The following is a 72089-nucleotide window of genomic DNA, read 5'->3' on the forward strand; positions in this document are numbered from 1 at the left end:
GGGTCCCCTCTGATCTACCTCCAGCACTGCTCCAAGGGTACAGTCTTCCTCCCCATTCAGGCACCGCCCTGACACTGGATCAAAGAAATAGTGCTCATCTCCCTCGACTATGAAGGGCATCTGCCTGTAAACCTTGTTCCCTGCTGAAATCTTAGGTGGTTGGGGAACCGGAGCCCGAGGGGCTGATGTCCCCCCTTTTGTCATTTGGGGCTTAGTCACTGTCACCTTCCGTATCGGAGGGGCTTCGACTACCTCCTCCTCCTCCTCCTCCTGCACCTGATTGTCCGGATTATGGGGGCACTCGCGTCTCCAATGCCTGACCTCATGACACTGATGGCACTTGGTCGTCTTTTTCAGAGTCACTATGTCTATCCTAGGTCTCGGACCTTCTTCGTTGTCTTTTTTCTGTCCCCCTGTCTTCCTACCCATGGTGCCATTACCTGACTGACCCTGTCCTCCCACTTGCATCTGGACTAACATCAGTTTATCCTTAAGCTTCTTTGTCTTTGAATCTATCTCATCACTGCAATACCTCGCATACCTCAAAATCTCATCTAGAGGTTTGTTTTGCCAACAGATCAAATGTTGCTGTATCATGAGGCAGATATCAGGCCTCAATCCCAACACAAACCTGGATACGAACTGTCCCATATCATTTGGATCCATCACATCTAGTCCGCTGTACTGTTTAAAAATCAGCAATAGCCTCTCATAGTACTCATGCAGCGTCTCTTTTGGTTCCTGCCTAGTCCGATCTATTTTTACCCAGTCGATGTCCTGTGGTGGTACCTTAGTCTTCAGCCACGTGATCGCCTGCTCGTACTTTACCATTACCCTAGGTGACGGCCCATTTGTGGCCGTATCTCTCTCTGGCTCTGCTGTGGGCCATTCGACACTGACTTTGCATGCTATCCACAAATCACTTGGAACCACAATGTCAAACAGTGTGTTTAAATCAATCCACAGCACCTTTGAGATTTTAACGAACCTCTCTACCTGCTTGTACCATTCCACTGGGCTCTCTCGCAACTTTGGGAAAGTGTTAGTAAAGGCAGCCAGATCTCCCCTGCTCCAAGGTACATGTACATATCCCCCATGAGCCACCTCCCGCAAGGGGTACGCTTCTACATGCATCAACCCTCCTCCTGGGGGTGTCCCAATAACACTCCGCCTAACAGTCTTTTTCTTTGACCACCTTTCCTCCCATCTCTCCAGGTTGGACCATGTTCTGATTCCCGTGATCAGCTCCCTGATATGGGTTTTTAACCCGATCACCCTCTTTTCTTCCAGGTCTTGATCAGAATACTGTAACCTATGGCCCCCCTGCAAGGCCTTTGTCTTCGCTAAATCCACCTCATATTTGTTTGCTAATTCTGAAAGTTTCTCATGAGCCGTCCTAGCCTTCCGAGTGACATCCTTTGCCACGAACAATAGCTCATCTGGTTCGTAAATTTCAATTCTTTCTATCGGCAGTGTACCTTCCACTATTTCCTCTACTTCTCACTTTAGTCTCAGCACGTCTAACCTTCTTGCCTTTATTGCTGCTCTCAGTGTGCCTTGGCTAGAAGTTTCCTTAGTGTCCCTCCCGCTGCCGTTCTGACTCTCTCTTCTGTGGTCTTCAGGTGTGTTAGGAGGACCCCTTCTACCCTCGCAGGTCTCGCAGTCCCACTCCTGCCTGCTGTTTCCGGAGGTGTGGTGGGATGTCCCCCTGCTTCCCATACCTCCGTGTTCCCATTCCTGTCTGCTTTCGCTAGCTGCGCAGTGAGAAACCATCCTATTCTCTTCGTTCTCTGACCCAAGCACATTCTTTGACTTGTCGCTCTGGGTGTCCACAACTGTTTCCCAAGTTCTCAAATCTGGCCTTAATTCTCTCATCGACTTCGGCCTCGGTCCTCTCAGATCCATCGATCCCCTCCAACCCCCTCTGTCTTCCGAAGGGTCTGCCGATGCCACCAAAGGGGTGCTCCGTGATACAGGTCTAGGTAATGTTTTCCACCCATCAGTCACATGAGTTCTGCCATAGCCTGCACTCCTCTCACTCCCCATCTCGGGTGGACTCTCGTTTTGTGTCTGTTCTGGATTGTACACTGATACTATGGGACCTATGGTAACCGGTACTGTAAGGGCATCTGGCAGTTTCTGAGAATGGACACCATCTTCCACCCGTACCTTCTGTACTGTGAATCTTCCCACTACTCTCGCTACCGGTGAGGGTGGAGGTGTTTTTCTCCCTTATCTGGGGTAAACTTGTCCCCTGGGGTTTCCCATCCGTTCCCCATTGGAACTCCGCCTTCCCCTGTTGGGGATTCCCAGTGCTTTCCCGATGGTTGCGTTCCCTCTAGCTCTGGATTGTATGGGGGTGGCCTTTCTGACAACAGCCTCTCTATTAGGCTGTCGTCTGTCTCACTGTCTTCATCCTCTGTGATCTTTTTCTGCCCATCCCCAGCACTTTCCAGCAATGGATACAACTTATCTACTGCAATGGTCTGTACCCTCCACCTCTTTTCCATGGCATCCCATCTTGCTTCTTGAACCGCCCTTACCGATCGTTTTACTCTTTCCTGTCTCCTGTCTCTGTTCCTGTCGTGGGCTGCCCTGATCCATGCATTTAGCGCTTCAAACTGTGTCGGTCTGGGCAAAGGTCGCAATGCAGCCATAATTGCTTTCAACTGGTATAACACTTCTAGTCTAAACGTTCCATATTTAGGAAAAGTCAATTCCTCATTTCCATCTGTCATCTTACACCAATTATCAAGCCACAATATGGTATGCAACCCAACGTTCGCTGCCATGTAATAAGCTGGAGTATCCTCGGGTGGAGCCTCCTCCCCACCCCGAGGTTCTATCTTGTTTTCTCCTTTGAAACATTTCCGCAATACTTTAAAACATTTCATGATGAAACCCACAACGTTTCCTTGTTTACAACACTCGTTTACTTCCTGATGACAATCCACCAATCTCAGCGCGGCTTCACACCAACCGCCCTATCACAGCGCGGCTCCACACCAACCGCCCTATCACAGCGCGGCTCCTTCTGACGTCACTCGCCTCCGTTTCGCAGCAGTTCCCCTCCTTTCTCCGATGTCTCGCCGGTCACGCATGCGTCCCAATCATACACTAGAAATGATTACTTCCGACCAAGCAACCACTTCCTTAACTGTACGGCCACAGTCTAATGTAATTGTCACCTTTCCCGGCGAATGCCTGTCCGCGAGCGAACAGACACTCACCTCAACCGTCACCCGGTAACTTCCGACCAGCGTCCGTTACCTACACACTCCTTCGGGCGATCAATGGTACCTCATGACCCCCTTTCACAACAGTTGACAATTACTTTGGATGTTCGATACACCCGAACCACTTAAGCTCTCCTTGAGTTTAAGATTTTCACCGGTTGCGCGCGCTCACAACCTGATCTCCTTTCACACTACAGGCATTCAACTCCGCAAAACATTACAACACAATGACACAACATAACACCGCAATCTAGCAACGCATGACCCTTTTCATACTCACTCTCCTCCGACCTGCTGCTTTCTGCCGCACTGTTACTCTCCGTCAGTTTCCGTGGAACGCCATCCTCCGTCCGTGACTCTCTGGACACTCTTCATGTTCTTCTCTATGGGCCTCGGGGAAACCTCAACCTACTTCTAGATTACCCTTACTCCAGAAGATAAACCATCCTAAATTGCTACCAACTGAAAAGGCGGGATTTCACCTCTAGAATCTGCTTACCATTCTCCAGAATCCCGTCACAGGTCGACTAGACCTTTTTACCTGTCATAGAGAAAATAGGTTATCTAATCACACTAAACAGTTGTATTTTCGACAGGCCAAATTACTTTCCCCAAAGAACCACTGACTAAAGACTGAGTTTAAAGGTTTATTACATAACCAAAAATAACTGGAGATACATGCACCTCAACAAGAGGTTCAGAAGGTAAACAGGTACTAATACAAACATAATCCTACGGAAAAGTCTCAAGCGACTAATGAATAGCACAAGGATCAGTTCTAATACCATCAGGCTAAACAAGATTGCTATAACCTGAGTTCTAGTACTCATCAAGATATAAGACATAAATTCAGATTAGTCTGTCCCTACTCCATGCTAGAATGCTAGATGACATCCCTACTCAACAATAGTCCAACCTAACCAAAAGGTGTCAGCCGTGGAGACTTCCAAAGAAGTTCGCCACCTTCTCCCTTAGACTAGAGTTTCCATCTCCGCAGCTAAGCTCTTTGCCCATGCGACCGCTCTCTCTAGCTCCTCTGCCCTCTGCTCTGTCTCCACCCTCGGGGTGCTGTCCCAAATACAAAACCCCACAATGTTAACGACACGCCTATAGGAACGCCCCTCCAGAAGGTGTTGGGTTCTGTAAAATTCCATATGGCGTGGATCACTCTTCGTCCATTCAGCCGTCCTTGGGTCTCAGAGTCTTCATCCTTTCAAGTTGACTCCTTGAATTCCTGGTTTACTCCTCCATGTCTAGGTCTAGAATCCTAACATACACACACAATGGGCCCTTCTACTCTACTATCTGCTCGATGAGGCGCCTGCAAAGGAATATACGTAAGCATCTCACAAACAGTCTATCATTATTGCAACAATTCTAAAGGTCACATTTATAAATCCTGTCTACAATTAAAATGTTAAAGCAACACATTTCTCAACAGGCCTGCACCGTCTTTCCATTTACTTTAGGCCTCTGCTTGAATTATAGGCCCAATGTTTTACATTGCATTCCTCCTTCTCAACTTGCTAGGCCTCCAACCTTAAACAGCAAATGCATCTTTTTCTTTAAGCAAACATATATATATGTTTTTCGTTACGATTCAGATAAAGCAAATCTCAAGTTCTATTGCATTGTTAAACACACGTTGCATTAGGAGAAGGTTTCATTTTAAAAGCGTTTATATATGTCAGCAAGCATGGATTACACTTTGTAACGTTGGCTCTGCACATTTTCTGATACCAATTTACTTTAACACTTCCCATACATTGCATCTAAACATGTTTAACAGGCCTCTACATATGCGGGTGCTGACTACTTGTAAATATGCTGCACCCCTACAAATTTCACTTTAAATGGCGCTCTCTCAACAGTATGACGCATCATGTCACAAGGAGTTACAGATACATCAGTATTTCTGACGTATCTGTAAGCGCAAAGGTCACGCATTGCTGGGGTGTGTCACAAAAGTGACGCAACTCCAGCAATGCGTCCTTTCACGTGGGGAAAGCCCCATGTGAAAGTGCTTGCTTCAGTCTTACGCCTGCTATGAGGCAGGCGCAAGATTTTGACGCAACAGCGTCCTAAAAGTGATGCAGTGAAATCTCATAGATTTCACTGCGTCACTATTACGAGGCTTTGTGCGGGGGAACGCCCCCTCTGCATACATTATACCTGACGCAGGTATAATGTAGCGTAGGGGTTTACAAAGTGACGCATCTGCTTAGATGCGTCACTTTGTAAATAGTGCAAAACTGACGCAAGGCCTCATAAATGAGGCCCCTGGAATTTTGTATCACAGAAATATGAGACACATGTATGGTTTTAACAAATGTTTGAAGTTTGCAGAAAGGGTGGAACAGTGAGACCTGGGATGGGAAAACCAACTGATTCCAGGGTGAAAAGCCACCCACCCCTTCTTTTTTTGGATGTTTTTCTCTAATTAAATGTCAGCTTGTTCCCCTCCCTGGGAAGACTTTGAGGATAAACTCTCCCTCCACCGGTCTGCACTGGGGGCCGGCATACTTGTGTGTTTTTTCCTGGGGTTTGTGCACAGCCTGATGCCAAGGAAACCCGTCCCCACCTCTTCCATTTTTTGCCATTATTCTGTGGTTTTTAGTGGGCTTCCATCCCCTCTCAAAATAAAACCTGCAATCTTTTCCTGTCGGTAGAAATTCTGTTGTACCTTTTCTGGGGTAATGGCTTGGTGTGATGCCTACATGTACTGGCCCCACAACTTCTGCATCTGTATTATTGTTCTTCCTGGATGGCTAGTGAGCTTTCTACCGCCTGTGGCAGATTGGAGACAATCATCACCTGACTGACCATGAAAGGGAAAGGATGCCTTGCCCTGGGAGACACTGGCACATGCCAAGGGGAGGCGCTCCCATTCCAAAATAGTTTTCCCTGATGCCTAGTGCCACCCTCAAATAAGGCTCTGCTAGGGAGAGGCAGCACAGGAAATGTGACAATGTCCCCATTCCATCTTGATTGATTCAATGAGGCAGAGGTATGCCCTCTGAGCACTAATCAAAGTCAAACCAGCCGGTGCCTAATGGCATCAACTGGTTTCACTTTCAATTACTGTGACTTCAGCGTGATCTGTGCGCTGCTCATTATAATGATTGAAAATAAAATATTTTAGGATTTAAAATAAGCTCTTCCCTCGCTTCCTGAAAAAATATTTTTAAAATAAATTAATTCTGGTGCATGCGCCAGAATGATTTTCTCCTGAATTGCATAGGACGAAACGTTCACGTCCCAAGCGTTCAAGAGGTAGTGGGGAGGTTGTGAACATCACATGCTTCACATTCTAGAGTTTAAAACATAACTTGGCACATACCAAAAACACAAAATGGTATACACCTCTCTAACACCACATTGCAATAGTGCAGCATAAAAACACAGTAGCCCACATCGTTGCCACATATTACCACCTTCCAAATCCGTTGTTCATAATACTATGGCAAAAGATGCTTCAATCAAGCACTGCCTTAATGTACCACGAACAGCATGAAACAGTTCCAATCAAAAATATTTTATGAACTAGCTCAATGCCTCTAAGTCTGGCGCCCAGCGACAATGCTACTACTTTCTCAAGGTTGGCCTCTACTGGTCTGGACTTTTGCACCCTCCACAACAGAAATGCAGCTCATACTATAAACAGCTTTGCTGTCCCCATTGATAGATACAGTTTTATTGTCGGTCTTGATATCTGGAGCTCCTCAAAAACAGACCTGACCTGCTCAAGTCTCTTGAGACATCACTGTGTAATGTGTTAACTCCACCTCAAAGCCAATGGTGTGTGTGCATAGGGTGGAACTTGTACTAGTCAACATGTGCCGTGATTGACCAAAGATCTATAAGCAGTTGCAACAATGGTTCATGATAGCAGTTGGCAACAATGGTTCATGGTGATGTTGATCCTTGACGTTAAGCCTATTACTACATCTTTTGTTCTCAGAGGTGTGGTCAAATGTGTTTAGGCCATTAATTAGATCCCATAAGAGAGAAGAAATTGCCTTTATAGAAAAGAGAGGGAAGTCTGAGATTATACATCAAAAATAGTGTAGCAAACAAATTCATACACATCAAATTCTAGATTCCAAAAAGTCAGTACCTCAAAAACAAGATATTGTTCTTTAATCAATCAATCAATCAAATAATCTTTATTCGGATAAAAATATCCATAAAACCACAGTTCCTCACAACCAACCCAAAAAAATTATACAAGTATAAAACACGTAAATGCACATTATGATTCAATACAAATGCAATATTGCAACAATAAGTACCGCAGTAAAATAATAAAATCACATTAAAAAGGTTGGACGGGCATACGAAATCTAGCAGCATGAGTAACAAAGTGCAGGTATGAGATTTAGTCCAATGTGCAAAATCAGCAACTAGTTACAGATAAAGTGCAGTAACGTGCAATTAATCTGACAGCAATTAGCAACAAGGTGCAGGTATGAATAATTGTAACCCCATTCCTAATTGTACCAATACTCACAGCAACATAATCAAAATGAAATACTTTGTTTACGGGCAGTATTAATGACCACCAAGGAAAAAGAAACAATAATAAGTGCATTTCACCAAGCAGTATTACAGGGTTTTGGTCGTGTTAAGATTCTCTCATGGAAGTACGTGAGCGTACCACAGCTTGTAAGAACGCGCTTACACAAAAAATCAAATCGTCACTCCCAAGCTGTAAGATTTCCAAATATGCTAGTTTGAAATCTAAAATAACCCATGACTTAAAGTATGGAATTAAATACTGTTTTGTATTTCTTTCATAGAATTTACAAAAGAGTAAGAAATGTAACACCGTTTGTTTCTTACCAGTGCCACAAGGGCAGGACAACTGCTCAAGGTTGCTGTTAAATCCTATCGGGAAACAGAGTAGATAGATATTTTATACTGCCATCCCTAAGGCGGAAAAGTAAACTCCTTTTCCATCTCCCTATATTTTTCCTGAGATATTTGTGTGGCATATGATGTTGAATGCCCGGTGCCTCCAAAAGGGGCATATACCTGACAACCGATGGTTTAAGGCACTCGATGTTGTATCTTTCTTTATAGTACAAATCGTACAGTGCCCACCTAAGTGATTTTATTCTTATGCCCTCTAGTGCTAGTGGTTGTGAAAAAATATGCTCCAACTTTGCACCGGCTAAACTTTTTTTGACTGCCGCGAGCCAAGGTATACTCCCGCCCTTGTCGCACTTAAGGCAATCTATGATTATCTCTCTCGTTAAAATTGTAGCAGGATTCTGCCATATTTTTAGCCAAAATATGGCTGGACGGGACCTGATAAAGCCCTCTACATATATCACAGGTTCAATTCCTTGTGACATATATAAGTTGAAGATGAGAATTGGGCCCGAGAACTTTTCTACAAAATCTATTTTCTTCTATTTGGATCCCGCTGCAATTTATATATCCCCAAACTTCTGCGCCATAGGTGGCCGTTGGGACACATTGCGATTTGTAAATCTGGGTTAGGGGTAACACCACTTCTGCTTGTTTTGGCTGTCGGAGGCTAATGATGGAATTGACCGCCTTAGTGAATTTACTTCTACTATGGGCCGCATGGGCTTGCCAGGATCCTGTTTCTGAGAAAACTAGGCCCAGATAGGGAAAAGTGCTTGTGCGTGTTAAGGATTCGCTTCCCGATGTGATAACATTAATGCAGTGTTTTTTAGGGCTGCAGGTCATTATATAAGAATTTTTAAAATTGGTGCAAAGCTCCAGGTCATCCATAAAAGACACAAACCCCGTAACTAAAGTGCGAAGTGCATTAGGCGTGCGGCCCATGAGGACCGCGTCGTCTGCATATAAGAGCACGGGAGTAATTTGCCATTCATTTTGGGGACGTCATTAGTCAATTTAGACAGGAAATTGTGTAGTTCATTTATATAAAGAATAAAAAGTAGAGGGGCTAGAACACAACCCTGTCTAACCACTCTACCAATGACAATATCCCCGGAGACCTCCCCATCATTACTAATCCTCACCCGTGCCTTCAAATCCCTGTGCAAATGTGCCAAAAAATAAACCAAAGCCTCGTCCAACCCATAATTTAAAAGGACCTCCCACAAACGCGATCTGTTAACAAAATCAAAAGCTGATGTGAGGACCATAAAACCCAAATAAACTGGTGATTTTTGAGCGATCGTGTATTTGCCCAAGATGAGGTTTAAATTCAAACACTGTTCAACAGTTCCAACATTACTTCTAAAACCCAGCTGACAGCAATTTTAATTTGGTTGTCTTCAGCCCAGGACCTAATCTTATTAAAAAGAACCCTGCCCAAGATCTTCAAAGCGTTGCCTAGCAAGGAAATTGGGCGATAACAGCTGGGGTTGCATCTGTCTCCTTTTTTAAAAATGGGCACAATAATGCTAGTCGACCAAGTGTTCAGGATAGCTGTGTTAGTCAGATTATTAAAAACATTACATAGAAGAGGAGCCCAAAATCTGGTTCATGTTTTATAAGATCAATTGGTAGCCCATCCGGGCCTGGGGCTTTATTCCCTATGCTTTGATGTATGGCATCCTCAACTACTAGTTACTGTTATAGCAAACTTTGAGGCTGGCGGGGTGATGTTAATTTTAGAGGTCGTTATAGGTACCGTATAGATTTTGGCAAAGTGCGCCTCCCATAATTCACTCGTTATATTACAACTTATGGGAGTACCATCCAAGCCCATAGACCTCATGGCTTTGACTGCTTTCCAAAATCCAGTCACATCCTTAAGTGATGCCGCACTAGCAAGATTAGCCCAGCATTCTTTCAATATCTCATCTAAACGTAGCTTGGTTGCTTTCTTATAACAGGCTCTTAGTGATCTAACTAGAGTTATATCCCTGGGTGTAGCCGCTAATGCTACACGCAGTTCTCTATTAGCTCGCGAGCATGTGCCGTCAAACTATTTAGGAATCTTACTAGTGTTAATGGCTGGTCTTGAGATTATATGTTTGATACCCACGCATAAACTACTAAATGCCTCAATGATCTCTGCGCCAAAAGTGCTGCTTGATAAGCATGTCTCTATAAATGAGGAATACAATTTTATCATGCTTACAAACAAAGCTTTGTTATCTATGCCTTTCCAGATCACTCTGAGTTTGTCAGTGGATGCCACTAAATGTTTGGCTCCTATTTCTCTTTAGGTGGTAGGCTTGGCGAAGAATCTGATAATTGTCAGAATAGGGTTGTGATCGCCTTGACTGGTACATAAAACCTCAGCCTTTACTAAAAAATGTGCCAGTAAGGATGATATAAAAACATAATCTATTATAGATGAGCAACCACGTCCTCTATAAGTAGGCAGCGGGCGATCATTTGAGTGTACTCCTACCCTTTCTATTACATTAGTTAAATTGCACGAGGATAAATGGTTATGAAGTTCTACCCCTCTTTTACATGTGGGCTCCCTAGCCGGGGCAGTGGTGATGATGTCAGAACCACTAAAAAGTTGTGCATTGAAATCCCCACCTAGGAAAATTCCATCCAATTTTCCATACCTGTATTCATCTTCTAGTTTATCAATAACCTCAAACAAATTAATAAAATTCCTGTTTGGTAGTGATGTAAACTCATTATTGTAAAAATTAATTAAACATATCGAGGCCCCCCGTGAATACATAGTGGCTTGGAAATTCTCGTTATTTGTCACCAGGGGTTTTATGCTACCCCCTGCTGAAATCTTTATCCACGTTGATAGACCCCCGCATGGACGACCTATTTTGGGACTAGGTACAATGCTGTTGTGACACACAAACCCTTCTAAAAACAGTTTATTTGTGCACCATGTCTCCTGGAACATTAGAATATCATATTTGCTAACCAGATCAACCCACTCCATGGAGTTTAGCTTAGTTGCTAATCCTGCAATATTCAAACTAAGCACACTTAGATTAGGTTCTTGGGTTCTAGGTTCAATGACAACGGGACGAGCTATTAAGAGTTCCATGGGCTCAGGTTCAACAATTGATAATCGATTCGATAGTCAGTCCAGACCCTCCAGGCTGGACAGAACAGCAAACCGATTCTGTGAAGTGTGTGTAGGAATAGTAAAGTTACATGGGGCCTGAGGAGGTTTGTAAAAAAAACCTAGGGGTAATGAGTGTATGAGAGTTGGGGAGTTATTGTGAAGCGTTTGTGCTCGCATTAACCATTTCACCAGCAAAGAAGGTCTAAAATTCACAACTATGCAATCCCCTATGATGTTCTTATCAGAGGCTCCCACCCATCCCACTTGTCAAACCATTAATATTTTGCTAGCATTTACCATCCCTAGGCCTTTATGCTTGGATAACCAATCAATGCTCTTATTCCTAAATTGTTCCCAAGACTCGAATTGGTCTTTCTTCAGAGGGGGGACGCCGGCTAGAATTACGACATAGGGACAGGCTTCAGGTGGTAAGTGAAGAACATCTGCAGATGGACTATTATCAGATTTATCAAAAATAGGAAGCATATTTGGAACAATTGCTGTACTTGTGGGTGTGGGAACCAACGGCACAGGGATAACTGATGCTAAATTGCTAGGCAAACTATTACTGATGGTATTATTGCCAGATGCTGCACTTGATAAAGGCATCAAGCTTGGAATAAATTTGGGGAGGGAATTGCTCTTAAGGTTACCACACATGTCACAGGCAGTATTAACAGTATTGACAGTAGGAAGTATACAATCACCAATCTGCTGTGGCATACCCTGATTACTTATTTGCATTGGTTTTGCGTGCTGCACCCCCCAAATTTTATCAACAATAGTAGCTGAGTTTTTTTGAGTATCAGATTTCTTTACCAGATTTTCAAGTCTGTCCAAACGTTTAAAAAGGGCATTGAATTGTTTATCTACTAAATTCTTTAAGCGAAATATCGCCCGGCCTAACACGGGTACTAGGGGCAATTGTATGCTCAGTTTGAGTGTGGATAGAGTTAGCTGCGGCTTCTGATGTAGTCAAGTCCACAGTAATATCGTTTGTTTGCTCAACAGAGCCCGAGGTCATTGCAGTAGGCCCTTGTATCCACAAACTTAAGGGTGTGGGTTGGGATTTTAGGCGAGATGGCTGTTTCCTCTCGCTACTAGTAGGTTTTAGCGTAGTTCTCTTCCTTTTTGCCCCATTCGTTTAGTGTTTGGGGCCAGGTTTCCAGTGCTGACATTGGCTTGAGTCCGGGATTGACAATCATGAAACTCCACATCGGCCTCATCAATCTCAGGACCTGCTGTCCGCATTTCTAGATGGCAGGTGGTGGTAATTAGTACATTAGGTGTCAGAGGGAGAGGGGCATTTAAGTTACCCCGCTCAACTCCTTCAAACGAATGCAACTGGGGTGCTGATAGGCCCAAGGAAGGTCTCCTCTCTGTTAGTTCGATTTACGATGAGACGATACTGACAGCTCTTTCAAGCATTCTGTCAATAGTAGTAGTAGGCCTTGCACCTGATGTTACTATACGCCTCCCCATATTGCTTAGAGCCACTCATCTTAATGGAATGCTAAGAGGGGTTGCCAGGCCTGGCCTCCTTCGGCCTCTGACGGGAGCGGACGGGCGCGCCCTTGGCCCACGGGCGTCCCGCGCCGCGGGAGCCTGACTGTCCTTTTGGGTGCCTCCTGGCGCTCTCTGGGTGCGTCAGCGGCGAGCACGCCGCAAGGGACGCTGGGAGGCGTAGTTCTCCGGCGTCCCCGTCCAGCAAAAATGGCCCCCAGTGACTCTCGGCCGTGGCGGCGGTAGCGGCTCCCTCACACGCAATGCCCCCACAAGACTCTCGGCAGTGGTGGCTCAGGATAAGTGCGCGGGTAAGCTCAATCAAAGGGAAGAGGTTTAATCTTTGAAGACGCAGTGGGCTTAATCACAAAGGTAACTTACACTTAGACTTGTGAGTATGTTTACATTTTTGAGTCAGTTTACTACTTTTCTGTATTCACAAACTGGGTGCCTGATTCACAAAGGGCTTCCGCACTTGTGGCGGAGGCCCTGCAGTCATGGGGAGTCTCAGCACTCAAGGCGGAATCTACGTTCTGAGAATTCTCATTGTAGAGATTCTGCCCCAAGCGCGGAGACTCCCCCACGACTGCAGGGCCTCCGCCAGGAGTGCTGATGCCCTTTGTGAATCAAGCCCTCAGAGTCCAGCACTACACATGGCCAGCCACTGATAATGCAACAGCCTCCCGTAGAAAATAATGGAGGTAGGCACTTAAAATAAAGCTATATACGAAATAATGTTCAGCCAAATTACAATATTTAGATAGTTCAAATTAGAACTAAATATACATTCATGTTAAAAAATACTTAAAAATACTACATATTTAATATTTGATTATAAAATGTTTTAATAAACTTTTGAATTTAAAAAATAGTGTAACAGTATATTTTATTAAAAATAACAAAGATAATTGTATTTAATTCTAAACATCATATTTATTAATTATTCATGCACATTAAAACCAAATGTTTCTTTCTTTACATTGGATTTTATTTTAAATTTAAATTTCAGAAAAGTTATTTTAATTTCATTCCATATATTTCCATTCAAGTTTTAATTCAAAATTAATGTAATAGTGCAGTTACATTTTTTTGTTTTGTTCCACACTTCCATTTAATTGAATTCATCTTTTTTTCGATGCTTAAAAGATTATCATAAAAGTATTAACATATTACATTCATAAAAGTGTATCCAGTATATTAAATATTGCACAACTAAAGAAAATCAGCTTAAAACATCATGATTCTACAATGGTTTACCACCAATCTTAAGAAACAACTTACAGAGCTACATATCACCCCAAAACTCTGTTTCATATGTTAGTATTAGTAAGCACCTTCACTTATGGATTTCCCTCAAGGGCTTGGCCAGTTTATCATCAATATTCTGGGCATAATTCAACAATATGCCAACTGATTGGGCAATATTTTGGCACCTTATAGAGAAGCACTGTAGCCAGGAGCTCGAGGAGTCAAAACGTTATGTCCAAGTAGAGGAAAAGGTTGGCGTTTCCTACATTCTCCCCCTTGAGTTAATATTTCTAGTTTTACAATTCTTTGGACCACAAACTATATACAAATTCTGGCTAGGTTGGTGTCAAGTTCAAGGTTGTCCATAAGTTCTACAAGGACCTTTAGGCCATTAGGGGAGTGTGTCGAGAACACCACATTATCAACATGCAATATGACTGGTGGGGGTGGTGTTTACCTCTGGTAAATCTTGTCCATGTGTGATAAGAAAAGTGTTAATGTTGTTAATATACAGCGGGGACAAGATCGGTGCTAAAACGCACGCTGTCTGATTCCTCAGTTAAAAAAAGAGAAGTGAATCATTGGCCTCCCTCACCCTATCTCACAGAGGCTGAGACTCTCATGTGTAAAACATGGAGAAACTCAACCATGGTCTCTTCATTACCCATATTAGTAAGTATGTCCCATAGTTTTTTTACAGATCAACTCAGTTGAAGGCAGGAGTCCATTAAGGACATATATAAAGAACTCCCCTTCGCAACAGTATACTTGTTAACTAGCAGGTGATGGTTTAAATATTTCCCCCTGTAAGGAAGAACTAACCCGCCCCCCGAAAACAACCTAATCCATCCCATGGATCCCAACCCAGCACCCGTAACACACCTTAACTTACCTTTTCATCCCCAGCTGGATGAACTGCTCTGACGGCCAATTTCCTGTAAAGAGAAGAAGGAAAGGGTTAAGTTGGATGGCAGAGAGACGCTCTCAACGAAGGAAGGAGGATCCTTGGAGGTGTGTAACCAACCACCAGCGAGTATGGACCAAAAAGAATGAATGCTCAGGTCAGAGGCGGGGAGAATAGGGAGGCAAAACTAGGAAGACCAAAGAAAGGAAGGAGGAGCAAGGACCCAGCCTAACAAAGCAGAGGAGGACGAAGATGCTGATCCAGAGGGTGGAGAAGGATGCCCAGTTTCTGCAGCACAGAGGCCAGCACAAGAGGATGACAAAGCTCCAGAAAAGTGGAGCAAAGAGTGGTGGGCACCCTGGGAAGCTTGAAGTCCCTGCCACAACTCAGGAGAGTTGTATGTTTTCTCGGTACTTGGGCAAAGAGAGAAGGGGAGCTTCAGGGGCTGTACGGGGTGGGGAGTGAATACATGAGGAAAGTTGAGAAACAGTAGTGCAGCACAGGGAGGAGAGGGGAGGAGTACAGGAGGGTCCCGTAACGAGTGAAGTATAGGTACCAAAGAGAGTCCTTGTCTTAATGCATTGGCCATTGGCAATTTCCAGAAAATTGGTGGATTTTGAGGAAAGAGAATAAAAGAGCCTTTATATTGAGAGTCCGAGAGAGAGAGGACTAAGGTGATGGTTAAGAAATGCCTAGAAAATGGCACAGGGAAGACTAAAGGCACATAATTGGTTTGAGTGAGTCAGGGAAATAAATTGCGTATTTTCTTTTCTTTATTTCACAACCCCCCCCCTATTCTATCAAAGGGTTAGAAATTAATAACCCGAAGCAAAAGGGTTCTATTTTCTACACACCTGCGTGTGGTGATGGTGCCTGTCACTATTAAACCTATTAGACAGGCCAATTTACTTACCTTGCTCTCCTTGTCTTCTCTCCTAACAACCTGGGGACGACATACCACTGGAGACCGGAACTGGAATCTAAGAGAAGGAAGAGAAAAAAGAGGTTATCAATGACAGGAGGCTGACAAACCAGGACTAATAATCCTGAACCAAGACATTATTATTTTTTTATCATTCATTTTTCTTCGTTGCATTGTCCTCTCAAAATGAAAGCGGCAAAATTTAGAAACACATACGGCCTCCTAGACTTCTTTTCCGCCCATCCCTCACACCCCCTTATTTCAAAGCTCTCCCTGCACCCATATTGTGCCTCAGATAGGATATCGAATTAAGAAAAAGGTAAAGTCAGCGCCACGGGTAAACCATTGGAGCAACAATCATCAAGAAACGGATTTAACTTGGACAATAATATCCACGGTGGAGCAAGATCCCCGTGGAGGGGACGTAGAACAAAAATTAATTCATTGAGGACCTCTGCTCATAGTAAAGTTCAAGACGGCTTTAGATGGCTTAAACAAACTTTCTGAAATATATAGATTATGAATTTGAATAAACGGAGGCATCCTGAAGTGCGTTGTGAATACAACCCCTATATGGAACACAAAGACTGCCCTATGATTTTAGATATGAGCATTCGAACCAATTTTTAAACTTGGGTACGTATAGTTAATAAAGTTGTGTTTATAGAGATATGGAGAAACGAACTACACCTCCCATCAAGCAAGAGAGTAAAGTCATGTGACTTCCAAACAGCCATTCATACTGCGCAAAGGAAACACAGAAGTTAAAAACACTGTGAGCGGAAGATTGTGGAACGCAGGGGCGGCTGGTGACATTTGAAAGTGGTGGGCGTAAACTAATTTGCATATTGCACTGCAGCGATCGAGCGCAGCGAGCGAGCCCGAACCACCTTGCATCCATCCATACATCATTCATGCATCCACCCATCTATCCACCCACCCACCCTGCATCCATACATCATACATTCATGCATCCACCCATCCATCCATCATGCATCCACCCATCATGCATGCATGCATCCATACATCATTCATGCATCCACCCATCCATCCACCCACCCACCCTTAATCCATACATCATTCATTCATGCATCCACCCATCCATCCATCATGCATCCACCCATCATGCATGCATCCATACATCATTCATGCATCCACCCATCCATCCACCCACCCATCCTGCATCCATACATCATTCAATCATGCACCCACCCATCCATCCACCCATCCATCCATCATGCATCCACCCATCATGCATGCATCCATGCATCCATCCATACATCATTCATGCATCCATCCATCCATCCACCCATCCATCCATCCATCATGCATCCACCCATCATGCATGCATCCATGCATCCATCCATACATCCATACATCATTCATGCATCCACCCATCCATCCACCCATCCTGCATCCATACATCATTCATTCATGCATCCACCCATCCACCCACCCATCCATCCTGCATCCATCATTCATGCATCCATCCACCCATCATGCATGCATCCATCCATGCACCCATCCACCCACCCATCCACCGAACAATCATTAATGCACCCACCCTGCATCCATCCATCATTCATGTATTTTTATGACCATATAAAATAAATTATGGACTCTAACAAGCCTTTAGGATCGATGTTGAAGGATGTGCCAGTTTACATATTACATCACCCCTACCTTTTTATGCTGGAAACCTTCTACCGCCAAATGTATTTGCCATCCTGTAAGCCCTAGGTATGTACTATACAAATTCACATACAAACATACACCAACATGCATGCAATAATAAATGCATATACCATGCTATTCCGCCTCTACCGTTTGTTAACATTTTGAAATGTTATAACCTTAGTTCAAAGAGTACATTATATTTGTGGTGACAAAGTTGTTAACTCATTTTCTGGAAAATGTTTATTAAAAACATCTGTTGAAGGCTGTTGTTGCAACTATCAAAATAGAAATTCTGAGAATTTTTACATTTCCAAAACCCCATGCAGTGAAATAAACGGGTGACCTGGAATAGACGCACACATTTCTGCAGCAGATGCTTTAACACACTGAACTATCTCAAGTCATTTGTGCAAGCTAGTTTACTGGAACACCGAAAAACACACACTTTTACCTTGCTGCCGGTCCCGCACACGTCACAGGCTCACAGCGCCCCTGGCCAATCCTGGCGCCAGGGGCACAGGTACCCTCTCGCCCGCAGCACGCCCATTAGGGCTCCTGATGGGCATGCGCAACGCCGCCAAAACACAAGTGCGCTTGCGTGGGCACGGGTAAAAATTCACCCTCCGTCCCCACGCATGCGTACTTGTGTTGCCGTCTGTACAATCATGTCAATGAATCATCATGACGCCCGCCCGGCGGTCTGACGTCATGTTGATTCATTGACATGATTGTCATGAGGGAGCTGCGGGCGGCGTCGGGCAGGGGGGGCTACGCCCCCACTCCCCAATGGATGAACCGCGCCTGGTGGAATGCAACAACGTTGACCGCGATTTATTTTGGACGTGCGTAAAAAAATATTCGGGAACCGCCAGCTCGTATTGAAGGTAAACTTTGATGGGCCGTTTCTAGAATACAAATGATTTCGATGGGCAGGTGATGACTCTATACATCTAAGCTGGAAAATATAGGGCCAGCTTAGATGTATAGAGTCATCACCTGCCCTTTAGGAAGGAATCCTAAGACTGTCCAAGCGGGGTCATAGAAAATATTACCCAGCACGAAACGCACCAAAACATTGTTTCCCCAATCTGGAACGAACCTGCTGTGCAAGTTAGAATGTTTAGGTGTCGTTTAAATATACAGCAGCTCACACGAAGCACAATTGAATAACATTAAACATCGGTTTTTGTAGGGAAACTGGCCTCACTGCGTACACCTCACGAACATTAGAAGAACGCTTAAAGGTACGTGAACTCTGAACTTTAATATCAGAAAAGCAGTCCATTTTTCTTTTGTTTTTAAAAAAAATTGTCACCTCGGGTTTTTGTATTTTAGGTGAACCCTCCCCCATCTCTTCATGAGCCAGTATGAAGCTAGATAGGCTCTACAGACATTAAGTAAGTAGTTTTGCCACCAATTGTGTCTCACTCTGACATTGTTTCTTCAATTGACACGACATGACTGTGAAAATGTCCTTAGACTTTTTTCTTTTCATTTCCTGTTTTGTTTTAGATATTCATAAGACAGCATTTGTTTGAGTCATATAGCGAAATCGGCTGATTTCGCCAAAGAGGTAAGAAAGTCGCCTTGATACTGAGTGCCCTAGGGTATTTAAGAGTTAGTGTTGGATATCTTCCAAACATAAGGGCATGGTTCTAAAGTCTTCCTATATTTGTTATTGTCTTCTAGTGTCTGGTCCTGAAGAGAACCCCAAGCCATCAATTAGTGGGGTTCGAAACGTGTTGACCTTTTTGTTTTGAAAAAACAATTGTGGTTAACAATATGATTCTTTCTGCCTGGTTAGATAAATTGTAAAAACTGTGTCCATCAATTGGTGCAGTGCAGACATGTTTCCTCTTTAAGAACTCACTCTGTTTATGGATTTAAAAACCAAGGCAAAAAATTGTGGAACAAGTAAAGATTATTTGGTTGTGTGTTACATGTTATATGCGTTGTCTGTGAGAGAATCGATTTGATGTTGTCTATTACTGTTGGAATGACTCAGAGCCATTAAGTGTCTTTTTGTTTATATATTGGTCTTGTGGAGTATTTGTAAAATTTTGAATTGGGATATATGTTACACGTGATAAGATGAATGTAAAATATTTTTGAAATTAAAAATATGTTTTGGAATAATTTTAGATGAGGGTGAACTTAATTTGGCTGTTGTCACTGTGGTGATTTGTTCTTTAAATACGTATCAGTACAGGCAAGGTGTTTGTTGCATTTTGATAATAGGTTAAGCCTTGCTGATTAGAGCCAAACCCTCTGTTGGTAGATAGTCAGATAGGATGTTGGCATCTGCAGACCAAGCCAGAATTCCTATCTGTGGACTTAATTAATGAAATAAGTCACTAGTAGCACAAGTTCTTTCGATTGAATTTTTAAAAATGGGCATATTCTTGCTGTTTGTTAGGAAGATATCGAATTTAATTATGCATGCTGATATTGCGTCATTGGCAGGGGCCCATGCACATCTGGACAAGGGGCCTTTCCTAGTTGGCTCTGTGAAATTGCTAAAGCGACTTAATTTCCCCAGACGTCTAATGTGCCTCTGTCTCCCCTGGGTACTGCTTTTCTAATGTATAAAGATGGTAGATTGAGCTGAAGTATCCCACCCATTGTTCAGCCGTAATATTAACAGTAAGTCCCAGCAACTGGCCCTTGAAGGAATGATCCTTTGGACTATTGTCCTAAAGGTCTTGGCATCATTCTTATGGCATGATAAGATCGGGTTTTCACATCTCCTACTTTAGGTCTATTTTTCTTGCTTTCAGAGTGGATTTATTTGCAGACTTATACCATACTAGTTCCTCTCTATCCTCTAGGGTTTTGATTTAGGAACGGCATAAGTGTATGTTAGCATCCTGCAAACTCTGCCAAACCAACCCAGATGCACGTTTTATTGGCTGGACAGGAGACTGAAGTGAATTCCCGATAAAGTGACCCAGCTTAACAAAACAAAAACTTTAACAATGAATTTACCTGAATTGACATCACCTGTTAGACACTCATGAATTAGTGCTTCATTTTTACTAATAGTGGTCCCAAAAAGAGCTGGAATGTAGGCACACTTCCATCGTAGCCTCTTACTCTTGTCCTTGACTTCAATATCTACAATGCCCTTGTTGAGCTGCGCCTTGGTTATTCCAAGTAATGTTAAATCCAAACCTTTGGATTGTCAAAACTGGAGGCTTTGGCCATATTGTCCACTGTCTGGGAAGTCAATGGTTTTGCAACAAACATATAGTCAGACACAGTCCCTCTGCCACAGTGAATGATAGTTGTAATTGGTACATCAATGTTGCCCAAAATTTCAGCACTGCTACACAGATCAAAATCTGGCAGGAATTTAGAAAGGACTGTCTGCCTTGTGTCTATTATAATATGGACCTGTTGATGGTCTCACATCACATTGGGTCAGCAAGTGTAGTGCTATTGTCAATTTCCCATTAAAATCTCCTCCTAATATGATATAAAAGGGCTGATTGAGAAAGTTGCACCTTATTCTAAGGACATTCAGGGTAGAGAACAAAATTCCTATATTGCATACCATTGTGACAAACATTTTGTAAAAGTTAATAAAATAAGAAAAAAATTTCAATGACTAAAACATATAATCCAAAAGATTGTTGTAGCGTCCGAGTGCAAAATGTGTATGGTAATTACTCTAAAGTTAAATGAGACTGTGCATATTGCCAATGGGCATGCCCCTAGGTTGCCCAGGGGAGAAAGAGGAGACAGGCACAGAATAACAAGTGTATCTATCCAAGGTTGTTGCATCCATATGTAATGTGTTTTGCAACATAATAATATCAAACTCGGGGGCGTGGTTTGGACGCCGGAGGAAATGGCGGCTTGAGCCATTCTCTCCTCTCGTGGTGCCGAGTTTCTGAAACAATTCGGCGAATTCCTGCGACTGATAACTGCTGCTGACATGCCATGAAACAGCGGAATACACAGGTAACACATCGTTGCTACTCTGAGTAGCCGGGAGTAACGCTGAGAACTACTCCAAGGGCCGTATGCAGAGACTACACTGAACCTGCGCAGGGCCCTGCCTTCCTACCTGGCTCACCGGACACCCGATCCTGCCTTTACTGAGCGGCCTGCTCAGCTGCCGGGATGTTCAGTCCCTGAATGCTGTGCCGGTTCCATACAGGTTGCTGGATGCCTGCAGCCGAAACCGAAGGACTGGGACGAGCTAACTCGCAATAACCCCAGGTACCACGCGCGTTATCGCGCAAAATAGCGCCCCCCCGAAACTGCATCGGCAAATGCTTCTAAGCCTGCGTATCACGCTCGTATAGCGTCGTAATACCATCGGATGGCCCTCCGACTGCCTACGCTCCCTGCTGCAGGCCTACAAAGCTAGATTGGCGTGTTTTGTGCCTCAATCACGATCGTCTATGTCCCGCCATCAGTATGTGCCCAGCTATCCACAACTTCGTCTCCTCATGTCGCAAGCCCTTTCCTGACATGATGTATTGTGACTTAGCTTGACTGATGCACATGTGAAGAGCTGCTTACTTGGCCTTTTTTCAACGGTGAGGGGCAAGATTAAGACCTTTATTCAGCCTTGCCTGACCCTAAGATGGCCGACGCTTGTGACACCCCTTGCAAGTAGTGTCTGCTGTTAGATCCTCGATCGGCCTCCAAAGGTATGGACACTAGATACTGGATGCTAACCACATGCCACACGCTAATATACGCTACCAATACGACATATCAGGTCCCAGCACTGGCAAAACATTAACTTAAGCAAATAGCATGGTAACTTTTGAAAGAAGACAAGCCTGCAATAAGCCTGAAGGCCTCACTCGAACTACATTAACATAAGCAAATAGCACGGTAACTTTTGAAAGAAGACAAGCCCGAAATAAACCTGAAGACCGCTGTCCAACAACTTTGCACTGGCAAAATAGTGCCACGGACCACAGGTTACCTATATCCATCAACGCAGACCCCACAAGCCCAACGGTGTAAAACCACCCCGCGACAAGACTTTTTTCTTTTCTCTTTCCTGTCAGGATTGAAGGATTAAAGTCAGGATTAAAGTCAGGATTAAAGACCAGCATGGGGGACAAAGAGACAACGAAAAATCTTAAGCGCTTAAAGGCTGAACCACCGATACCGGTATCGCCCATCAAAGGCAAGAAGGAAGTTAGCGAAGCCATGGACATCATACTAAGTAGATTGGAAGAAGTAAGGGACCTGGCTAAATCTACGAAGCAAGAGGTTGTGGCCATCAGACAAGATATCAGAGACACAAACTCAAGACTCACTGAAACTGAATCAAGAATTAGCCGTCTTGAGGACATTAAAACCAAGACCAGTGATACTCTCAAACGACTAACTATAACTTCAGATCAGACAACGAGGAGACTCGCGGAATTGGAGGATAGAAATCGGAGAGGAAATCTTAGAATATTTGGTATTCCGGAAGGTTCAGAGGTAGATCACGGATCGTGCGTTGCCTTTTTGGAAACATGGTTCGCGCAAGCAACCAATCTCACCTTCGCCCAGCCTCTGGAATTTGATAGGGCGCACAGAGTTCCAGGCAGAATAACAAAAAAACAAAAAGGCCCGAGACCCATCATCTGCAAGCCCCTACAATTTCAACATGTGGAGCAAATACTGTCCTTTGTCCGTAAGCATAACCACGTATTGTGGAAGGCAAACAAGGTGTATATTTCACAGGACTTCTGTAAGGAAACCGTCGATGTGAGGAAGGCTTTCCTCGCAACGCGTCCGCAACTAAGATCACTGGGTCACCAATTCGGATTTGTTGGTCCAGCTAAGTTCAGGGTGACCATACAAGGAGTGTCCCACGTCTTCTCAGATCCACAGAAACTCAAAAGACTTCTACACAGGCCAGAGGAATCATCCATGGACATAACTTCGTTTGAAGCAGCCGGGGGAGCTGCCACTGGATATAAATGAGTATCCTTCACTGGTGTTGCTGATATATTACGTTGTGGGTTATCCCTCAAGGTCTCAATGTATGCTTCCTGCTGCCGTTGTCAGCTTATGTTTATGTCCACATAGCATACCTGTCACATTGCTTTCACTCACTCAATTACTCTGATGTGGTATTCGTTTGTTAGCTATCTCCTTACTGTTTACCTGCTGTCACCAGGTAGTTATTACGTTATGCACGTTTTCAAAAACAATACGTATAATGCAAATGGATTGCCGGTGCGTAGCCTGCACACTGCGCTCATCATATTTGGAATTACTGGTCACTTTACAAGCCTAATCCCTGACAAGTAGTATCTTGGCAAGGTAAATCATTAGGGCTAATAATTTAAGTTGAGACTGGAGATATGCTGCCACTAATGCTTACTTGTTGCTCATAATTGTTATCAAATAATAGTTGCTGTTACTCCTAGATGTTTGAAAATTGATCAAGTTCCCAATCTTTAAAATGTTGTGTCCGCTGCCACGGAGGTAATGGCGCTGCTGTTGTTTTCTCCTAATCACCATGCCCTACATCCATGTTTGGGGAGGGATTTGTGGGTTGGGATGGGTGATGGGTGGGGGAGGGGGTGGGAAAGGGGGGGTGAGGGTTTGTCCTTTTTCTTCTTTTTGCTTTTTTCAGGTTTAGTCATATTTTCTATTTCTGTCTCATTTTTCTTCATGCTCATATCTACAATTGGGTGCCTGAATTGCCTAGAGGCTACTTGTCATTACCAAAATGCACGCAACAACTATGTTTCAGTGTTACAACCATTCACTATGTGCTCACTATTGGCCTCACTGTGGAGATGTCTAATCAAGGATAGTAGAAATGTTGCCCAGCATGCTTTTAAGATGGTTATACATAGACCCCCCAGTGTCAACTGCATATGCTCCTTACTTGAATTTGGATATCCTTCTGTACACAAATGACACCACTCACAATTGATACACCCCTGGGGGTAACGAAGGTAGGCAACCTGAAAATCCTCTCGCTTAATGTGAAAGGCCTTAACCAGCCTGTCAAGCGTCAGAAAATTCTAGACTACTTACGTAGGCAAAAGGGGGATATTGCCCTGTTACAGGAATCCAAGTTAGAAGCCAAACAATTCCACACGCTCAGGAATAAATTTTACACGGAGGTTGTAGGATCGGAAGCAATCGCGAAAAAGAATGGTGTGGTGACCTTGATTGCCAGGAAGGCCAATGTAGAACTACTTTCCTCTGTATCTGACTCCAAAGGGAGGTGGGTCACAGCTAAACTACTTAAGGATGACACTAAATTTTACATCAAAAATGTCTATGCCCCAAACACATGTGAATTGGCATTCTGGGCAGATCTCATGAAGCAGCTTGACACTATCCCCGACACGGCAGTCCACATCCTGGCGGGTGACTTCAACTTACCGTCTGACCCCACTCTTGATAGAGACTCTAGGTGCCCCTTTCGTAGTAACAAGGCACATAAAGCCTTCACTAATATATGTAGTAGACTTCACTTCATAGACTCCTGGCGTTTACAAAACCCGGTTGGGAGGGACTATACATTCTACTCCTCGCCGCACGACTCATTCTCCCGAATCGATTACTTATTTATTACCAAGAACACCATAGCTAGAATTGAGGAAACAAGCATAGAACCAAGGGTTATTTCAGATCACTCTTGCATATCACTTACTGTCTCCAACATAAAACCAACACTCCGCCAATCACTATGGCGCCTTAACGAGGAAATCCTTGAAAAAGAACAACACAGAAACACTATTGAAACTGCCATAAAAGACTACCTGGAAGACAACAAAAGGGGTGATACCACTGATTCGACACGCTGGGAGGCTCTGAAAAGCACTATACGGGGGTTATCATTAAACTTAAATCCGCCATAAACAAGAATTGAAACGCGGCTTTAGAGAAGCTAGAGGGTGAAATCTCCACCTTGGAAGCTAGATACTTAAGTGATAGGACAGAAGAGATTCTGAATAAACTAAATAACCAAAATATGCTTACAATAAAATAGTAAGTGAAAGAGCAGGAGTGTGGCTAGACAAGAGGAAGCGCTTTAAAATTTGCGAGTCGAATAAGGCTGGGAAGAGCCTGGCGGCCTATCTCAAATTCAAAATTCAGAAAAATACGATCAATTCTATCACAGATCAAACTGGTGTGAACTGGTCTGACCCCCTCAAAATTGGGGAGATATTCAAAGAATTCTATGAACGTCTTTATGCCAAAAATCTGAACGTGAAAGAAGACCAAGTTTAAGATTATTTAGAGAACTGCGCCCTACCATCCCTCCCCACGGAAGACCAAGAGGGCCTCAATAACCCTATATCACAATCTGAGATTGAAGAAGCCATTAAATCCCTTAAGTGCGGGAAGGCTCCTGGGCCTGATGGGTTTACTGCCAGATTTTACAAGTGCTTCTCTTCCACGCTGGCCTCCCCACTCCTTTACCTATTTCGTTAAATCAATGAGACGGGTGAGGTTAAAGGCACATAAGCGGAGGCTGTAATTGCTGTGCTACCCAAAGAAGGCAAAGATCTAATGCTCCCTAAGAACTATAGGCCTATCTCGCTTATCAACTTAGATTGTAAGCTTTTAGCTTCGATACTGGCCAACCACCTGCAGAAGGTCTTACCGAAATTGATCCACCCCTCCCAAGCTGCGTTCCTGAAATATAGGCTGTCCAGTGACAACACCAGAACCCTAGCCCACATTCTTGAGAAGGCTAGACTCCTGTCCTTCCCCACTGCAGCGATCACACTCGATGCAGAAAAAGCTTTCGATAAAGTGGACTGGTCATATTTAGAGGCTGTATTACATAAATTCAATCTAGGGCCGTCCTTCATTAAACTGGTCATGTCCCTTTACTCCTGCCCCTCAGCCAGGGTTAGAGCGGGAGGGTCTTTCTCGTCATCATTCAGACTACAACAGGGAACCAGACAGGGGTGCCCCCTCTCCCCTTCGTTATTCCTTCTAGCCATAGAACCCTTTCTATATCAAATTCGCCATAACAAAAACATTCCCGGAGTCGCATTTGGAGACTGCACGCTAAAACTTACAGCTTACGCAGATGATGTACTAGTCGTGTCAGAAAAAGCAGGAGAGGCAATACCAGCTCTTATGTCCACTATTGAGGAGTTCTCGGAAGTATCGGGTTACACGCTAAATAAAGACAAGAAAGAGGTCAAGCTATTGAATAATCAAGGAAACAAGGACATCTTAGGGGATTCTGGTCTAACATGGCAACCGGACTGCTTTAAGTATCTGGGCCTAGACTTTGACAAAGACCTCATTGCTACCCTGCGAGTCAATGAGAATCTGGTCTTAAAGAAAATCTCAACACTGCTTGATGGGTGGTCTCCCAAGTTTCTGTCATGGTGGGGGAGAGCTGAGACCCTAAAAATGATGGTAACCCCGCTGGTGAATTATCTAGCGAGTATGCTTCCAATGACATTCTCAGAGGACTTTCTGCACAAAGTGGATAAACTCTTTGGCACATTCTTATGGCAAGGGAAGAAGCCCAGGGTATCCATGAAGAAACTGCAATTAGCTAAGGACAAAGGCGGGATGGGTCTCCCCAACTTTAGGAATTACCAGACAGCGTTCTTGTGCAAACAGGGGGTACACTGGTTGATTGATGTCCCTCATTGGCAATGTCCCCCTCCCTGTGCTACTCTCCATGGACCTGACACATCTTCCTCACTCGAAGTACATACTGTTTAACACGATTCGTGCACTTTTAAGGTTAGACCAAGTACACAGGACGGGCCTTAGGGTAAAAAATACCACCTCAATAGCCTTATGGCACAATCCCGTCCTTCGAATTAACGGAGACCCCCTCAACTGGGAACACTGGTCTGCGAAAGGTATAAATATGGTGAGTGATCTATACGATGGGCATTACCCGCTACCTTACTCCTCGATCCAAACAGCGCACTGTCTTACACCGATGGACTTCTATGCTTTCCTCAAATTAAAAACACTCCTATCTACACGCTCTCTCACACCCTCGGAACCGTGGCTTAAATCACAATTGACACGCCTCAAAGCAGCGGGTCATTTTGTGTCCAAAGTATACAAACTTCTCCTTCCTGTGCCGGGGAAAGCCAAAAAGCTTAATGAACTACGAATGGAGGGGGAGCCCAACACCACGGGGATTGCGTTCGACTGGAGCAAAGTTCACGCCACGGCTATTGTGAACAAAGTCTCTCCAATACTGTCACAAACTAAATATATGATACTTAACAGGGTGTTCTGGACACCCCAAAGGCTATTTAAACTCCAATTAAGAGACAGCCCCAATTGTTGGAATTGTAATCTGGTCGAAGGAGATCTAGCGCATATGCTTTTTCCTTGCCCCTCTCTAGGAAACTACTGGGACAAAATATTTAACTGCATAGAACATGTCCTTAAAATCAAACCCCCAAGAGAATTTGTTTATGTCATCCTGGGAGCTCTGGACCCAACTGTGATCAATGATAATGACCGTCAGTTGCTAGACTTACTACTCACCTTGGCGTGTAAGGTAATATTATGTAAATGGAAGAACGCCTCCGAAGTCTCCGTTAAGATATGGCAAGAATGGGTATCTTGCATTAGAGGTACAGATAACAGCGCCTTGCATTCCCCCCCCCCCCCCTGGCGTGCTTCCACTGAGAAACTGTGGAAATCCCTCGATGCCTCTTCCTTCTCCTTTGATCCCCCGTAGGCGCACCTGTTATTGCTGTTATTGCTAATATTTGCTTGGCTATTGAGCTATTGTATGTGAAATTTACTTCTGCCCTAAGAAGATATAACTACAGGCTGGAATCCCATCTATTGTAACATTGAGATAGAACCGCTATCTTTGATGTGTGATGTGTACTACTTTTGTATTGGGCATCTGGTATTCGGCACTCTGTATTTGTATTTTATATCTGCATTTTTCTTATATGTTAATTATTTATTTATTTTATACTATAAGCATGGCTGTACACCGTTTATGATTTGACACATGTGTTCACCTCTGTAATTTAATACTTTCTCCATTATCAGTTATTGATTCTATTGTCAGCCACTGCACTATATATCTTATGTATCCTTATTATTATTTATTGTTCATTTCATTTCCTTTTGTTTCTTCAATTCAATAAAAATGATTTGAAATTAAAAAAATAATATCAAACTCACTAATAAATGACAGCCACTCCTCTTCTCTTATTTTAGTTGCAATGTCTGACATGTTCCAGTCGATAATATTTATGGACAATGGAAATTAACGCCCATTAGCTATCTCTGTAGGGAGAGGGTTGGCTCTTGCAGTGGAAGAAATAACTGCTCATTCAACCTCTGTTGCTAATTCTAAAGATCCCTCCAAGATTTTATGTCAGTTGATATGGCTCACATCTGATAGAGGCTAAAAGCGATTTTGGACAGTCAAAGGATCTACTGATATGAAATGTGGCTGAAATGACTGAAGGTGTTGGCTGTTAACTGAAGATGTCTACCAATCTTCATAAGGATGTACAAAAAACTAACAGTAAGATGCTGATACAGTTCACTTGGAATGACCTTGGGAAATTCTGAAGAAGTGCACACTGTTTAGACCAACCCAAGCCACCTTCTTAACAAAAAGTATGCTATCATTGTGCACAATATCAAAGTCGATATGCTAGCAAAGCCACAGATCTTGCTCTTTAGTTGGATAGTGGTTTCAATTGTATGTGGTGGCAATACAGGTACACTGGCCAAAATTGGGTAAAGGTACACTTGCAAATTGGGCTGACAGGGGCCGTACTTGTTGTCTGTATGTGGTGCTGGATTAGGGGCTGAGTAAGTAGGGGTATCCGGAGGAATCTTTGTGGCAAATAGATGCTTGAGGAGCAGGGGAATGGTGTCTGACGGCCTTTCAATAATAAAATGTTCTCATAAGCTATTTAATTTTTTTCTTTAATTTTATATTTCTTTATTCGATTTTTTCTATTCATTCTCATACCCGATTTTAGGCCTCGTTCTCCATTTAGTTTGCGACTTGCTGCTAATGTTTTGTACCACATGGGTTAACCTTTTATTTTTATGTTTCAGTACAGTAAAGTTCAAACGTGTGTCATGAATAAGCGCAACAACCTTCACAAATTGTTCTCAGTAGATTTATATTAATCTCAAACTGTCTCAGCAGAGTCGTATAAAAATGTAGCAACATTTGTTCTAGAACAGGTAATGTTTGCTAGAAGCCCATGTTGTACAATTATGAGAGCTTTGCTAACTGTTTTCTGTTGCAACTGTTCCACTCTGCTTAATTTTGATTGGCGTAAACTGTGAGAATAATGTTCAACCTTACAGAATGTTTGAAATCCATTGTTCAGAATGCTATATAAGTGTGCTCTTTTTGGCGTATTAGGAAGTCACTTTCTACAGACCTCAAGAGGAGAATCGATGCCGGATTGCTCTCTCATTTAATACCTTGTACTTTGCGGATCTACACTTTACCTACCCCTAGATGCATCAAGCATCCATTTTGCGATTCCTTATTAGCGAAAAATAAGGATTCGCTAATAAGGAATAGCAAAATGCTATGCATGAAGAAGTCGCTTAAAAAACAGCGATATCTTAAAATTCCTTAATTGCGACTCGCAAATTGCGAGTCGCAATCAAGAAATACCTCCCCATTCATTCCTATGGGCCTCGAGGCCCATAGGAATGAATGGGAAGACAATCTCAATTTGCGATTCTCAATTAGAGAATCGCAAATTGAGATTGCAATTTCAAGGGCGCCAGGGTGTCAAAAGGACACCCTGTTACACCCCTGAAATCTGCATATGGGTACATCTTGCACACACACATGCCCTAAGGGCATGTTTGTGTGTAAAATGGAACTTTGAAAAATTCACTTTAGTGCATTTTTCAAAGTTTTTGCAAATTACCATGAAGTTCAACTGCTCAGTCTCAGGTGCTTCAATGTATAGTGGGAAAGGAAGAGCAGCAACTCAGACAAAGTGACATAAATTGTCTAATTATTAATAACCATGTGTGCCTCGCTGGAAGTGCACATTCCAAAGAAACTTGATCAATCACTGGATAGAATTTCCACTTAAATATACCAAAAAGAAACACACATAAAATGAACCAAATCCATAATCAACAGAGGAACTTCCTCTGTGATTAGTTACCCCAAGAGAAGGAACGGACAGCTATATATTATAGATTTTGGGGTTCGAATGACATTGATAAACTCCATCTTTGGGCTTGTAGTTTGCCTCAACACTAAAACCTGCAATGGCTTTGTAGAGCTAAAAGATAGGATTTTAAATAGGCAGTCTTATTTTTCTCTAATTATGATTAATAAAAAAGCGATTCAGTAACATAACAGGCGCTTCACACTTTAGGGATTTATAGTGCTAGTACAGCATACACTCTAATAGCTAGCCATTTGCCCAGCGAGATTCACCCCAAATCGGCAATATTGATATCCTGTGTGGGAATGTGGCACCCAGTATGTTTTCCTGAGTTTCGAAGAACTTTATATGGCTTGCATTAAAATTATTACTTCCCACCTTTCTGGTACTCATTTTATTGCTCTTAGATGCATACATTTTTGTATTGCCCAAATCAGGGATACTCCTATGATCAAGTTCAGAAGAATTAAAGAGTGAGTCTGCCAAAACTGGAATCAGAATTGTTACCTGACGGTTTACACATCGCTGTTAGAAATAGGATTCCTGGTTGGCTGAGGTGTGCACCCAGGCCAGGAAGGAACCACCACTCTAATCAGGGTAAGCTAGACACACACTAAAAGATAACCTGTGCTCACCGTCTTGTAACTTTGCACAGACCAGTCAGGTTTAACTAAAGAGGCAATGTGTAAAGTATTTGTGAAACATACTCAGAGAGTAATACAATGAACACATCACAAAAAGATTCCACACATGTTTGGAACAACAGAGAATATTTATCTGAGCATAATACAACCAAAACAACAAAAAATCCAATTATTAGAAGTCGAGATATGAATTTTTAAAGATTAAGTGCAAAAATAATGTTTAGAAGTCACTAGCGGTCAAAAGGTTACTTGAGGTAGCGAGGGACCAGTGCAAATCCAAAGTTCAGGCTGATGGCGATTGACGGCAGGCCAGTTACAGAAACCAGACAGGTCCCTCTGAAGAAGTAACTTGGATGGAGATTTTGTCGGCGTCAAGAGTCTACTGCATCGTTGCGGAGTCATGCAAAGAAGGCCCTGCGTCGGCGTCGAACTCCATTTAAGTGAATGCAATGCGTCGACATCGAGCCACGCAAACTATTGAACCACTGCAATGCAGCGGAATATCTCATGCAGTCGATGTAAATGCATCAGTTTTTGATGAGAACATCTACAAAACCCACTTTGAGGCTCAGAGCTTGGAGATGGCACCTGAGGCAAGGGTAGGTCTCACACTAGGCAGAGTCCAGCAACACCAGCAGAATTGTAGGGGTTCTTTTGTGTCCCTGAGACTTCCGAAAACAGGAGGCAAGCCAGCAAGCCCTTCAAGATCACATGGAGGGAAGTCAAAGTCCCTCTAGCAGAGCCAGGGAGCTTCAGACTGCAAGGCAAAAAGCTGAAAAGGAGTCCTTCCTGAAAAGCAATTTAGTTGAGTTCTTTGAGCAATACAGCAGACATTCTGACACAGGTTCAGTTCAAGTTCCAGATGTTTCTCATTTTAGGCGGTCGGAGACCCAGTACACCCAACAGGGCTTTAGATGTGGGGGTGACTTCAAAGCAATACTCTGAAGTGCACAAGGATCTCTTTTAACCGAGTTCTGTCTGCCAGGCTATCTGTGTAGGGCAAATCAGTGCTGTGTCTGTGGACAGGACACTACCTATTGAAGTGTAAGCGTCAGCCCCTCCCATTTCTCCCTGGCCAGGAAGTCCCATGAGAATGCAGATACATGCAGATGACTGCTCAGATTGGAGAGAAGCCTCACCTTTCTGTGTTTGTGGCTGCCTAGAGAGAATGCACAGAGTGTAGCTGTCACCCAGCCCAGACGTGTATTGGAGACAGGCTGCAGAACACACAGAGTTATAAGCACATAGTAATGTCATCTTTTAAAAGTGACATTTCTACAACAGTGTTGTTAAATTCAACTTCACCAGTAAGGTGGATTTGGCTTCTCTGATGAGGAGTTACTGCTTAAAACTGTAATAAGGAAATCCCAATGCTAGCCTACGAGAAGAGTGGGCCTCCAAGTAGTGAACAATGAAAACGCTGTTTGTCACTTCCAGGGCATGCCAAATGTAAAGGTACATGCTCTACCTTTTACTTAAATAGCACCCTGCCCTTAGGACTACCAAGTTCATATGTTAGGGATGACTTATATGTAATAAAAGAGGAGTTTTAGGCCTGGAAAGTAGTTTGAAATGCCAAGTTGAGGTGGCAGAAAACTGCACACACAGGCACGGCAGTGGCAGCCCTGAGACAGGTTTAAAAGGCTACTTCTGTGGGTGGTACAATTGGTGCTGCAGGCCCACTAGTAGCATTTGAAGTGTAGGTCCTAGGTATATGGTACGCTACTGTACCAGGGACTTACCAGTACATCAAATATGTGAGTGAGGTCTAAACCAATGCCATCAGGTTTATCGGAGAACCACATGTACCTTAGCACTAGTTTGCAGCGGTAAAGTGCCAAAAATCCTAAAGCCAACAAAAAGAAGGTTGGAAAAAGAGGAGTAGGAAGGCATACAGTTTGGGGTGACCCTTCAACGAGGCACATTTTCCAACAGTCGTTCTCTGCAAGTGACTCATTAGCCCACTCATGTCTCTTGCTGGGAACGGAAACTGAGATGATGAGAGAGGACAGCAAGGGGGTGAGACAATTCGATTGGAGAGGTCAGGGATGAGGAGAAATGAAATTGCAGAATAGAAGTGTGGACATGCAAGAAGTGAGTGTGAGCCAAAGGTAAGGGCTTCTGTTAGAACAAAGGGGAGATGTGAAAGATGAATGGTGGGACTGGAGAGGTGTAAGATACAAATAGACAAAAAGTTGAATAGAGAGATGAGGGGAATGAGAAGTGCTGAAGGGAATGGGAAGTGGCGGGCCAGAGAGGCCATGAGATAAAGGCGAGAAACTGGTAGAGATAAGGGCAGTGAAAAGAAATAATGGCAAAGGTGATTAAAGGTGAAGTGAGAGGTTGAATGGGGAGAGTTCACAAGTTGTAAAAAGGGGTGAAAGAAAATGGCCTACAAATTGAGAGTGAGATCCGGGGTTGGGAGAGGAGAGAGGGATGGAAGGGAGGGGGTGAGAGGAAAGCGGCATGGGTAAATTGCTTAACTCTGCACAAGTCCGCCAGGGTTTTAAGGGACCCCTGCTGCTCCCGGCCAGGGCCAGGTGAGCTTCTAATGTGGCAGCATGTATTCCTGCAGAGTGGAAGGCCCTTCACCAAGGTTGACTAGAAATCTTTCTGACGTTAAATGTTGTATTTTGGATATAAACAAGTACTGATGGGGTGAATCTTTCCTCAGTGTTACTGTGTGTAATAAAATAATTTCAAAATAATGAAGCAATGCTAATCCGAAATACGCGGCATCACATAACATCATTTACATTTTCTTCCCACACAATTTAGTCAAGCCTGTCGCTTAATTTGGTCCTCAACTGCCTCATAATTCCAGTAGCCCTGCCTACAGGTTTAGAAATTTTTGTCAGGACGGGGTCCTTAAACCTCAACATAAAGACAGGGGGTCTCGGCATTCAAAAGTTTGAAGACCTCTGCTCTACAGACATTAAGTAGTTAGTTTTGCCACCAATTGTGTCTCACTCTGTCATTGTTTCTTCAATTGACACAACATGACTGTGAACATTTCCTTAGACTTTTTCTTTTCATTTCCTGTTTTTTTTAGATATTCATAAGACAGCATTTGTTTGAGTCATATAGCGAAATCGGCTGATTTCGCTAAAGAGGTAAAAAAGTCGCCTTGAAACTGAGTGCCCTAGGGTATTTAAGAGTTAGTGTTGGATATCTTCCAAACATAAGGGCATGGTTCTAAAGTCTTTCTTTATTTGTTATTCTCTTCCAGTGTCTGGTCCTGAAGAGAACACCAAGCCAACAGTTAGAGGGGTTTGAAACGTGTTGACCTTTTTGTTTTGAAAAAACCAATTGTGGTTAACAATATGATTCGTTCTGCCTGCTTAGATAAATTGTAAAAACTGTGTCCATCAATTGGTGCAGTGCAGACATTTTTCCTTTTTAAGAACTCACACTGTTTTTGGATTTAAAATCCAATGCAAAAAATTGTGTAAAAATAAAGATTATTTGTAACATTTTGAATTGTGATATATGTTACACGTGATAAGATGAATGTAAAATATATTTGAAATAAAAAATATATTTTGGAATAATTTTGGATGAGGGTGAACTTAATTTGGTTGTTGTCACTGTGGTGATTTGCTCTTTAAATACGTATCAGTACAGGCAAGGTGTTTGTTGCATTTTGATAAGAGGCTCAGCCTTGCTGATTAGAGCCAGACCCTCTGTTGTTAGATAGTCAGATAGGATGTTGGCATCTGCAGACTCCTGGCGTTTACAAAACCCGGTTGGGAGGGACTACACATTCTACTCCTCGCCGCACGACTCATTCTCCCGAATCGATTACTTATTTATTACCAAGAACACCATAGCTAGAATTGAGGAAACCAGCATAGAACCAAGGGTTATTTCAGATCACTCTTGCATATCACTTACTGTCTCCAACATAAAACCAACACTCCGCCAATCACTATGGCGCCTTAACGAGGAAATCCTTGAAAAAGAACAACACAGAAACACTATTGAAACTGCCATAAAAGACTACCTGGAAGACAACAAAAGGGGTGATACCACTCATTCGACACGCTGGGAGGCTCTGAAAAGCACTATACGGGGGTTATCATTAAACTTAAATCCGCCATAAACAAGAATTGAAACGCGGCCTTAGAGAAGCTAGAGGGTGAAATCTCCACCTTGGAATCTAGATACTTAAGTGATAGGACAGAAGAGATTCTGAATGAACTAAATAACCAAAAGTATGCTTACAATAAAATAGTAAGTGAAAGAGCAGGAGTGTGGCTAGACAAGAGGAAGCGCTTTAAAATTTGCGAGTCGAATAAGGCTGGGAAGAGCCTGGCGGCCTATCTCAAATTCAAAATTCAGAAAAATACGATCAATTCTATCACAGATCAAACTGGTGTGAACTGGTCTGACCCCCTCAAAATTGGGGAGATATTCAAAGAATTCTATGAACGTCTTTATGCCAAAAATCTGAATGTGAAAGAAGACCAAGTTAAAGATTATTTAGAGAACTGCGCCCTACCATCCCTCCCCACGGAAGACCAAGAGGGCCTCAATAACCCTATATCACAATCTGAGATTGAAGAAGCCATTAAATCCCTTAAGTGCGGGAAGGCTCCTGGGCCTGACGGGTTTACTGCCAGATTTTACAAGTGCTTCTCTTCCACGCTGGCCTCCCCACTCCTTTACCTATTTCGTTAAATCAATGAGACGGGTGAGGTTAAAGGCACATAAGCGGAGGCTGTAATTGCTGTGCTACCCAAAGAAGGCAAAGATCTAATGCTCCCTAAGAACTATAGGCCTATCTCGCTTATCAACTTAGATTGTAAGCTTTTAGCTTCGATACTGGCCAACCACCTGCAGAAGGTCTTACCGAAATTGATCCACCCCTCCCAAGCTGCGTTCCTGAAATATAGGCTGTCCAGTGACAACACCAGAACCCTAGCCCACATTCTTGAGAAGGCTAGACTCCTGTCCTCCCCCACTGCAGCGATCACACTCGATGCAGAAAAAGCTTTCCATAAAGTGGACTGGTCATATTTAGTGGCTGTATTACATAAATTCAATCTAGGGCCGTCCTTCATTAAACTGGTCATGTCCCTTTACTCCTGCCCCTCAGCCAGGGTTAGAGCGGGAGGGTCTTTCTCGTCATCATTCAGACTACAACAGGGAACCAGACAGGGGTGCCCCCTCTCCCCTTCGTTATTCCTTCTAGCCATAGAACCCTTTCTATATCAAATTCGCCATAATAAAAACATTCCCGGAGTCGCATTTGGAGACTGCACGCTAAAACTTACAGCTTACGCAGATGATGTACTAGTCGTGTCAGAAAAAGCAGGAGAGGCAATACCAGCTCTTATGTCCACTATTGAGGAGTTCTCAGAAGTATCGGGTTACACGCTAAATAAAGACAAGACAGAGGTCAAGCTATTGAATAATCAAGGAAACAAGGACATCTTAGGGGATTCTGGTCTAACATGGCAACCGGACTGCTTTAAGTATCTGGGCCTAGACTTTGACAAAGACCTCATTGCTACCCTGCGAGTCAATGAGAATCTGGTCTTAAAGAAAATCTCAACACTGCTTGATGGGTGGTCTCCCAAGTTTCTGTCATGGTGGGGGAGAGCTGAGACCCTAAAAATGATGGTAACCCCGCTGGTGAATTATCTAGCGAGTATGCTTCCAATGACATTCTCAGAGGACTTTCTGCACAAAGTGGATAAACTCTTTGGCACATTCTTATGGCAAGGGAAGAAGCCCAGGGTATCCATGAAGAAACTGCAATTAGCTAAGGACAAAGGCGGGATGGGTCTCCCCAACTTTAGGAATTACCAGACAGCGTTCTTGGGCAAACAGGGGGTACACTGGTTGATTGAAGACCCGTTGTACGTCCCACTCTGGGTAGAGATAGCGATGTCCCTCATTGGCTATGTCCCCCTCCCTGTGCTACTCTCCATGGACCTGACACATCTTCCTCACTCGAAGTACATACTGTTAAACACGAGACGTGCACTTTTAAGGTTAGACCAAGTACACACGACGGGCCTTAGGGTAAAAAATACCACCTCAATAGCCTTATGGCACAATCCCGTCCTTCGAATTAACGGAGACCCCCTCAACTGGGAACACTGGTCTGCGAAAGGTATAAATATGGTGAGTGATCTATACGATGGGCATTACCCGCTACCTTACTCCTCGATCCAAACAGCGCACTGTCTTACACCGATGGACTTCTATGCTTTCCTCAAATTAAAAACACTCCTATCTACACGCTCTCTCACACCCTCGGAACCATGGCTTAAATCACAATTGACACGCCTCAAAGCGGCGGGTCATTTTGTGTCAAAAGTATACAAACTTCTCCTTCCTGTGCCGGGGAAAGCCAAAAAGCTTAATGAACTACGAATGGAGGGGGAGCCCAACCCCACGGGGATTGCGTTCGACTGGAGCAAAGTTCACGCCACGGCTCTTGTGAACAAAGTCTCTCCAATACTGTCACAAACTAAATATATGATACTTAACAGGGTGTTCTGGACACCCCAAAGGCTATTTAAACTCCAATTAAGAGACAGCCCCAATTGTTGGAATTGTAATCTGGTCGAAGGAGATCTAGCGCATATGCTTTTTCCTTGCCCCTCTCTAGGAAACTACTGGGACAAAATATTTAACTGCATAGAACATGTCCTTAAAATCAAACCCCCAAGAGAATTTGTTTATGTCATCCTGGGAGCTCTGGACCCAACTGTGATCAATGATAATGACCGTCAGTTGCTAGACTTACTACTCACCTTGGCGTGTAAGGTAATATTATGTAAATGGAAGAACGCCTCCGAAGTCTCCGTTAAGATATGGCAAGAATGGGTATCTTGCATTAGAGGTACAGATAACAGCGCCTTGCATTCCCCCCCCCCCCTGGCGTGCTTCCACTGAGAAACTGTGGAAATCCCTCGATGCCTCTTCCTTCTCCTTTGATCCCCCGTAGGCGCACCTGTTATTGCTGTTATTGCTAATATTTGCTTGGCTATTGAGCTATTGTATGTGAAATGTACTTCTGCCCTAAGAAGATATAACTACAGGCTGGAATCCCATCTATTGTAACATTGAGATAGAACCGCTATCTTTGATGTGTGATGTGTACTACTTTTGTATTGGGCATCTGGTATTCGGCACTCTGTGTTTGTATTTTATATCTGCATTTTTCTTATATGTTAATTATTTATTTATTTTATACTATAAGCATGGCTGTACACCGTTTATGATTTGACACATGTGTTCACCTCTGTAATTTAATACTTTCTCCATTATCAGTTATTGATTCTATTGTCAGCCACTGCACTATATATCTTATGTATCTTTATTATTATTTATTGTTCATTTCATTTCCTTTTGTTTCTTCAATTCAATAAAAATGATTTGAAATTAAAAAAATAATATCAAACTCACTAATAAATGACAGCCACTCCTCTTCTCTTATTTTAGTTGCAATGTCTGACATGTTCCAGTCGATAATATTTATGGACAATGGAAATTAACGCCCATTAGCTATCTCTGTAGGGAGAGGGTTGGCTCTTGCAGTGGAAGAAAGAACTGCTCATTCAACCTCTGTTGCTAATTCTAAAGATCCCTCCAAGATTTTATGTCAGTTGATATGGCTCACATCTGGTAGAGGCTAAAAGCGATTTTGGACAGTCAAAGGATCTACTGATATGAAATGTGGCTGAAATGACTGAAGGTGTTGGCTGTTAACTGAAGATGTCTACCAATCTTCAGAAGGATGTACAAAAAACTAACAGTAAGATGCTGATACAGTTCACTTGGAATGACCTTGGGAAATTCTGAAGAAGTGCACACTGTTTAGACCAACCCAAGCCACCTTCTTAACAAAAAGTATGCTATCATTGTGCACAATATCAAAGTCGATATGCTAGCAAAGCCACTGGCAGATCTTGCTCTTTAGTTGGATAGTGGTTTTAATTGTATGTGGTGGCAATACAGGTACACTGGCCAAAATTGGGTAAAGGTACACTTGCAAATTGGGCTGACAGGGGCCGTACTTGTTGTCTGTATGTGGTGCTGGATTAGGGGCTGAGTAAGTAGGGGTATCCGGAGGAATCTTTGTGGCAAATAGATGCTTGAGGAGCAGGGGAATGGTGTCTGACGGCCTTTCAATAATAAAATGTTCTCATAAGCTATTTAATTTTTTTCTTTAATTTTATATTTCTTTATTCGATTTTTTCTATTCATTCTCATACCCGATTTTAGGCCTCGTTCTCCATTTAGTTTGCGACTTGCTGCTAATGTTTTGTACCACATGGGTTAACCTTTTATTTTTATGTTTCAGTACAGTAAAGTTCAAACGTGTGTCATGAATAAGCGCAACAACCTTCACAAATTGTTCTCAGTAGATTTATATTAATCTCAAACTGTCTCAGCAGAGTCGTATAAAAATGTAGCAACATTTGTTCTAGAACAGGTAATGTTTGCTAGAAGCCCATGTTGTACAATTATGAGAGCTTTGCTAACTGTTTTCTGTTGCAACTGTTCCACTCTGCTTAATTTTGATTGGCGTAAACTGTGAGAATAATGTTCAACCTTACAGAATGTTTGAAATCCATTGTTCAGAATGCTATATAAGTGTGCTCTTTTTGGCGTATTAGGAAGTCACTTTCTACAGACCTCAAGAGGAGAATCGATGCCGGATTGCTCTCTCATTTAATACCTTGTACTTTGCGGATCTACACTTTACCTACCCCTAGATGCATCAAGCATCCATTTTGCGATTCCTTATTAGCGAAAAATAAGGATTCGCTAATAAGGAATAGCAAAATGCTATGCATGAAGAAGTCGCTTAAAAAACAGCGATATCTTAAAATTCCTTAATTGCGACTCGCAAATTGCGAGTCGCAATCAAGAAATACCTCCCCATTCATTCCTATGGGCCTCGAGGCCCATAGGAATGAATGGGAAGACAATCTCAATTTGCGATTCTCAATTAGAGAATCGCAAATTGAGATTGCAATTTCAAGGGCGCCAGGGTGTCAAAAGGACACCCTGTTACACCCCTGAATTCTGCATATGGGTACATCTTGCACACACACATGCCCTAAGGGCATGTTTGTGTGTAAAATGGAACTTTGAAAAATTCACTTTAGTGCATTTTTCAAAGTTTTTGCAAATTACCATGAAGTTCAACTGCTCAGTCTCAGGTGCTTCAATGTATAGTGGGAAAGGAAGAGCAGCAACTCAGACAAAATGACATAAATTGTCTAATTATTAATAACCATGTGTGCCTCGCTGGAAGTGCACATTCCAAAGAAACTTGATCAATCACTGGATAGAATTTCCACTTAAATATACCAAAAAGAAACACACATAAAATGAACCAAATCCATAATCAACAGAGGAACTTCCTCTGTGATTAGTTACCCCAAGAGAAGGAACGGACAGCTATATATTATAGATTTTGGGGTTCGAATGACATTGATAAACTCCATCTTTGGGCTTGTAGTTTGCCTCAACACTAAAACCTGCAATGGCTTTGTAGAGCTAAAAGATAGGATTTTAAATAGGCAGTCTTATTTTTCTCTAATTATGATTAATAAAAAAGCGATTCAGTAACATAACAGGCGCTTCACACTCTAGGGATTTATAGTGCTAGTACAGCATACACTCTAATAGCTAGCCATTTGCCCAGCGAGATTCACCCCAAATCGGCAATATTGATATCCTGTGTGGGAATGTGGCACCCAGTATGTTTTCCTGAGTTTCGAAGAACTTTATATGGCTTGCATTAAAATTATTACTTCCCACCTTTCTGGTACTCATTTTATTGCCCTTAGATGCATACATTTTTGTATTGCCCAAATCAGGGATACTCGTATGATCAAGTTCAGAAGAATTAAAGAGTGAGTCTGCCAAAACTGGAATCAGAATTGTTACCTGACGGTTTACACATCGCTGTTAGAAATAGGATTCCTGGTTGGCTGAGGTGTGCACCCAGGCCAGGAAGGAACCACCACTCTAATCAGGGTAAGCTAGACACACACTAAAAGATAACCTGTGCTCACCGTCTTGTAACTTTGCACAGACCAGTCAGGTTTAACTAAAGAGGCAATGTGTAAAGTATTTGTGCAACATACTCAGAGAGTAATACAATGAACACATCACAAAAAGATTCCACACATGTTTGGAACAACAGAGAATATTTATCTGAGCATAATACAACCAAAACAACAAAAAATCCAATTATTAGAAGTCGAGATATGAATTTTTAAAGATTAAGTGCAAAAATAGTGTTTAGAAGTCACTAGCGGTCAAAAGGTTACTTGAGGTAGCGAGGGACCAGTGCAAATCCAAAGCTCAGGCTGATGGCGATTGACGGCAGGCCAGTTACAGAAACCAGACAGGTCCCTCTGAAGAAGTAACTTGGATGGAGATTTTGTCAGCGTCAAGAGTCTACTGCATCGTTGCGGAGTAATGCAAAGAAGGCCCTGCGTCGGCGTCGAACTCCATTTAAGTGAATGCAATGCGTCGACATCGAGCCACACAAACTATTGAACCACTGCAATGCAGCGGAATATCTCATGCAGTCGATGTAAATGCATCAGTTTTTGATGAGAACATCTACAAAACCCACTTTGAGGCTCAGAGCTTGGAGATGGCACCTGAGGCAAGGGTAGGTCTCACACTAGGCAGAGTCCAGCAACACCAGCAGAATTGTAGGGGTTCTTTTGTGTCCCTGAGACTTCCGAAAACAGGAGGCAAGCCAGCAAGCCCTTCAAGATCACATGGAGGGAAGTCAAAGTCCCTCTAGCAGAGCCAGGGAGCTTCAGACTGCAAGGCAAAAAGCTGAAAAGGAGTCCTTCCTGAAAAGCAATTTAGTTGAGTTCTTTGAGCAATACAGCAGACATTCTGACACAGGTTCAGTTCAAGTTCCAGAAGTTTCTCATTTTAGGCGGTCGGAGACCCAGTACACCCAACAGGGCTTTAGATGTGGGGGTGACTTCAAAGCAATACTCTGAAGTGCACAAGGATCTCTTTTAACCGAGTTCTGTCTGCCAGGCTATCTGTGTAGGGCAAATCAGTGCTGTGTCTGTGGACAGGACACTACCTATTGAAGTGTAAGCGTCAGCCCCTCCCATTTCTCCCTGGCCAGGAAGTCCCATGAGAATGCAGATACATGCAGATGACTGCTCAGATTGGAGAGAAGCCTCACCTTTCTGTGTTTGTGGCTGCCTAGAGAGAATGCACAGAGTGTAGCTGTCACCCAGCCCAGACGTGTATTGGAGACAGGCTGCAGAACACACAGAGTTATAAGCACATAGTAATGTCATCTTTTAAAAGTGACATTTCTACAACAGTGTTGTTAAATTCAACTTCACCAGTAAGGTGGATTTGGCTTCTCTGATGAGGAGTTACTGCTTAAAACTGTAATAAGGAAATCCCAATGCTAGCCTACGAGAAGAGTGGGCCTCCAAGTAGTGAACAATGAAAACGCTGTTTGTCACTTCCAGGGCATGCCAAATGTAAAGGTACATGCTCTACCTTTTACTTAAATAGCACCCTGCCCTTAGGACTACCAAGTTCATATGTTAGGGATGACTTATATGTAATAAAAGAGGAGTTTTAGGCCTGGAAAGTAGTTTGAAATGCCATGTTGAGGTGGCAGAAAACTGCACACACAGGCACGGCAGTGGCAGCCCTGAGACAGGTTTAAAAGGCTACTTCTGTGGGTGGTACAATTGGTGCTGCAGGCCCACTAGTAGCATTTGAAGTGTAGGTCCTAGGTATATGGTACGCTACTGTACCAGGGACTTACCAGTACATCAAATATGTGAGTGAGGTCTAAACCAATGCCATCAGGTTTATCGGAGAACCACATGTACCTTAGCACTAGTTTGCAGCGGTAAAGTGCCAAAAATCCTAAAGCCAACAAAAAGAAGGTTGGAAAAAGAGGAGTAGGAAGGCATACAGTTTGGGGTGACCCTTCAACGAGGCACATTTTCCAACAGTCGTTCTCTGCAAGTGACTCATTAGCCCACTCATGTCTCTTGCTGGGAACGGAAACTGAGATGATGAGAGAGGACAGCAAGGGGGTGAGAGAATTCGATTGAAGAGGTCAGGGATGAGGAGAAATGAAATTGCAGAATAGAAGTGTGGACATGCAAGAAGTGAGTGTGAGCCAACGGTAAGGGCTTCTGTTAGAACAAAGGGGAGATGTGAAAGATGAATGGTGGGACTGGAGAGGTGTAAGATACAAATAGACAAAAAGTTGAATAGAGAGATGAGGTGAATGAGAAGTGCTGAAGGGAATGGGAAGTGGCGGGCCAGAGAGGCCATGAGATAAAGGCGAGAAACTGGTACAGATAAGGGCAGTGAAAAGAAAGAATGGCAAAGGTGATTAAAGGTGAAGTGAGAGGTTGAATGGGGAGAGTTCACAAGTTGTAAAAAGGGGTGAAAGAAAATGGCCTACAAATTGAGAGTGAGATCCGGGGTTGGGAGAGGAGAGAGGGATGGAAGGGAGGGGGTGAGAGGAAAGCGGCATGGGTAAATTGCTTAACTCTGCACAAGTCCGCCAGGGTTTTAAGGGACCCCTGCTGCTCCCGGCCAGGGCCAGGTGAGCTTCTAATGTGGCAGCATGTATTCCTGCAGAGTGGAAGGCCCTTCACCAAGGTTGACTAGAAATCTTTCTGACGTTAAATGTTGTATTTTGGATATAAACAAGTACTGATGGGGTGAATCTTTCCTCAGTGTTACTGTGTGTAATAAAATAATTTCAAAATAATGAAGCAATGCTAATCCGAAATAGGCGGCATCACATAACATCATTTACATTTTCTTCCCACACAATTTAGTCAAGCCTGTCGCTTAATTTGGTCCTCAACTGCCTCATAATTCCAGTAGCCCTGCCTACAGGTTTAGAAATTTTTGTCAGGACGGGGTCCTTAAACCTCAACATAAAGACAGGGGGTCTCGGCATTCAAAAGTTTGAAGACCTCTGCTCTACAGACATTAAGTAGTTAGTTTTGCCACCAATTGTGTCTCACTCTGTCATTGTTTCTTCAATTGACACAACATGACTGTGAACATTTCTTTAGACTTTTTCTTTTCATTTCCTGTTTTGTTTTAGATATTCATAAGACAGCATTTGTTTGAGTCATATAGCGAAATCGGCTGATTTCGCTAAAGAGGTAAAAAAGTCGCCTTGAAACTGAGTGCCCTAGGGTATTTAAGAGTTAGTGTTGGATATCTTCCAAACATAAGGGCATGGTTCTAAAGTCTTTCTTTATTTGTTATTCTCTTCCAGTGTCTGGTCCTGAAGAGAACACCAAGCCAACAGTTAGAGGGGTTTGAAACGTGTTGACCTTTTTGTTTTGAAAAAACCAATTGTGGTTAACAATATGATTCGTTCTGCCTGCTTAGATAAATTGTAAAAACTGTGTCCATCAATTGGTGCAGTGCAGACATTTTTCCTTTTTAAGAACTCACACTGTTTTTGGATTTAAAATCCAATGCAAAAAATTGTGTAAAAATAAAGATTATTTGTAACATTTTGAATTGTGATATATGTTACACGTGATAAGATGAATGTAAAATATATTTGAAATAAAAAATATATTTTGGAATAATTTTGGATGAGGGTGAACTTAATTTGGTTGTTGTCACTGTGGTGATTTGCTCTTTTAATACGTATCAGTACAGGCAAGGTGTTTGTTGCATTTTGATAAGAGGCTCAGCCTTGCTGATTAGAGCCAGACCCTCTGTTGTTAGATAGTCAGATAGGATGTTGGCATCTGCAGACCAAGCCCAGAATTCCTTCTAAGCCTATGTGGCCTACAAAACTAACTATGGACTTAATTAATGAAATAAGTCACTAGTAGCACAAGTTCTTTCTATTGAATTTTTAAACATGGGTATATTCTTGCTGTTTGTTAGGAAGATATCCAATTTAATTATGCATGCTGAGATTGCGTCATTGGCAATGACAGGGGCCTATGCACATCTGGACAAGGGGCCTTTCCTAGTTGGCTCTGTGAAATTGCTAAAGCGACTTTATTTCCTCAGACCGGATGGCTAATGGGTAATGTGCCTCTGTCTCCCCTGGGTACTGCTTTTCTAATGTATCAAGATGGTAGATTGAACTGAAGTATCGCACCCATTGTTCAGCCGTAATATTAACAGTAAGTCCCGGCAACTGGCCTTTGAAGGAATGCTCCTTGTTGACTATTGTCCTAAAGGTCTTGGCATCATTCTTATGGCATGATAAGACCAGTTTTTCACATCTCCTACTTTAGGTCTATTTTTCTTGCTTTCAGAGTGGATTTATTTGCAGACTTATACCATACTAGCTTCTCTCTATCCTCTAGGGTTTTGATTTAGGACCGGCATAAGTGTATGTTAGCATCCCTGCAAACTCTGCCAAACCAACCCAGATGCACATGTTTTATTGGCCTGACTGGAGACTTAAGTGAATTCCTGATAAAGTGACCCAGCTTAATAAAACAAAAACTTTAACAATGAATTTGCCTGAATTGACATCACCTGTTAGACACTCATGAATTAGTGCTTCATTTTTACTAATAGTGGTCCCAGAAAGAGCTGGAATGTAGGCACACTTCCATCGTAGCCTCTTACTCTTGTCCTTGACTTCAATATCTACAATGACCTTGTTGAGTTGCACTTTGGTTATTCCAAGTAATGTTAAATCCAAACCTTTGGATTGTCAAAACTGGAGGCTTTGGCCATATTGTCCACTGTCTGGGAAGTCAATGGTTTTGCAACAAACATATAGTCAGACACAGTCCCTCTGCCACAGTGAATGATAGTTGCAATTGGTACATCAATGTTGCCCAAAATTTCAGCAGTGTTACACAGATCAAAATCTAGCAGGAATTATAAAGGACTGTCCGCCTTGTGTCTATTATAATATGGACCTGTTGATGGTCTCACATCAGATTGGGTCAGCGAGTGTAGTGCTATTGTCAATTTCACATTAAAATCTCCTCCTAATATGATATAAAAGGGCTGATTGAGAAAGTTGCACCTTATTCTAAGGACATTCAGGGCAGAGAACAAAATTCCTATATTGCATACCGTTGTGACAAACATTTTGTAAAAGTTAATAAAATAAGGAAAATATTTCAAAGGCTAAAACATATAATCCAAAAGATTTTTTTAGCGCCCGAGGGCAAAATGTGTATGGTAATTACTCTAAAGTTAAAAGAGACTGTGCATATTGCCAATGGGCATGCCCCTCGGTTGCCCAGGGGAGAAAGAGGAGACAGGCACAGAATAACACGTGTATCTATCCAAGGTTGTTGCATCCATATGTAATGTCTTTTGCAACATAATAATATCATACTCACTAATAAATGACAGCCAATCCTCTTCTCTTTTTTTAGTTGCAATGTCTGACATGTTCCAGTCGATCATGTTTATGGACAATGGAAAGTAACAGCCATTAGCTAGCTCTGTAGGGAGAGGGTTGGCTCTTGCAGTGGAAGAAAGAACTGCCCATTCAACCTCTATTGCTAATTCTAAAGATTCTTCCAAGTTTTCATGTCAGTTGATATGGTTCACATCTGATAGAGGCTAAAAGCGATTTTGGACAGGTAAAGGATCTGCTGATATGAAAGGTGGCTGAAATGACTGAAGGTGTTGGCTGTTAATTGAAGATGTCTACCAATCTTCAGAAGGATGTAAAAAAAACTAACAGTAAGATGCTGGTACAGTTCACTTGGGATGGCCTTGGGAAATTCTGAAGAAGTGCAGACTGTTTAAAGGTTTTTACAACACACTCCCCATCCTAGTTCTTTGACATGGGCCCAACCCAAGTCACCTTCTTAACAAACAGTATGCTATCATTGTGCACAATATCAAAGTCCATCTGCTGGCAAAGCCACTGGCAGATCTTGCTCTTTAGTTGGATAGTGGTTTCAATTGTATGTGGTGGCAATACAGGGTTACTGGCCAAAATTGGGTAAAGGTGCACTTGCAATTTGGGCTGACTGGGGCCGTATTTGTTGTCTGGATGTGGTGCTGGATTAGGGGCTGAGTATGTAGGGGTATCCGGAGGAATGTTTGTGGCAAATAGATGCTTGTGGAGCAGGGGAAAGGTGTCTGACGGCCTTTCAATAATAAAATGTTCTCATAAGCTATTTAATTTATTTCTTTAATTTTATAATTCTTTATTCGATTTTTTCTATTCATTCTAATACCCGATTGTAGGCCTCGTTCTCCATTTTGTTTGCGACTTGCTTACTAATGTTTTATACCACATGGGTTAACCTTTTATTTTTATGTTTCAGTACAGTAAAGTTCAAACGTGTGCCATGAATAAGCGCAACAATCTTCACAAATTGTTCTCAGTAGATTTGTATTAATCTCAAACTGTCTCAGCAGAGTCGTTTAAAAATGTAGCAACATTTGTTATAGTACAGGTAATGTTTGCTAGAAGCCCATGCTGTACAATTATGAGAGATTTGCTAATTGTTTTCTGTTGCAATTGTTCCACTCTGCTTAATTTTGATTGGCGTAAACTGTGAGAATAATGTTCAACCTTACAGAATGTTTGAAATCCATTGTTCAGAATGCTATATAAGTGTGCTCTTTTTGGCGTATTAGGGAGTCCCTTTCCACACGAGAGGGAGCCCCGGGGATGCAGCGGACAAGGTAAGTGGTTTTATAGTTCATTTTTAAGCTAATTTAAGCATTTAGGGAGGGCGGAAGGGAGGCGGGTGGCGGGCAACTTCGCTACGCCCACAGAGTGGGCGTAGTGTTGCCTGCTACGCTTACTTCGCAAAGGGCGAAGTAGGCAACACTACGCCCACTCCGTGGGCGTAGCGAAGTACTTCGCCCAGGATTACTCAAGAGGAGAATCCATGCCGGATTGCTCTCTCATTTAATACTTGTACTTTGCGTATCTACACTTTACTTAGTTCTTTGATTGACCAAGCTTTGCGCTCTGATTTTTGATCTATTGAACTTGGCTATGTTTTTTGATTTATTTATGACATTTAATCTGCAAATAAACTTTTAAGGTTATATCTTTCCCTGTCTGTCAGCTCTGTATGACCAAAAAGGTTATATGTGCCTAAACTGAATTCATCATTTAAATACATCAGTTAAACACAAGTACAGCTAGAAGCACCACAATCCACACTCTAGTTGCTTATTGGAACCCTGTGGTAAAGCTGAAGTTGATCACCATGAATTAACTTGCAGGCTGCTGCTGGTGTTGAAAGTGCATGTTTCACTCCACATGTCAGAATGTTTTATTGAAAGGGATGAGGAAGTTATTTATGAACTAGAAGAAAATATGTTCTAATTTTGCTTTCTACAGCACTAATCACAATTAAACTGCATTATCTCATGATTTTCTGACAGCGGTTATGGGAGATGCCCCAATAGCTAAAATGAGAGCACATTTTCTATAGATTCACGCTATTGCTCTCTGCCATGTGAGAATAAAGTCTGACATGCTGAGTTAAACATGTACTTTTTCCAAAGAAGAAGCAGCAGTCTGTAGGTTGATTTCCCAGTATTCTACTGTGTCTTTTCACAGTGTTCTACTGAACAACTGGGGCACTAGCTATCTGTATTGATGAAAGAAGTATAGCACACCGGAAGTCATCTTGATGGATTCAAAGCTGTGAAATTTAATTTAGAAATTAACACAATGAAGAGGTTAGTTTTGTCATGACATTTATGGTTAGTGTTCTACGAATCTAAAATAGCACATTTTCTAAGAGTTCTGAAATGTATTTCTCAATGTATTTCTCATCCATGTCAGTAAAACAGTTGGTCTGTCATTCTATTTCAGGACTAGCGGCAAGGGGGATGCACTTCTTTTCTCACATTATTAACCATAAAAGTGATTTTAAAGTCCATAACCTTAATAAGCACAAACTACATTTCCCAGAAGCACGTGGTCAAGTAACGATTAACAACAGTCTGCCAGTCAGATATCAGGTCTCTATATATCTTCCCATGACTTCCTTTCTTGTTTCTCTTTCTTCACTGCTCATCAGTTAAGATGCTTCATTCTTTCATTGGCCTCTGTGTTTTTGATGTAAAGGTTACATTGAATATATTGTGAATTAGGTGCATCGTACAGCGTGGTAGGTGGCAACTGGCCCGAACACTTGATTTACTCATCACTGCACAAGGAGTCCTAGATGGCACAGTTCTCAGGCCCACATTGGTGCTATTGGCGGATAAGCCTTGTGTGCTCCTGGCCAGACACAATACATCGAAAGGAAATCTGTGGGTTTCCTCTAGAGGATTCCCCCAAACTTCACCCAATGCTGCGCTGCAGCAATGTTTAAAACCTTTTTAAAAGAATTAGGATGCTGTTCTGTGATCTACTGATTGATACCAAAATCAACCTACAAGTGTATGCAGAGCAATAGTGACGGGGCTGTCTGAGTGTACATAAGGGTGTTTTGGGGCATTTAGGGTGAGAACTCCCTGTAGTGCTCCCCCTCTTAATCAATAGACTACTTCAGGGACCATCAATACTCAGAGTGGTGTAAGTAGACAAAGAAGAAATGCTTTGAGAGGAGCAACATTTGCCTGAGGGTGGGGATAGATCCCTTAATTTAGCTATATCCATGACACTCTCCATTATAAATAAAGAACTAAGTAAACTAGTGAAACAACTGCTCGAATTGTTCAGGGATGCAACTAGGAATCAGGGAGCAGTCTGCATGACAGGAACAAGTTACTTGAAAGCATGATGCGGCCACCAGGAAGGTTTCAACAATCTGCCGTATAAGGACGTTTACCCCATGAAATCCGACAATGTTGCCACAAACACAAATCCAAAAACAGGAATCCAAAAACAGGAATTCCTCACATAAGGGAACGATGACACGGATGATCAACCAGTGTACTCAAAAGAAAAACTAGGCTGCAGCAGACCATGGTGACATGGTCCAAATGTGACACGTAGACCTGAGGACAAGGCAGTATGGGCACCATTTTTTTGCCAGACTATCTCTAGCACCTACAGTCTCTGAGGTGTGGGCCATCATTTCTTGTATCAGGCAAGGTGGAAACTAATACTAAAAAGAGTTATAGTCTGAATCTCCTCCTTAAAGTAAGATGCTAAAGAATCTCAGGTGACTTGAAAATGAGTAGGCAAATATAAGGTTGAGATCAGAAAAGTAATAGAGTTAACGATCTTAAATATGGGTTGCTGGAGTGCTTTGCTAACTCAATCGCAGATGCCTAATAGGTTAACTTTGCCCGTCTAACCACCTTATAGTAGGACATTACACACACAGTGTAAGCTTTTTTGTCCATAGTTTTTAAAGAAGTAAGCCACTTTAGTTCCAGTTGGCGTCTCAGGTGCTTAAATGCACAGTGGGAAAGGAAGAGCAGCAACTCAGACCAAGTGACATAAATTGTCTAATTATTAATAACCATGTGTGCCTCGCTGGAAGTGCACATTCCAAAGAAACTTGATCAATCACCGGATAGAATTTCCACCTAAATAAACCAAAAAGAAACACACATAAAATGAACCAAATCCATAATCAACAGAAGAACTTCATCTGTGATTAGTTACCCCAAGAGAAGGAATGGACAGCTTTATATTATAGATTTTGGGGTTCGAATGACACTGATAAACTCCATCTTTGGGCGTGTAGTTTGCCTCAACACTAAAACCTGCAATGGCTTTGTAGAGCTAAAAGATAGGATTTTAAATAGGCAGTCTTATTTTTCTCCAATTATGATTAATAAAAAGAGATTCAGTAACATAACAGGTGCTTCACACTCTAGGGATGTATAGTGCTAGTACAGCATACACTGTAATGGTTAGCCCTTTGCCCAGCGAGATTCACCCCAAATGGGCAATATTGATAACCCGTGTGGGAATGTGGCACACAGTATGTTTTCCTGAGTTTCTAAGAACTTGTTATGGCTTGCATTAGAATTAGTACCTCCCACCTTTCTGGTACTCATTTTATTGCCCTTAGATGCATACATTTTTGTATTGCCCAAATCAGGGATACTCGTATGATCAAGTTCAGAAGAATTACGGAGTGAGACTGCCAAAACTGGAATCAGACATGTTACCTGAAAGTTTACACATAGCTGTTAGAACTATTATTCCTGGTTGGCTGAGGTATGCACACAGGCCAGGAAGGAACCACCACTCTAATCAGGGTAAGCTAGACACACACTAAAAGATAACATGTGCTCACCGTCTTGTAACTTTGCACAGACCAGTTAGCTTTAACTAAAGAGGCAATGTGTAAAGTATTTGTGCAACATACTCAGAGAGTAACACAATGAAAACATCACAAAAAGATGCCACACATGTTTGGAACAACAGAGAATATTTATCTGAGCATAATACAACCAAAACAACACAAAATCCAATTATTAGAAGTCGAGATATGAATTTTTAAAGATTAAGTGCAAAAATAGTGTTTAGAAGTCACTAGCGGTCAAAAGGTTACTTGAGGTAGCAAGGGACCAGTGCAAATCCAAAGTTCAGGCGACCGCGATTGACGGCAGGCTAGTTACAGAAACCAGACAGGTCCCTCTGAAGAAGTAACTTGGATGGAGATTTTGTCGGCGTCAAGTGTCTACTGCATCGTTGCGGAGTCATGCAAAGAAGGCCCTGTGTCGGCGTCGAACTCCATTTAAGTGAATGCAATGCGTCGACGTCGAGCCACGCAAACTATTGAACCACTGCAATGCAGCGGAATATCTCATGCAGTCAATGCAATGCATCAGTTTTTGATGAGAACATCTACAAAACCCACTTTGAGGCTCAGAGCTTGGAGATGGCATCTGAGGCAAGGGTAGGTCTCACACTAGGCAGAGTCCAGCAACACCAGCAGAATTGTAGGGAGTCTTTTGTGTCCCTGAGACTTCCAAAAACAGGAGGCAAGCCAGCAAGCCCTTCAAGATCACTTGGAGTGAAGTCAAAGTCCCTCTAGCAGAGCCAGGGAGCAGCAGACTGCAAGGCAAACAGCTGAAAAGGAATCCTTCCAGAAAAGCAGTTTAGTTGAGTTCTTTAAGTAATACAGCAGACCTTCTGACAGAGTTTCAGTTCAAGTTCCAGATGTTTCTCCTTTTAGGGGGGCAGAGACCCAGTACACCCAACAGGGTTTTAGATGTGGGGGTGACTTCAAAGCAATACTCTGAAGTGCACAAGGCTCTCTTTTACCCCAGTTTTGTCTGCCAGGCTATCTGTGTAGGGCAAATCAGTGCTGTGTGTGTGGACAGGACACTACCTATTGAAGTGTAAGCAGCAGCCCCTCCCATTTCTTCCTGGCCAGGAAGTCCCATGAGAATGCAGATACATGCAGATGAGTGCTCAGATTGGAGAGAAGCCTCGCCTTCCTGTGTTTGTGGCTGTCTGGATAGAATGCACAGTCACCCAGCCCAGACATGTATTGGAGACAGGCTGCTGAACACACAGAGTTATAAGCACATAGAAATGTCATCTTTTAAAAGTGACATTTCTACAACAGTGTTGTTAAATTCAACTTCACCAGTAAGGTGGATTTGGCTTCTCTGATGAGGAATTACTGCTTTAAACTGTATTAAGGAAATCCTAATACTAGCCTACGAGAAGAGTGGGCCTCCAAGTTGTGGACAATGAAAAATCTGTTTGTCACTTCCAGGGCATGCCAAATGTAAAAGTACATGCTCAAACTTTTACTTAAATAGCACCCTGCCCTTAGGATGACCTAGTTCATACCTTAGGGATGACTTATATGTAATAAAAGAGAAGTTGTTGGCCTGGAAAGTAGTTTTAAATGCCAAGTTAAAGTGGCAGTAAACTGCACACACAGGCACGGCAGTGGCAGCCCTGAGACAGGTTTAAAAGGCTACTTCTGTGGGTGGTACAATTAGTGCTGTAGGACCACTAGTAGCATTTGAAGTGTAGGCCCTAGGTATATGGTATGCTACTGTACCAGGGGCTTACCAGTACATCAAATATGCGAGTGAGGTCTAAACCAATGTCATCAGGTTTATCGGAGAACCACATGTACCTTAGCACTAGTTAGCAGCGGTAAAGTGCCCAAAATCCTAAAGTCAACAAAAAGAAGGTCGGAAAAAGAGGAGGAGGAAGGCAAAAAGTTTGGGGTGACCCTTCAGAGAGGCACATTTTCTAACAGTCGTTCTCTACAAGTGACTCATTAGCCCACGCATGTCTCTTGCTGGGAACTGAAACTGAGGTCCGTAAATAATAAACACATCTAACATCAAGGTACCTTAATCTAGTGAACTATCTGGAACGGGTTAGAATGAGCATGGTGAAGCTCATCCACATCTGAGGATCAGAAGCATTGATCCACTGAGCTGCCATGCAAGGATTCAAAACCTATACTCTATCCTGGAGTTTACAAGCATCTCCTCAGCAAGTACTTTTACCCCACAGAGCAATCTCTTTTTTATTTTTACTTTTTTATAGAGCAGAGCAAAAGGGGCGTTTTTCAAAAGTGCTTATGTCAATATCCGAACTTTTTACAGTTGTACAATTCTAAGCTGAAGTGCTAGAGTGCTATAGTGAACGAAAAAAAACCCAGAACAGACTACCCTTTACCAAACAAGATAGCTCCTCGGGATAAGCCAAATTCTAGTACGTGTGCTTTTTACATTTTTTTATTTATTTATTTTTTATATCTATTATTTCTTTGTAGAGATATTAACCCTCGCCTTAAAATGTAGTTAATCCTGCTTAAAATATCAATAAGATTTCTATTCCGTCATATTTTCAAGATTCACTAAGTATTTCCAAACCGCAATGAATGTTTTTGTAGCACCCACTCGCCTAGTATATGCTTTTTCGAACATCCTGGTTCGTTTCATCCTACTTAACCACCTCGAATAGGAAAGTGCGTCCGCCTACCTCAAATTCTGGGGAATTAGGGAGCGAACAACGAGGGAGGAAATAGCTAGAAAAGTCTCTGCGGAAAGAGGAGAAAGATTCCTGTGACCAAGTCGTTTCCTATGGACTTGACTTTGATCTTGGCCACCTAGCTGCGCTGCTTGGACAGGTCAACACTGACGACAGTGCTGACTGAGCTGAAGACGTATAGCAAGAGGTACCCAAGGAGGCCGAGCTGGAAGAGCCTGTAGCTTCTTGAGTGTCAGCCTCACTGTCATAAAGTGCTAACGACACCAGCAGATGCCTGTCTGGGGCACCCCTCCTTTCACTCTCACTGTCCTGAAGTGCTGCACACCTCAGGACAGTGAATATTTATTTAACACACCATATTCTACATATTGTGCCATTTCTGCAGCATTGTCCCTGATAAATTGTAGAAATTGTACTTCTTGGAATCTATGAAGGCAAGAGTCTGAGGGTGTGAAAACTATCACACAACTGATGATGCTGATCCCTGACTAATCTCCAATTAGCACAGGATCATAAAAAATTCTGAGCTTGAAATGAGGATCAAAACAGGAACAGCAGTGTGTCAAAGTTGTCTGTTAGCTAGTCTTCGGCAAGAGAAAATGTTCTTTGCTGCTGAAGGTATAGTGGCATGAAAAAGGACTTGTTTGTTAATCAACAACTTTTGAAAGGCTGACATTCTGTGAGATGGACAGCACCTCCTACTTGACAGCTACAAAAATGGAGATGAACACTTGAGGGTTTGCAGAAATAAATATCTCTAAAGTTCTTTTGATATTAGAGATAAATATCCCCAAAGCTCTTTTTGAAGTTACGTCTGACATTCCGTTTGAAATACAGAATAATCAGCAATGCGATCAGGCGATGGATATTTTATGATGTGTTTGATATTCTAAAATGGATAATAATCAAATCTGCTGATGAATATCGACAAAATTGCGAAAGAATGGTAAACAAATGTGTACTGTGTGACACAATACTATGTTTAGTAAGCACGTTTAGTGCATAATGTTAGCTACGAGTATAAAGTTTACAAAGTTCAGTTGCTAGGTTACCCTAGTACTAAATCTTGTCATCAGAGTATATGCCCAGAAGAAGTACTTAAACTCAAAAGACAAAACATGCGTAAAGCACATTCAAAGTCGCAATGACATTCCAGACAGAATGTGTGAGTACATAACATAATATAAATAAATCCAGAGAGAATTAAAAATGTTTACATTGGAACTGTTATGTCCTGTGATAGAAATCACAAGGTGACAAAAGTATATACATTAAGAAAAAAGTCTTGACTCTGGGTGCCACTCAAACTCTAGTCTATGATGCAGATGAAGAAATGTCACTGGATATCATGCAACAGGACTAACAGTTCATGCAAGGCAATTAAAAAAGGCACAAAGTCATAAAGAAACACATTAACTGGCTTTCTCTTACCTCATTTAGCACACGCCCACACCTCACTGCATTCTGCAGTGCACTTCCTGCAGCAGCTCTACTTTTTCTTATTCATCTGCCCCAAATCCACAAGACGTAAAGAAAACACACGGAAGACTTTTTCAGGCCATGTTATCAGACCTGCCGCAAGGTCTTGAGTTTTTTCTTTACAAATTTGGGGACCAGAAGTTTTTTAAGAAGGTTCGCCTGAAGCTTCTTAGGACAGCACTTAACATCTGGAAGGCAATCCGTAGAATTTTGGATATACCTTACTATCACTCGCAAGACTCCATCTGGGACTCTCCAGGTACACCAGACTGCCTATCAGATCTGCTGGCTCTTCCCCTGAGAGCTGCAGGATTTACCAAGTGGGGGGACCTGTCTAATGATTCCAAACTATTAAGTTGGGAATCTCTTTTAAATCTAACAGGGGGTTCCATTTCCAGATTTAAATTCTACCAGTTGTCTTCCTGGTGGGGTAGTCAGTGCTGGGTCAATGGGGACGAGATTCCGATTTTGGGACTTATCAGCAGGGGGACAGGGAGGAAAGGGGAGGTGTCACTTTGGTACAATGCATTGGTGGGGGCGAAAGATGAACTAGGAGCTGATATCATCAAGCTTTGGGCCAATTTCGTCACTCATGACTCCGAAGAGATGCTGAAGATCTGGATAGATTCATTCACAATTTCCCAAAAAACCATAAAACCATCCAATCTTAGAAGGAACCATTTATTTACAGCATATAGGGCTAACTGGACTCCTGCGAAATTGTCAAGGATCTCGGCAGAAGAATATGTCTGCAGGTCACCAGATGCAAATGATAGACATATGTTTGTAGACTGCCCTGAAATTATCAGCTACTGGGATCAGGTATGCGGGTTCTTAGAAGAGGTTCTATCCATACCAATCATTTATTCCCCCAGATTAATATTTTTCGGTCTCCCTACGGACTATGATGTTAGTAATAGCATTTCACAGTTTATTTTTTATGTCATTGTTATAGCCAGAAGGGAGATCTGTAGGGAGTGGAAATCTGTAAGTCCTCCCCGATTTGTAAATTGTCTTAAGAACATTATGGCCGTTAGTCGTTTAGACCTATTGTGCGGTGGAGAGAGTGCTGTTAAAATATGGTCCCAATTATTTGCATGGTCTGAGAGATAACGGACAAGGTACCCAAAATGTCCAATGATTATGCCAGAGGTTTTGTGGTCCTGTCCTCCCAAAGGTCACGATACATCACGAATGGGAGTGGGACAAGGAAGCGACCTACCTCTGGGTGATCTCCGTCGGCTACACACGGCAGCCAGGGCGGGAATAGTTTGCCCGTGTTAGAGGCCAGGAGAAAAGCCCATCTAGAGTTGACAATTTCTGGTGGCATGTATGAGGACAAAAAAGTATATAAATTAAGAAAAATGTCTTGACTCTGGGTGCCACTCAAACTCAAGTCTATGATGCAGATGAAGATATGTCGCTGGATATCATGCAACAGGACTAACAGTTCATTCAAGGCAATTAAAAAAGGCACAAAGTCATATAGAAACAGATTAACTGTCTTTCTCTTAGCACACACCCACAGCTCACTGCATTCTGCAGTGCACTCCCTGCAGCAGCTCTACTTCTTCTTATTTATCTGCCCCAAATCCACAAGACGTAAAGAAAGCAGAGATATACATGGTTAGACACATTCACTTTTCAAGTAGAGCCCTTACACCTCCCCTTGCTTTAGCAGTTGGAAAGATTGTTTCTGCGTTTTCCTCTGGCAAACCAGGCGGTGGAATCAGTTCAACATTCACAATGACAGCTCAAAAGTGTCATTGCTGCTAATTCCATTCGTCAGCAGGGGGAGACGGTTGGCACACCGGGTAACATATGGACCTGAGTAAAACAATATAGGACTGAAAACAACGTGCACAATGTAAATGTCATATTTGCAAAAAATCCATAGGGGAAGCAGCATCAGTGCTAGTGTGACAGCAGGCTTCATATTACTCGCTGGCCACTGCATCATCTTGAGTGGAACCCTAACACCTCCCATGGTTTCTGGGTCTGTTTTCCACTTCTGCCAAAACTGCTATATTGGACTGATGTCCAATATACCTGCAAGAGTAAGAAAGGAGATCCTGCAAAGTAAAACAATGAACAACAATCAGTACGATACAAGAGATGGACATGAGTTAAGCAATAGTAGAAAGAAACACATTATCTCTTCCCTCTAACATGCACAGCTCATTGGAGCCTTTAGCATCCACCATCCTTGCTGACATTGCCGCTTCCACTATTGCCGCCTTCATGGTAAACATCTTTCATGGGTGCTGCTGTCTATGCTGCCTTATGTGCGATCTGCTGCCTCCTGGCATGTTTCGTCGCTCCATCTTCCTCCTGCAGGGGCAGAATCTTGCATTCTCCCTGAGGCATTGTCTCATCACATGTCATTATCATCCTTTAAACACAGTAAGCCATCACACAAATGGTAAGCAATAGCTCGCTGGCTGTGGACACTGTAACTTTGGTGCCACAGCCAGTTGTCAATGGTCCATGAAAGTATGAGCAGGTCTAACAAAAGGTGCATAACAAGAGTGCATGGTAAGAGTGAAGTGACACTGATCCTGCTACTTGAAGCTTGATGGTGGAGACAACGGCGGTGCTATAGTCCAGGTGGTGCTAGCAATGAGCTGCCGGACGAAGGAGGTGGTACCTGCTGCAGGCTTGGTGATTTGATGAATGTACTTCAGGTGGAAAGTCAGAGCTGCTTTCAAAAGTGACAACTAGGTACGTGGTTGTCCCCTCTTATTGTGTCACCATGCAGTTAGAATGTGATGATAAGTGAGGCCATAGGCATCAGTCTGCCAGGTGCACAGAAGTACTGATAGCTTCAAGGTACTACCTGCATCACAACTTTGGTTCTTCTGTGTTATGTTACCTTATTTGTACATTAAGAAAAATGTCTTGACTCTGGGTGCCACTTAAACTCTAGTCTATGATGCAGATGAAGAAATGTCACTGGATATCATGCAACAGGACTAACAGTTCATGCAAGGCAATTAAAAAAGGCAAAAAGTCATAAAGAAACACATTAACTGGCTTTCTCTTACCTCATTTAGCACACGCCCACACCTCACTGCATTCTGCAGTGCACTTCCTGCAGCAGCTCTACTTTTTCTTATTCATCTGCCCCAAATCCACAAGACGTAAAGAAGGCAGAGAGAGACCTGGTTAGACACATTCGCTTTTCATGTAGAGCCCTTACACCTCCCCTTGCTTTATTTAGCAGTTGGAAAGAATGATTCTGCGCTTTCTTCTGGCAAACCAGGGGATGGAATTAGTTCAACATTCACAATGACAGGTCAAAAGTGTCATTGCTGCTAATTCCATTCATCAGCAGGGAGAGACAGCTGCACACTGTGTAACATATGGACCTAAGTAAAACAATATAGGACTGAAAACAACGCGAACAATGCAAATGTCATATTTGCACAATAACCATAGGGGAAGAAGCATCAGTGCCACTGCATCACCTTGAGTGGAACCCTAACACCTCCCATGGTTTCTGGGTTTGTTTTCCACTTCTGCCAAAACCGCTATGCCCATCAGTCCAATATACCTACAAGAGAATAGAAAGGAGATCCTGTAAAGTAAAACAATGAGCAACCATCAGTACCATACAAGAGATGGACATGAGTTAAGCAATAGTAGAAAGAAAGACATTATCCCTTAGAAATTGTACTGTTCCTGCCTGTTTTTGCATCTCACTTGCCGCCTTCTGCACTTTTCTTGCTTCTTTCTACACCTCTGTTGATTTTTTCAGCAATTATCTTGCCTCTTTGTGCACTTCTCCTGCCTGTTTCTGCACTTCTTTTGCTTTTTTCTGCACCCCTGTTGCTTCATTCTGCACTTTTGATGCTTCTTTCTGCACCTGTCTTGCTTCTTTCGCCATCCCTGTTCGCCATCTCTTTATGTACCTCTTTTGCATCTTTATTCACTTTTCTTGCCTTTTTCTGCACTTCTCTTCCCTCTTTCAGCATGTCTGTCACCTCTTTCTGCACCTCATTTGCTGCTTTCTACACCCCTTTTGGAAGCCCTTCTGCACAGCAGCATCTTGGACTTCGTGCCCGGGAGATCGAGAGCCGGGATGGGACGCGCTGCGAGGAGGACTACACCTCCCAGCACCATTTTCGGTCCCGCCAGCCACCGCCAATGCTGCCACTGACATCAGGCACCTTTAAAAGTCATCAGGACCTCCTGCAGTGCCGGAAGCCCTTCTGCACAGCAGCACTCTCGGACTTCAAGCCTTGGAGATTGAGAGGTGAGCCGGGACGCCTTGGGAGAAGGACTACACCTCCCAGCACCATTTGCAGTCCCACCAGCCACCGCCAACGCCGCCACAGACACCAGCATCGGGAGGCACCTTTAAAAATCATAAGGGGCTCCGGCAGCACAGGAAGCCCTTTTCCACAGCAGCACTCTTGGACTTTGTGCCCGGGAGATCGAGAGCCGAGCCAGGACACGCTGGGAGGAGCAATACACCTCCCAGCACCGGAATACACCTGCCAGCACCATCTGCGGTCCTGCCAGCCACCGCCAACACCGCCACTGACACCAGTGCCGGGAGGAGCCTTTAACGTTAATCAGGGGCTCCCGCCCCACGGGACACGCGCAGGCTTGCCCGGGCAAAGCCCACTGCCCTTCTGAGCCCGTAAGACACTGGAAGAGGCTGGGCTGGACCACCCCCTGTGACCCTACGCACCAAAGTAGACATTGCCTACTAAACAAGGTACTCATTTGACTCTGCGCAAATTGAGGATCAGCCAGTAATTAATTAACTGTTAGCCGATAGAATGAGTAAGCGTAAGGTCACGGGTTTACTGGCTGGGGGGGTTGTGGGGACCCTGGACGTACTTTTAACTAGAGCAGAGTCAGTTCTGACTCACCAAATTCAGATCACCGATAAAAGACTCTCTCTGGATACTTTTGCGGCCCAAAAACGGTCATCGATGGGAAGCATAGTCATGGCCAAATCCCCCAGGGGAGTGCAGCAACTTGCAGACCACTCATGCTCTGCCATCCCAGGTCCAAGCAATAATGGGGAAATAGTCTATCTCCCAGCTTTATCGTCAACGGCATTGGTGGTGACCTCAGTCACACAGATTAACACCACCAATCCTGCCTATGATCCAGTGGGGGACGGAGATCTCGATTTTCCAGACATTCCATTTATATTGACTGAAGATACACCGGTTCCAGCCGGGCTCACAACACAATTACGCCTGGCTCGTGCCGTGGTGAGGTTATCACTAGATCTAAAAGGGTCACTAGGAAAAGTATGAAAAGCCTATTGAAATCTGTGGCAAAAGGCAGTGGAGAGACACCTGCGAAGCGCACAAGGGGAGGAGTCTTACAAAAGCAGGAGCAAAAACCTAGATCTAAGCAGCAAGCAACTAGGCATCTTGAGAAACTTGTTTCAGAACCTAACAGAGGATTGGCCCGATCCAAATTCCCAACAGTGGCGACCACACCACGGTGGACCTTGAGGATGACCCTGAACAAATGGAAAAAACTGGAGACTCTCATGACTGTTCTTTTGGGGCCCCTTTTATGCAAACTAGGGTCAATTGAAGGAAAATTGTTGCAACTCCTGAGTCCTAGTAGCGCATCAGTTAATCAAGGGGCATGCAGGTGTACATGTGTTGTTCAGGGGGCAGCTGAAGTTTCCAAGGTTACAGCCCCATCTGCAGTGAATGAGAATGTGGGGAGAAAAAATGGGGATAGGGAACACACAATAGGTAAAGACGTCATGGGCCAAAAGGTCCCACACATACATCCTTAAGTAACCAGACCCAATGTGAGGGGGCTGAGGAAATCTAGGACAGGGATGGTAGGTAATCCCATAACACAGCAGGTGGACAATGTAAGGATGGAAAGGGGAGACAATGTGCAACAGAAATTAATAGAGATGTCCTCACTAACTGCGCAGAGTACTCCAGGTCTACCAGTTTTAGATTTGCCACCAACCACGCACAGTTGTTTTAACTGGGTTCCCAGCATCTATAAACCAAAAAGAGGAATCCACAACACAACTGATTAATAAGGTAGCACATTGGATGTGTAGGAACGCAGGGTTTAATATCAGAGATCACAGACATATTCTGTTGGCAAGGAGGGTAACCTGGATGGTGGAACCAGGATAGCCTTTTCAGGTCATTGCTTGATTATGACGCTTAGACACCCTGACCTTGTGCGCAAGATTCTTTCCCAGAGTAGCGGATTTTATCCAGCTGAAGTAGACTCAGGGATTAAACCGCTCCCGCTGGGTTTCTTTAAAGACTATTGGCCAATCCTAGTCAATGATATTGCCATGTGGGTCAACATGAGGGCACGACTTGGTGGGCTAATAAAGTGCAGACAAATAACGCCTTAGCTTCATTAGGAAACCTAAACGACATCGATTGACTACGTCCGACGGAGGAAGCAGATAGAGCCTGTGATACCCCCGTGACCAATATAGATACAAGGGGGAGGAGAGATGAGATCCTCTGGGGTAGCTGAAGTTCAAACCACTTGCAAGCATAAGGATGTAATTGACCACATGGAAAGTTGTATAAGTAAGACAATAACTAGGACCTGCAGTTCCCAGGTAACAGCCATTGCAGAAAGGCTTAATGGGAGAGAAATAAAAATAGTCTCCTGGAACATAGCAGGCCTATCCCCTAAATTTGAGAATAAACAATGGCTACTTTATATAAGGGAATTTCAGATCATTTGTTTTCAAATAACATGGGAGCCAGTAAACTACAATTTTTTCTAGAGGGATACAAAACCTTATTTTGCCCGGCGCGTAAGGCAGCGTCAGGAAGAGCTAGGGAGGGCTGATTATATTTATAAACCTTACACTACAGGGAAGATGGTTAGATTTGGCTTGGGGTTCAGAAGTTGTGCAGGGGCTCACATTTTTTAATGAAGGTTACAGGTTAATTCTCACAAATTGTTATCATGCAATGCCACATGGACAGGGTTTCGCAAGCCTACACGAACTGAACACCAGACTTACCCAGACACAGGGGCGAGGGCTGATGGCGCTACAGTTGATTTTAGCAGGCGATTTTAACTGTCATTTGTGCCCAAATCTGAGGGCATCCCATGGGGAATGGTCATCTTGTACACTCCGTGACGGCCCACACAGGGAGCACACAAAGGAGGAAAGGGCTCTGAGTGGCCTGTTAAATATGCATGTGCTAACACACACAATTGATTTAATTGTTGTCAAGCAGGATACAACGGTTCATCCCACCTTTAAGGGAAGAGGATGTGCCTCATTTATTGACTACATCTTTGTCTCTGTATTACTCAAAACTGTGTATCTAGGTTCAGTATTGGCTACAGTGCTTTCAGTGATCATAATCCTCTGGCCTTATCCCTCGTTGACGCATGCCACCACCCGGTACCCCATAGAGTAGGGGAGTGGTTAGGGCTATGGACCAAGGCAGGAAGTTGCGATAAACACAGGTCAATGGTGAGGCCTTTTATAGATCTCTTCTAAAAGAAGGCGAGCAAGTTATCCTAAGGTGTTTAGATCTAGAAGTGGAAGGGGCAGAATTTGTTGACGTTTTCAGGAGTGTCACGCAAATAGTTGACAGTCTGCTGAGAGCCCCAGCTCATGAGGTAAAAATGGACAACCCAAGATGGTTTGATCCACATTTTTCAAGTGCCCTAAGAGAGCTGAAAGCTGCCTTAAAGATCTCACCAAGAGACAGGGACCGGGTGACCTTTTGCCATAAAAAATATAAGCTAGCTGTAAAGGGACGCAAGGGTCAATTAGCGTGGGAAGATTTAACAGAGGCAATGGTATTAAAGGACTCTACCACCTTTTGGAGAGTCATAAATAAACCCTGTTTTCACGATGCTAACAAACCCGGGTTAGGCAATAACATTCTGCCGTCGCAATGGCATGATCACTTTCAAGGGCTTTATAATTATCATCTAAGTACGGACCAGATACTAGGGTGGGCGGAATTTGCGTAATCGCGTTACGCAAATCTCCGCGAAACTGTAAAAAATCTCAGCGAACATGCAAAAATTCAGCGAACAGGCGGAATTGCTTGTTCGCGGTGCCTTTTTCATGTTCCCAATCGCTGTTTGCATGCTCGAAGGGAAATATCTCACGAACACGAATTTTGAGAACGCGAACAAGCAAAGAATTTCACAAAGTCGCGGAATGCAGAATTTTGGGCAATTTCACGCTCTCCGCGGAACGGGAAATTACCCAAATTCTGCAAATTCTGCGAGCGGAAAGGAATTTACCACCCAGGCCTACCAGACACAGTAGCAGAACATTTAGCAAAACATACCCCCACCTATATTTTCACTGGGCGAGGTAAAAATAGGAATTGAGGGCTTAACTAGGAATAAGGCCCAAGGACCAGATGGGATCCCATCTGATCTTTTTATGAGCAATGTGGATTTATGGGTGCCCATCCTGATGAAGGTCATAAATGCAGTAGTGGACACAGTAATGCCAGCATCTTGGTCCACTGCTACGATCATCCTCATCTTCAAAAAAGGTAACAAGGACAGCCCACAATGTTATCGTCCGATTTCTCTTATTGATGTGTCGGCAAACGTTTTAGGGCGGGTGGTTTTAAGTGGGTTGACAGATTGGGCAGAGGAGCATCAAGTCATAACTGAAGTCCAATTTGGCTTCAGGCCGGGGAAATCCACCACTGACCAATGCCTCAACTTACATCTCATCTCAGCGAAATACAGAGTGGTCAAACAAGGGACGATGTATCTGGCACTTATGGATCTGACTGCGGCCTTTGACAGAGTAAATCGTGGGAAACTACGGGCAATTATGGGCGGGCTCGGGCTGGACCTGGGGCTCATTAACATCTTAAAGTCCTTACATCTGAATACCACGGCCGCGGTCAGATATAGCCAGGATGGAAAAACAACAGAACCCTTTATGTGCTGCAGTGGGGTCAGACAGGGTTGCATATTATCTCCCTTTCTGTTCATGTTATATATAAATGGTCTTGACCGTGCACTAAGCACCTTACAGGCAGACACCCCCACGATAGGTGCCCGTTGGATTCCCGTTCTGCTCTACGCAGACGATGCAGTACTCCTCGCTCGTACCCCCAAAGGCCTGCAGCTCCTAAATTGATCGTTTTGTGTCATATATGGAGAATCTGGACTTGTCCCCCAATCTTGCAAAATCCTATGCTATGGAAGTGGGGAAAAAGCCAGGTAGATCCTATAACTAAACCGAGAGAAATGTTGAGTTATGACCAGATGCACCGGATCAATAATGAATTTTGCACACAGGTTAGGACGCTGGTCTCCAGAGCAGATTCTGAGATTATATAGCTCCATGTGCTGTGCTAAAGTGCTGTACGGAAGTGAGGTGTGGGGATTTATTGATGATAACCAACTGCAAATTGAAGAGAACATGTATTTCAAGCGCCTTTTAAAAGTTCCCCAGAGCATGCCAGCTCACATTATCCATGAAGAATTGGGTGCTAGATACATCACGGATAGGATGGCAGTTAGAACCTTAGTCTGTTGGTAAAGATCTGGGAAAATGAGGAGGCGGCATTAAGCAGGCTGGTCATACAAGACGGTCTTTCCCTTGACCACTGGCTAAAAATCCCCTGGATAAAATATGTGAAGGAGTCCTTTGAGAAAATGGGACGTGCAAGCTTATTTACTAATCCTTATAAAATGGGCATGCAGGATAAGGCCTTGGTCAAGGATTGGTTCCACAAGTATTCTTCGACGCACCAGGAAGACAGAGAGTTAGCCAAGCCATCGGTGAGACAACATCTAATAGTTAAGTCTACCGAGGGCATTGATCCATACTTGTCTTGCTTAAGCAGTGCTCATGATAGATTTTTAATGTCCCGGTTCAGTCTAAACCTTTTGCATCATGTATTAGCAGCGCCAGCAGGGTTCGCACTGTCAATAGAAATGAAGGGGCCCTTCATTTAGTTTTATTATGCCCATTTTATTCACATCCCAGAAGTCTTTTACTAAAGGGCATCCTACAGAAAGCCAGATTTAGACAAGCGTGTGTGGCCTTGTTATTTTAAAAATTGGCCCCAGATGTTTTTACACTTTTTTGTATTACTAACTTTGGATCTAGTTTAAGGATCACAAGGGGCAGCGGAAGCCCATAGATTTACCACTAACCATTCTTTCATACTGTTTTAAAATTGGTTTTTTTTTCGATTTGTAAATTTTTAATCATGGCGTGCTTTAGGCCTAAATCAAGTTTGAAGATGAATTAGATGGGTCAGGGATATGGCACATGTGATGTGTATGCTTACTTACTTGTTGAAGTTGCATTATGTAGATCTCAGATTGATGAACTGTTTTTAAAGTCTGCACCTGTAACAATTTTTCTTTTGATATATTGTATCTTTTATGGTATTTTTTATGCTGAATAAAGATTGTATTATGTTATATTATTATACCCCTTTTGTTTCTTTCTGCACTCATCTTCCCTCTTTCTGTACCATTCCTGCCTGTTTTTGCATCTCACTTGCCTCTTTCTGCACTTTTCTTGCTTCTTTCTACATCTCCGTTGCTTCTTTCAGCAATTCTCTTGCCTCTTTGTGTACTTCTCTTGCCTGTTTCTGCACCACACTTGCTCCTTCTTACACTTCTCTTGCCTCTTTCTGCACCCCTGTTGCTTTATTCTTCACTTTCCATGCTTCTTTCTGCACCTGTCTTGCTTCTTTCTGCACCCCTGTTGTCTCTTTATGAACCTCTTTTGCGTCTTTCTGCACTTTTCTTGCCTTTTTATGCATCTATCTTCCCTCTTTATGTACATCTGTTGCCTCTTTCTGCACCTCATTTGCTTCTTTCTACACCCCTTTTCTTTCTTTCTGCATCAGTCTTCCCTCTTTCTGTACTTTTCCTGCCTGTTTTTGCATCTCACTTGACTCTCTCTGCATTTTTCGTGCTTCTTTCTACACCTCTATTGCTTCTTTCATCATTTCTCTTGCCTCTTTCTGTACTACTCTTGCCTGTTTCTGCACCTCTCTTGCCTCTTTCTGTACTTCTTTTGTCTCTTTCTGCACCTCACTTGCTTCTTCTTACACTTCTCTTGCGTCTTTCTGCACCCCTGTTGTTTCATTATGCACTTTCCATCCTTCTTTCTGCACCTGTCTTGCTTCTTTCTGCACCCCTGTTATCTCTTCATGTACCTCTTTTGACTCTTTCTGCCTTTTTCCTGCCTTTTTCTGCACCACTTCCCTCTCATTTCATGTCTGTCACCTCTTTCTGCACCTCATTTTCTTCTTTCTGCACCACTGTTGTCTCTTTCTGCACTCGTCTTCGTCTTTCTGTACCTTTCCTGCCTAAGTTTGCATCTCACTTGCCTATTTCTGCACTTTTCTTGCTTCTTTCTACACCTCTGTTGTTTTTTCAGCAATTCTTTTGCCTCTGCGTGCACTTCCCTTGCTTGTTTCTGCACCTCTCTTGCCTCTTCCTGCACCACCGTTGCCTCATTCTGCACTTTCCATGCTTCTTACTGCACCTGTCCTGCTTCTTTCTGCACCCCTGTAGTCTCTTTATGCACCTCTTTTGCATCTTTCTGCACTTTTCTTGCCTTTTTCTTCACCTCTCTTCCCTCTTTCTACACGTCTGTTGCCTCATTCTGCACCTCATTTCATTCTTCCTGCAGCCCTGTTGTCACTTTCTGCACTCGCCTTCCCTCTTTTTGTACCTTTCCTGCCTGTTTTTGCATCTCACTTGCATCTTGCTGTACTTTTCTTGCTTCTTTCTACACCTCTGTTGCTTCTTTCAGCAATTTTCTTGCCTCTCTGTACACTTCCCTTTTGTGTTTCTGCACTTCTCGTTCCTCTTTCTGCACCCCTTTTGCTTCTTTCTGCACTTTCCATGCTTCTTTCTGCACCTGTCTTGCTTCTTTCTGCACCCCTGTTATCTCTTTAGGTACATCTTTTTCCTCTTTATGCACCTTTCTTGCCTTTTTCTGCACATCTTTTCCTTCTTTCTGCATGTTTGTTGCCTCTTTCTGCACCTCATTTGCTTCTTTCTGCACCCCTGTTGTCTCTTTATGCATTCGTCTTCCATCTTTCTGTACCTTTCCTGCCTGTTTTTGCATTTCACTTGCCTCTTTCTGCACTTTTCGTGCCTTTTTCTGCACCTCTCTTCCCTCTTTCTGCATGTCTGTTGCCTCTTTCTGCACCGCATTTGCTTCTTTCTGCACCCCTGTTGTCTCTTTCTGTACTCATCTTCTGTCTTTCTATACCTTTTCTGCCTGTTTTTGCATCTCACTTGCCTCTTTCTGCACTTTTCTTGCTTCTGTCTACACCTCTGTTGCTTCTCTCAGCAATTGTCTTGCCTCTTTGTGCACTTCTCTTGCCTGTGTCTGATTCTCTCTGGCCTCTTTTTTACACCTCCGTAGGCTCTTTCTGCACCTCACTTGCTCCTTTCAACACTTCTCTTGCCTCTTTCTGCACCCCTGTTGCTTCATTCTGCATGTTCATGCTTCATTCTACACCTGTCTTGCTTCTTTCTGCATCCCTGTTGTCTCTCTTATGTACCTTGTTTGCATCTTTCTGCATATTTATTGCCCTTTTCTGTACCACTCTCCCCTCTTTGTACACCTCTGTTGCTTCTTTCAACAATTCTCTTGCCTCTTTATGCACTTCTCTTGCCTGTTTCTGCACCTCTCTTGCCTCTTTTTGCACCTCTGTTGGCTCTTTCTGCACCTCACTTGCTCCTTTCTGCACCTGCCTGTCTTGCTTCTTTCTTCACCCTTGTTGTCTCTTTATGTACTTCTTTTGCCTCTTTTTTTACTTTTCTTAGTTTTTTCTGTACTTCTCTTCCTTCTTTCTGTTCCCCTCCTGCCTTTTTCTGTACACCTCTTGCCTCTTTGTGCACCCATCCTACCTTTTTCTGCACCCCTCTTACTCCACCCCTCTTCCCTCTTTCTGCACCTCTGTTGGTTATTTTTGCACTGCTCTTACTTCTATCTACACCTTATTAGCCTCTTTCTGCCCTACTCTTGCTTCTTTGTACACCTCTGTTGCTTCTTTAAACAATTCTCTTGCCTCTTACTGCACTTGTCTTCCTCAATTCTGCACCCTCCTACCTCTTTCTGTACCTCTCTTGCCTCTTTTTGTACCTCTCCTACTCCTTTCTGCATCCCTTTTGCCTCTTTTTACACCTTTGTTGGTTCTTTCTGTACTGTTCTTGCTTCTTTATGCACCTCACTTGCCTCTTGTTTTTCTGCACCTCTATTACCGGTTTCTGCACCTGTTTTCTTCTTTCTGCACCCCTGTTGTCTCTTGATGTACTTCTTTTGCCTCTTTCTGTACTTTTCTTTGCTTTTTCTGCACTTCTTTCCCTTCTTTCTGCACTTATCCTGCCTCTTTCTGTACCACTCTTGCCTCTTTGTGCACCTCTCCTGCCCCTTTCTACACCCCATTTGCCTCTTTTTACACCTCTGTTGGTTCTTTCTGCACTGCTCTTGCTTATTTCTGCACCTCTCTTTCCTCTATCGGCACCTGTGTTGCTTCTTTCTGTACTTCTCTTGCCTCCTTCTGTACCTCTTAGTTAGAGGTAGTTTTAATCCCCCTGCCCTATTATGTACTAGTGCCATACAGGGGAGGTCATGCCAATCACAAGGATACCCCAACCCATAGTGTACCCTAGTGAATATAGGTGTTTTCACTGTATACTAAGTGTCTTTCAGCATAGTACTGGCTTCAGACCTGGTTAGTCAGAGTCCGTTACCACCAGTACCCATCAGACAAATGTTGGGGGCACAGGATGACTTTGTAAAGAGGGCTCTTTCTGCTCCTCTGTTGGTTCTTTATGCACAACTCTTGATTCTTTCTGTGTCTTTCATCCACTTTCTGCACATGTCCTACCTTTGTAGGCATAGTTAGAAATGAGCATTTAAAAACCTTTGAAATTCACTGACAAAAACACAGGTTTCAGGGATGTTCTAGTTTGTTGGACATTTCACGCATACAAGACCAGAGAAATTTGGCTGTTATATTTAGTTCAGCTAACTTTAACATGTGCCCTCGCAATGCACTGCTGATGATGTCACATATTACATCATTCATGATATGGTCAGTGACATCACTGATGACATCACTGAAAAAACCTGTGGTTGTGTCAGTGAATTTTTAAGGTTTTTTAAATGCTAATTTCTAGGGAAGACATGGCTTGACAGTTCGGGCTGGACTGTTCCCATTAGGCACGGGGTCGAACTCATTTGCATATGGCCATGTCTGCACTGGGGTGGTGGAGTGAGCTAAAGAATGATGATGGATTAAACCCAGATCAGTTGACTGGGGTGAGTGCATGCAATGTTTAACACTCCGTCCATCATCCTCTTTTGTTTTGCTTTATTCGCCCTAAGTTGGCAGGGTATGCCTAGACGTGGGTCCCTTGCTCACTTTGCCACTGGATTCAAGCTAGCCTAGCTGATAACGGCTGATTAGCCGGAAACCAGTCCCAGGATGCTTGTTTCCAGTCCAGGGAAGACATGGCTTGGCAGTTCGGGCTGGAGTGTTCCCATAAGGAGTAATGTCACACTTGCACACTCTGTTTTACCTAAATATTCAATTCCAGCGTGCTCTAGGGTGCACTCTCCGTGCTGGAGTGCGTCCAAATCAAATATAAACAGCGTGTCCCATCTGGGAGACGTCCCCTAGTCACAGCTCCTTCGCCCCGAAGGGGTATCTCAATTTATAATGAGTTCCAATTTCAAATCCAAAGGAGTTAGGTTCAATAACATCCTTATAGCATATCCATCCTTCAATGAATAGGCCAACACCCCCAGTAATAGCTATAACGCGTAATTGACTTCCTTAAGTCACTTTACTTCATGGTTACTATGACGAGCGGGTAATTGATCTGCTAGAACTCTATGACATTCAAAGTTGCCACTTAACTCTATGCCACCTAACTGTCATCTATAATATAGAAATATGTGAACATGCTTGATTTTAACGAATTCATTCATTTACTGTTTTTTTACTATGTCACGCTGATTTGGTTTATTTTTTGGTATTTAGGTTTTGGCTATCTTGTAACCTATTTCTGGGGGCGTTGGCCTATTCACTACAGGTAAAACAGTGTATCGAATGTACTTTTAAACTACAAAACACAGTAGTGTAGGGATGGTATGTTTTGTGAAATACCTATTTTCTAATTCTGTAGTAATATACAGTCTCAAATGTAGTTGAAAAATTATATCACTTTTATTGTAAGTGCTTTAACTGACTCCTATATGAATTTGTCTCTCCACCATTAAGTCACACGTGATGGCTGCGCTGGGTGTCATGAATCCACCCACAGACAATACCAGATTGGACTTCTTATCAGGAGACTATTAAAGGGTTAAAAAAACTGAACAATGAAAACTGGAGTAATAACAGAAGGGAACCTTCACTGGAAAAAGAGAGGGAAAAATTGCCATTACTGGTTCTTTTTTAATGAGAGAGGTACTTATCATTTTGAGTAATAGGAAATTTGAAGTGAAAGTGTCTGAAAATTTGAGGATCAGCAAAGCAAAATTACAGGTATGCTAAAAATGGGGATATTGATAATGTATATAATCCTACATATTATTCTGTTGAAGCATTAGACAGCTCACAATATGGGCTGTTTTATGCAGCGGTACCTAGTCTACAGCTAGGCATTACCAAGTTTTCCATTGTTTGCACCAATGCCATTTTGCACAATTTTTGCCTGTTTGCACAATGTATTAGTGTAACCGGATTGGTGACTACTATTTAGTACAGTGATACCAATGTTGCAGTTTTACATTAGCACAATTTGCACAAATAAGATTGTAATTTTTCCTATATGCTATGTTTGCACTCAACAACGTAGTTTGGGATTTATCCCGGCATTAATTCAAGGTTTAGCAATGCTAGAACGAGTTAATGCAAGGCTCTTAGTAGGGGTAAATGTAACCTCTTATGTTTGTGGTTATTATTATTCAAAATGTGAACAGCATATATTTGCACAATTGCCTTTTTGCACAATTGCCTATTTGCACCCGAACTGCGGTTTTTGCACTGTGTACAGTCACTTTATGAATTGAAATTATTTTGCTCTTACTTTGCCTTTATCATACATTTTGTCTCATTGCATAAAACCATAGTATGTCAACTATATCCTTTGTGAATCAAGTCACATGGTTAGCTTTAAAAGATGTGGTCTGCCAATTTCACATTGTCATGAGAACAAGGCTCGGACGAGCCGAAATGTTATGGCGACATAATGCAACAAATAAAAGAATCTGCACTTATCCACTGGTCCGTGTGTGCTGTGGAAGTAACTAGAAGTATCTGCTGGTCTGCGGAGTCTGCCATATATTTGGCCATTGGTTTCTCGCGGCCATTTCACAGGACCCTCCCCTTTCGTTGGACAAAGCCTTCAGTGAAACTTGATCCGGGATCCCCTGGAGGAAACCCATTCCGAAAGGAAAACTGTGTTTGACCACCCGAACCTGCACGTGAGACACCAAACAAGGAAGAAGAAGACCTACGGGACTGGGTCAGAG

This window comes from Lissotriton helveticus, chromosome 12, assembly GCF_964261635.1.
Source record: "Lissotriton helveticus chromosome 12, aLisHel1.1, whole genome shotgun sequence".
Taxonomy (NCBI): domain Eukaryota; kingdom Metazoa; phylum Chordata; class Amphibia; order Caudata; family Salamandridae; genus Lissotriton; species Lissotriton helveticus.